This window comes from Electrophorus electricus, chromosome 1 (genome assembly GCF_041902795.1).
Source record: "Electrophorus electricus isolate QZ-2024a chromosome 1, ASM4190279v1, whole genome shotgun sequence".
NCBI classification, from domain to species: Eukaryota; Metazoa; Chordata; class Actinopteri; order Gymnotiformes; family Gymnotidae; genus Electrophorus; species Electrophorus electricus.
In genome coordinates this window covers 42,550,580-42,622,668 of record NC_137497.1, presented here as the reverse complement: position 1 = coordinate 42,622,668, position 72,089 = coordinate 42,550,580, and the positions used below count along the sequence as shown (strand labels likewise).

The window sequence follows — 72,089 nt, the reverse complement described above, 5'->3', positions numbered from 1 at the left end:
TACACAAGACAGGAAAACATGGAACACGGAAGCTGGCAGGGACTAACCGTGGCCTTATGGGTTTGTGGTGATTAATAAAACAATGAATTACATAACTAAAAAGGAAATGAGGGAAGAACAGATGACTGGTGAGGAGAAGAGAGGAGAGACCAGGAGAGGAGAGGAGAGAGGAAAAGATATGACTTGAAAGGAGATTAGAATATAGGACAAAAGGAGAGGAGGAGAGAGGAGAGGAGAGAAGATATGTGGAGAGGTTAAAATGAGAGGAGAGCAGACCAGATGTTCCTGATGCTGACCCAAGTGTACTTGTAAGTAAACAAAATCATCCCATTTCCTAAACCTTGTCTTCATATAACAATACATAGATTCCTGGTTATCCTGAGTATCGTTATACTCTATAAGTCCCTTAACAACAACAACAATAATAATAATAATAATAATAGTAGTAGTAATTTCATCTCATGAGTTAGTGAATTCCCTGCCCTCTGGGTAGATTTGATCCACCCAATATTCAGTTCATGGCTACGGCCTTATAATAAAAGCTCACGGTGAAATAGTACAGCCAGCCATTATACACATTTTCAATTGCTGTCAGGATGTAACATACTCTTCTGTATTAAAACAAAACTCTTCAAAATAAGCATTAACCAGCCTACTAATCCTATCCAGTACCTGAGCAATACCCCCTGCTCTTTTTCATCTCATTGGGATAATCTCTTTTCCAGACTAGGACCATCATCTTCCATAAAAACTTCCAAGGTCCCAGGTGTTCTTTTATACACCCAATACAGAACTCCAGCAGGACCTGGTGCAGAACCTGCATTTGCACAATGCACCACATCTTGAACCATACTCCACTTTGGCAGGCTGACATCTGTTTGCAACTCTGTCGCCCCCTGGTGGAATACCTGCTGGCAACTCCAGTTTCTTAGCCTTATCCTTGTCAGAATACACATAATCAAAATGCTCATCATCAAAAGTCCTTCTTTCCAACTTTTATCCTTCCAGATTTCTCCTTACTAAATAAAATCGTCACTGTTATTAAATTAAATTAACTCCAACAAAATGATACAAACATTGAAGCAGTATATATTTATGTTTTTCATGGTAAGTATTAACATGCATGTAAATAAACGTTTACATGCAAGTTCCTCTCTAAGTGAAGGGGAACTTGCAAAACCATACACTTGATTTCTTGAAATTTCAAGAACATTCCTGCCATTGTGGGAGACAGTTATATACATAATTTATAGTATATATGATTGTCATATGTCAGCTAATTTTTAGACAAGCAAGCTGATGACTTTGGGTTTGTATTCTGCACCAGGTATTGCTCTGTTATTAAATCAACCTCAAATGCCCTGTAGTGCAGTTTCCCTTGTTTTTTAAAAGTTCTTGTTCCATTTCAGTTAGGCGCCCCCAATCTGTTGCCTGGTGTTTGGTAGAAGGATTCTACCAACAATAACGCACAAAAGCCCCAGCTATGCTTTGAGCTAAGATACATTTCTACAATTTCTACTCAAAACCTTTCCCGTGTCACTGCTGCACTGAGAATGAGCATCCGAAATGATCTCAGATAGGCACATTCACATTCTAGCAAAGGCTAGAAAATGTAATGGGTTCAGTGGTTCCCTGAAACCTGACAGAATTAAGTCCAAGTTAGTAAAGAGTATACATGCCAAATACAGTCAGTTAATAGGTGTCAAGTAATAGTTAACTTGAAGCTGGCCGAATGTGATATGGCAGCTTGGTACATGTAGGCGTTCCTATTGATCATTTAAAATGTGTTGCTTATAACTAGAAATGTTTGTATGGAATTTGGCTTACTACAAAAGCAAATGCATGAATTGCAGCCTTTGGCTATTACCTGATTTAACTGGAGCTCTAATTTTGATTAGCATTTGTCACAATAGCGCCTGCTCTGTTTGTGTGTGTTCCTGCTCCTAGTTCACATTTTATCAAATGTTTATTGGAAATAAATGTGAAAATGTTAGTAAGGATTCCAGTGAATGAAATTAATGCTGTAAGCAAGTAGGTAGGAGGAGGTGAAACATGCTCTATTTTATAGAAATGGTTTGGTTTGTGTTGTTGGTAGCCATGCTGGGATTTTGGAAACATGCAAAAGGGAGACAGTTGTACAGCCCTATTGTGATTGTAATAAAATCTCAGTGCCACTGAGTGTTGTCTTATACATTTTTTTAAAACTTGTTTTTGGGACTGAGACGGTTGTACTTGTTTCTGCATTTTCTACCCGTGCTGCACCCAAAACAATACTGCACTCCACTTCACTCCGCACCTGGCAGAATGTGGCCAGTCTCTCAGACGCTCCTGAAAATCTTTACATATCTGATATCAGTTGATCAGAAGACTATTCAGAAGCTGTTAAACAAATTACTCAATGATCAGTCGTGGTGCTTTTTGTTTCACACTGTACTCTTCAGTCATTGTTTTTTATGATTGAATACTCGATAGTCAAAACTGATAACTGCCTATAACTCATAAATGCTATATCCATGTTACATCTCTCACTGCACTGAGATGTTTTATTTATTTATTTATTTTTTATAAATTCATGGCCATAGTATTTTGGTCCCAGAGTAGCAATTAAAAAGGGGGTGTATGGCTAAACTTGGCGAAGGTGGTGGTGAGCTATCAGAGAGCTTCTCTCTATAGACTCTTCCTTTTGGTTTAGAATGTGCATATACATTTACATTTGTGGCAATTAGCAGACACTTACCCAGAGTGACTTACAAAAGTGCTTTTTCTGTGTGCCTCCGGGTAAGGAGCAGGATGCACAGACTCTCTCAACATAGACAGACATTTATTGACACACACCAACGATAAACACAATAGCATGTAAAACAAGCAGGGTGAACACAAGCAATGTCTAACGCAGACACAACTACAATCACAGCCATGATTACAGTTGAAGACCAAAAAAAAGGCACACACCAACAGGGTTTAAGTACATACATACATAACAATAAACAATCTGCAGGTGTGTGCTAACAAGGGGGCGTGGTTACAAATAAGACAGTGAACTCCCACTGCACGCGGTGTGCCGTACCACGTGATCATTGGAAAGGGGAGCGTTCCATGACAAGTAAGTCCAAGATCCCATTGGTTTAGGGTACTGCTAGATACAGGAATCAATACCAAGATACCAAGAAAGGGTACCTACAATATGGGCACAAGTACAATACTGAACAACAATATGCGCAGTACCAAACAATAAGGGCCAGAAGGCTTCAATTAATCTAGTGTAGTGCAAAATTAGTGCAAGATTAGTAGTCATTTAAAATAATCCACAAATAGATTAATTTTTTCAGTCTGTGTTTGAAGACAGCAAGTGACTACTGTTCAGAGAGCCAGTGGAAGTTCAAATTGTACTTGAGTTTCAAAGTACTTGAAGTACAGCATGGGATTTGAACATTGTCATCATGTAGGAAGAGCCTGGTCCATTCTTGACTTTGTAGGTGAGCATCAAGGCTTTGAATCTGATGTGAGCAGCTTACTAGAAGACACTGAAGGAAAGGCAACAGTGGAGTGATGTGTGAATTTCAGATGAATGAAGAACAGCCGTGATGCTGTGTTCTGGATAAACTGTAGAGGTCTGATGGCCCATAGAGGAAGACCAGCAAGTAGCAAGTTGCAGTAGTCAAGCCTTGAGATGAAGAGAGACTGAACAAGCACATGGGTAGCTTCCCATGAGAGAATGCAAGGCAAGACAAAACAGGTTTATTTGTATAGCACTTTTCTTACACATTGGCAATTCAGTGCTAGAGAAAATGGGTTGAATTTTGCAAAGGAGAAATATGCATGACTGGGTCAGATTTTAAATAAGTTGAGAATGATAACTTGTCTGAGGTTATGCCAAGGTTACATGCAGCTTCAGATGGTGAGACCAAGGAGGAAATGATGAAAGGAAACAGTGAAGTCATGGTGAAAATTGGGAACTCCTGGGATCCTACAGAAGCTCAGTCTTGCTGGGGATGAGGTTCAAGTGGTGAGCTGTCTTCCATGAAAGTATGTCAGATAAGCATGCTGAGATACAATTGGAAATCTGAATGTTGGAAGGTGAGAAGGAAAGGATTAACTGAGTGATATCAGCATAGCATTGGCAGGGAAAGATGTGAGAAGGTATAACATCACCAGGAAAATGAGTATAAAGAGTGAAGAGAAGAGGTCCTAGCACTGAGCCTTGGGGGACACCCATAAAGAGTCTACATAGATTGGATGTGGATCCTTTCCATTTTACCTGATAGGAACATATAGGACTGGAACTATTTCCATGATGTTGGAAGTTGTTGCGAACGGAGGAGGATGTTGTAGTTTTCTGTGTTTAAGGCTGCCAAAAGCTCCAGAGGAATCAGGCAGAATCAGGACATATACTTCTCACTTATCACCTAAAACTACTCTTTAGCTCTAACAAACTAACTGCATGCAGGTTTGTTTTGGACTAATGTCCAGGGGAATAGTTCACTGAGACAGGGGAGGCATAGATAATCAGTGGATATTTGGCAAAAAAAAAGTTTGAAAAGGCTAACGTTGCTAACAGTGAATGAAAATGGAATAGTAACCCATAGTGTTATGCAAATGGATCATGTTAATGATCTTTATGCAAATAGAATCATACTAATTAGTGGTTACTAGTGTCCATCTGTTGTTAGCAGTGGTTTGGATAGGCTCCTTTACTACTTTCCATAAAAGAAATTCTGGAGACATACTATATTATAGAAAATATATCTTGTGTTGTAGAAAATGCATCAATTCAAACAAAGGTTAATTTAAAGAGGAGGACAGAGGAGGTGGCCGAGGAGTGCTGCTGCTACTGTCGTGCACATTCTAGCATTACCCTAACGCTAAGCCAACTTTTGCTTTGGTGCCATCACCCATCAAGAGTTCCCAACGAGCCCACGAGGAGCTCTCCTGTGCACGTGCATGGCTCTAGGAGGGACGAAATCTGGGCTGGACACATGCTGTTGCACAGGTATACAGCTAAGGTGCTTGGAGCTGGCAAGAACAGGTGCGTTGAGCGGTGTGTGGAAGGAGCCAGTGCCAGGGCAGCGTGTTGGGCATGGACAGTGTTGGGCATGGACTGAGTTGACGTGGAAGCTTTTACATGTGGGCAAGTCGCTAAGGCAGTTACAGTAGAGCTTCTACTGGCCAGGCTGCCACACAGATATAGAGCTGTTACATGCACTGTTGTGACCAGTGCGCAGCAAAGTGAGGACAGACAATCTTACTGAGATGCAAGTGTGGCTGTACAAGTGTTGCTTGGTCTGGAGTTGAGTATGATTCCTGCTCCCGCCGCTTGAGATGCTAAACAGGAAGCTTAAGCAGTCACCTGCAGCAGATGGATTGTGTACTGAATTTATTTTAGTAAAATGTGAGCATGTTGAGCCCAGCCTAATGGGTCCCGAGTCTCTGCCATGGAGCCATCAACAATCATTATTTATAGGCATTTATATGCTGGAATTGCCCAACTGAGTGTGCTGTTTGAGACCAAAAGGATGTTTAGAAGTCTTCTTTTAATATGACATGAGCTGCCTGATAATCAAAATGATTGTGCTAGAGATGTTGCTTGTTTGTTACCCATATAATCTGTCATTTTGGTTCAGAGCTCATGCCAACACTGGGCAGGGCTGAGTGCTGAATTTCAAATAGCTCATTTAGCTTCAGCGCTTGTTCTGCTGCAGCACTGATAAGACGAATGAAAAATTGCCACGCTGGAAGCAGCACTGTCCAATGTCCCACAGATCGGGTGTGCAAGCTCTATTAGTCAAACTTGCCTGTTGTTTGGCTGAACCACATCAGCATGTAGCACCAATGCCCTGCTCAGCAAGAGCTGTCTCAATGGTGAGGTTTTTTAACAGTGGGAGTCAGTCATATATCACCGATAATCCCAAATGCAGTAGTGGAAACCTACAGATGAATTGCTTTGCTGTTTCCCTGAGGAGTGTGGTGGGGAAGTACGTAGCTGTTAAGACAGTGTTTGATCACAGAGGTCTTTTTCGGCCATGAGTAAAATCCCCTAGCACCTGGGGAAAAAAAATCAAAACATTAGAAACTTTTCCACGTTGTGATGGCATGACTTCTTGCCACTGAGTCTTCTCTCCTTCAGTCTGGGGAACCATGAAGACACATTTCTTCACTTGCTCCTTGTGCCCTTGTTCTGACCCTTTTGCATTCTGCTGGACTTTAAATTGGTTCTGGAACACTCTGTGTGCAGACCAGCAAGTATCCATCAGATTTCAGCCACAGGTTGACTAAAATTCCTAAATCATAAGATAAAGTTATGTAGTTGATGACATCCAACAGTGGTAATTTTGTGTTCCTATGTGCAGGAAAACTGTGTTACAGAAATGGGTTTGGAGGTCTCCCGGTGTGCATGTAATCCGATAGTTGATAAATAATGCAACTGCTTGTTTCAGTGATCTCTTAAATCTTTAATTAATTATGCTAATGAGTTAATTATAGTTGAACACTTACATTGTTTGATATCTGATGACATACAGTACTGCAAAGAACTCCAAGCCATTCCAAATGCAATTCCTCAACATAATAAACAACTAAAGATGTCTTGCTTGGCCACCATATCAAATCACATCTGATCAATGGGAATATGACTGAAATCCATTTAAGAAGGTTGAACAGCTATTGCTGTTTGTCAGAAATGTAACTTAAAATGTAAAAGAGCCTGAATGTCCAAGCAGAATAGCAGATGTACTCTATAGCTTTACAGTTCTGAACTTGAGAGGGTTTCTCATCCTTCCTACATAAGTAAACCTTCCTCTGCAACTGTCTCCATTCAGAATAACTACAGACTGTCTCCCTTTGTCACACCAATATTTAAAGATTATAATAGACATCCTTTATCTTTGATGATGCACAGTGCTGGCCGCAGTACACATTGCAGCACAGGTGGTGCTGTACAGGTGGTGCAGCACAGGTGGTGCTGTACAGGTGGTGCAGCACAGGTGGTGCTGTACAGGTGGTGCAGCACAGGTGGTGCTGTACAGGTGGTGCTGTACAGGGAGCAGGTCAACTTTCCTTTGATGAAAGTTGAGTCCTAAATGGATTTGTGCTGTGCAAGCTTCTCCTTTTATCATAGCACTGGCCTGGTTTAAAATGTGGAGAATATGCAGATTGTGTGAAATGGGAATGTGCTGCACAGAGGAATTCGCATTTTCTCTAGTTTGAGAGAGGAAATGAGTGAATCAATTTGTCAATCTGCTTTCAAGTAGAGGCTGGGGCAAACTGGATTTAAATGTAAAGATTTCTAGACTTAATTGACTTTACCATTAGTTTAATTTAACTGAATTTATCTTAGCTTCTGAATATTGCCTTAAAAGTCTTATTGTTATCAGTATCTAAGTCAAATCTCAGAGGAAATTTATCAAATTATCAGATGCTGCAAAGTACCTTCCTTTTTTTAATCAGCAGCAAAAACTCATTAACTACGCCATGAGAGCCCCTGTCCATAAAATCAGACTCCATACAACAGCCTTAACAAACAGGTCCTGGTGTTTGGCAGTAAACCTGGAATTGCCTGTAGCACAGGGAAAAGGAAAGAGGTGATCTTCGCCAGAACTGAAACCATGCCAACCAAAGGCTTCTGTGCATCTTCACTGCAGTGCCTTCTGGTTTAAACCACAGGGAAGCATAAATAGAGACAGCCTTCAGGGGGGGCATATGAGTTACATAGATGGAAGAAACAGTTTGCAAGCAGTGATGGATATGCTGCAGTGTTGTGTGTGTGTGTGGGCTTGGAGGACTGCACCCAAGATGACTCACCCCTCTGCTCATCCACACCGGCCCAACCTTAACTGGAATTCACTTCATGAAAAAAGTCTGACTGCTTATGTGCCACAGGAATCACTTTTGCACTGAATACAGGAGAGAAATGCAATCTGTGAGTAATGAAAACAACTCTGGGGGGGAGGATGCTCATTCTAATTTGATTAATTTCTCATATCTGTGTGGAATAGTAACCTTGACTCTAAAGACCATGAGAGATAGGCATGAACGCTCAAATGCAATTGTGATGAAAAGAGCTTACTGTGACATCAGCATAGATTCGCAGCTAGCTGATTACTGATAAATAGCCACAAAGCAATCATCTTAGGCTTCCTAGACTGTACCATCACTTTCTGTAGGTCTTTTTATTTAATGCAACTTAGCCACATACAAAAGCCTATCAGACTGATGTATATATCATTAGTACCACTGAAAATCCATGCAGTGGTGTATGTCCACAAGTTTAAGAGTCCTGCCATGATTATTTAACAACCAGATGATTTCCCTAATTAACTTTGCCTGCTGATTTAGCTAAATAAAATATCCAGGCAGTTGAAACGAACTCCTTTTATTTTCTGAATCTGAACTATCCACCACCCTCCCAGGGGTGAATAAACTCCTGTTGATCAGAGTCTGGAGCTTGCTGTATGATGTTTCAGAGATGGCAGTGCGGAGTTAAAATCTTTCACAGCAGCAAAAATAGTGGCTGGAAATTGTCATCCCTCCTTGGACTGAAGGGAGGGAACTCCCTCAACTCCAGTATCCAGTCTTTAAACCAAGTTTAAGAGGTACAGATTATTGGTTATTATTGAGAGGTACAGATTATTGGAGATCTAAGAGATGTGCAGGCAGCCTTTGGCCCACTCATGCCAACAGTTAATCCCTCTCCAAAAAATCTGGGGTTTATTTTCAACTTTCAGTTACGTTTCTCATTAAATATAAAGAAACTTGTTCAGTCATAATTTTCAACTGTGAAATATAGCAAAAAATAGTCTTATGTTGTCAGTGCAGGATACAGAGTTGTTTGTACATTTGTCTCATCTCATCTGGATTATTGTAATGCCGTTTTTACTTGTATAAGTCAAGGAACATTGATTAAGTTCCAGCTTTTTCTTGTTCTTCTTGCGACCAGGTTTTAATGAGCACATTAGTCCAGTGCTGGCTTTGTTTCACTGGCTACTAGTAAGGTATAGAATCAATTTTAAATGAACGGTTCTTACTTATCAAGCACTACGAGTGGAAGCACCAGAATTTTTTCATAAACAGTGTAATTATGGTGCTGGAACTACTGAGATCCCTAAATCATGGTGCTAATAAGGACAAAACTGAAGCGGAATGGTGACTGTGTCTTGGCAGCTCGGCCCCTAACCCTTTGGAATAGTCTGGATTATTCTGGAACAGTCCCTCCCCTCACATCAGAATTTCTGATGCTTTGGCCTATTTAAAACAAAACAACATTAAAAGCACACTTGTATGCATTAGCCTTTCAAGGGTGATGATTACAGGTAGTCGGTTTGCTGCAGATGTTTTTATGTGTTTTATTTGATTGTACAGTGCTTTTCAGCCTTGTCTTGGAAAATTGTTATATAATTAAAATTGAATTGAATTAAATGGAAGTTTAAATGCCATCACCATTGTGAATGTGCTAGGTTGGAGAGAAGAGTCTGATATTTCTGTAGATAAGGGCTGTATTGTTGAACAGAGATAGATGTTACATGGCACTTTGCCACATCAATGTTTCAGCACACATAAATATTGCAGCATGGTTTGAGGTAGGATACCTGTTTCCACATGAAAGGCAGCAAATGAGGTCATTTCATCACAAGTCTGCATGGCAGGTTCCAGACCCTGCGCTCTGGTGAAAACTGGTGTGACCCTCTTACATATGAGATGGTTAGATCACAACTTGCATGCTTCTTCACTCTTATTCATTTTGCTGTGTGTCACTTCAATGATACAGTAGCAGATTGAAAGATGAACTTTATAAAGCAGTTTCAAGGACAGCTGGGAAACTTGTTTCAAGCCTAGGTAGACAAACCTTAGGAGTGTGTTTTTTGTTATTTAATAAGGGCATGGTATGACAAGACATAACCTATGAATGGAGCAAGGTATGACATCCTCCAATCCTATGACTACACCAGAAGTTGCATGTTTATTTGAGTTGATGAGAGTAGAGATACAAGTTGGAATCAAACAGAATGTAGTCCTAATGCATCAAAGTCCTTAGTTTCTGACCATCTCACATTTAATTCTGAGCTTGTGCACAGTGTAGCCAAGTAAAAACTATAGCTCAGATTTCAGCAGCATATTGGAGACTATCAGACTGGACTGGACCCTACACTCTGTCTGAGGATGCATTATCTGGAGAATTCACCAGGTTGGTACTTGTGTTCAAACCGTAACAGCCTGTGCTGAAGAAACCTAGTTTCTATGGACCAAAAAACATGCACAGCAAAGAAACACCAGATAATGAGGCTTTTTTCTGTGAGGTAAAGGTTTGTCCTGAAACTATGAAGAATATAAAATGAGGGACCTGAAATGAAGGGTAGTGCACTCTACTATCATTATACACAAGGTATTTGGTATGTTTGCTGGGTAGATAAATTTAATATACAACATAAAAAATAAGTTGACATGTCATTGGGATGAAGCTCTAAGATGGTCAGGGTTTCTTTTTAATCTTTGTGAATGCTGACATTCATTCTATTACTGTACTGTTAATTACTGTTAATTAAAAATAATAATTCCCTAAAGAGAACTTTTTTTTTAGTTTTTAATTGAATAATCAAAGTAATGGTGTATGATATGTAAAGTAAGGCAAGAAGTTTATTTGCAATGGTTTGGTGGTGAACATTGTAAAACATTGAAATATGGTTTGCTTTTAATTTTACAGAAATGCATCTACAATACTCCAATACAGGTAGGTATGTTTGAGCTTGAAAAAAAATAAAATAAAATAAAATAAAATAAATATCAGTGACTATGTTGGAGAGATTGCCATTGTTCTTGTATAATGACTATGATATAATGTGTATCAGCATTGTTCTTGTATAGTGTTCTTATATAGTGACTGATGTAGAACTGTATATCAGTGTTTTCTTATATAGTGACTGATTTAGTACTGTATATCAGCATTGTCCGTGTATAGTGACTGATGTAGTACCGTATATCAGCATTGTCCGTGTACAGTGACTGATATAGTACTGAATATTGGCATTGTTTGTGTATAGTGACTGATGTAGTACTGAATATTGGCATTGTCCGTGTATAGTGACTGATGTAGTACTGTATATCAGCATTGTCCGTGTATAGTGACTGATGTAGTACTGTATATCAGCATTGTCCGTATATAGTGACTGATGTAGTACTGTATATGGGCATTGTTCGTGTATAGTGACTGATGTAGTAGTGTATATGGGCATTGTTCGTGTATAGTGACTGATGTAGTACTGTATATTGTCTTTTATAGTGACTGTGATGCATTACTGTATATCAGCATTAATGTTGTATAATGACTATAATGTAGTACTTTATACTGGCATTGTTGTTCTAGAGTGACTGTATTATAGTATTGTATATTGTGTAGAGCATACATTATGCACCAGTTTTCTTCACTTTCACAATACAGAGACACAAAGATTCATTCCTCACCTGTTGACAGGAGTAAATGATATATAACTAAAACACCATTTTATACGTTTCACTAAACTAAAACATAAAAAGCATCTACAGCACAAGAGAAACTAGTCACTTTGTTTTTGACAATATATTTACAAAACTTAGCACACTTCCCCCCCCAAAAAGCAACTGTCTTAAAAACATTAAATTAAATTTCAGTACAGACAAAGTCTACATTACTGTATGCTATTAACTATGTGAGGATGTACATTCACCATGAAAATGAATGAGAGGTTATTTCTCTAATCTTTTGTGGTGTTTAAAAATGACATTGTGGGACAATGATACTTCAAGCTTTTTAATCATTAAATAATAGAATATGTGAAACATCCCTGATGCAACATCAATATTCAGACACAGATGTACAACCGCTTTACGTCTCTTGAGAAATAGAACTATACAAATATCAGGTTATTTTACATTGTATCTCCACAAAAGTATGCAAGGGATTGCTCCATTAAATTTTTTTTTTATTCTGAGGTGACCCTGTTTATTGGGGTTAGGGTTAGATTTAACCCTGTTTAAAAATATTTCATCTGAGCTGCTTTATAGGGTTTGAATTCACCACTAGTTCAACCCCTTGTGTTTCAACTGTAATGCTTCTGCCAAACCTCAAATCCTTCTAGTTTACCAATTCGTTTAACTTCAAACAAAGCACATACCAAGAAATGCTCACTGCGTAATAGCAGTGCCATTTCAGTACTACATTCTGGACAAGTTCAGAGATGGTACCATATTGGGGGCTTTAACCCAGAGTTGCTCCAGTGTTTACACACAATGTAATTTGGTATGTGCATTTTGTACAGTATAAAATCTGGACTTAATGATTGTCCGTAGCCATTTTGACCCTTGCACCAGGTGGTAGTAGCATAGGAGGACGAACAACCAAGCCATATTGTCTCATCATCATGCCAATAAATATACATTTATTATAGGTTTTTATTGTGACCTGCTGTGAAAAATAAGTTAACTTAGATTACAATTTTTATGCATTATTGAGGCTTTTTAAAATGCCCAGTTACATACAGTGACTCAATAGATCTAGCTGTTCGCCTTGGGGTCACTATTTACTGCTGAATGGGACCTGACATTCAGTAGTAAAAATATCCTGCCATGTTACAGCGACACAATGACTAACCCAAACACATGCAAACCACACAGACTGTGATTGGATGAAATGATAGTGCAGAGAAGGGCATTCAGCTTACAAATCATTTTGTTTTACACACACACACACACACACACACACACACACACACACACACACACACACAAAAAAAAACACACACACACACACACACACAAAAAAACAAACACACACACACACACACACACACACACACACACACACACACACACACACACACAAACACGCATTTACATACACACCGTAGTTGGGAAAGTTACCAGAACATTCCCATAAGAACAAAGTGTCTGGGAGAAATATTACATTTTGTCTCTACAGTGTATCTCCATATAAACTTGGATATTTAACAATCCATTTTTTTTCTTTTTTGCATTTACTTATAAGAAGACTTAAGCATAAGGGGAGAAATTCTTGCTTTTGTTTTTCTTCCACATTGACAGTCTGTGAATGGTCTCATTTCCTCTGCTGCGTAAACATTCTGTTTGGTTCATTCAAGATAATTTTTAGTGTATCCCAGTCACGCAGCCATATAGACACCAAGGACTGCACACTCTTGTGTTTTTTTTCTACTCCAAAACACCTAACTAATAAGAAAAAGAGGTCTGTTAGAATAAGGAAAACAGAAAATTTGCAATGCAAGGTTACACCTGAACCAGGTTTGGGAAACACTGTTATATACCTATGTCCATGTAGTTAGATCTGTCCTCCAAAAACAACAGATTCACATTCATATATAATTCATTAGAATCAGAAATGTGTATTGGAGAAGAAAGCTGTTTAGGTTGTCCTAAATACTTCCTCTTTAAGTAGTCTCTAACTACTACTGTAATATGTTGGTGATAAGAGCACAGAATGCATAATGTCAATAGCAGTGAAAGTCCAGATAATCTTGTTTATAGCACATTTGGTTCAGTATTCAGTCACTGCACCCACATGTAGTGGATAGCTCAGATGAAATGTATTGTTACAAATTGTTACCTGTTACCTTTATTGTTACCTTTATCCCCTTCTGAATTAGATGCATCTTCAGAGAGTGTGGCACAGAGTACTTCATGAACACCTGAATCCAGAGGAAATTTCTAGAATTCTGTGACCACACCCTGCACAACACATAGTGTGATCAAGTCTACAGAAGATGATTGTCCTGCATCAGGCAAGTGGACCTCGCAATGCATCCAGCTCTCAGATGTGTGGACTGCATTTTACCACAAGAGCACATGCATGTGGACAGGTCTGGGTCTCTGCTTATGTTGTGCGTTACACCATGATGGAGGACTCATGTTGTGCGTTACACCGTGACGGAGGACTCATATTATGCATTACACCATGACGGAGGACTCATCTTGGCAGGTGGAAGCCCGCTGTGTTTTTGGGCTGCACCGGGTTAGCATGGAGATCTGGGTACTGAAGTTGTTGGCGCTATTGCCCATAGGTGGGTGCTGGTATTTTGCACCAGAGCCCAGGAACCTTTCCAGGTGCCACCTTCTCCACTTCCTTTTGATCTCAGCCTGAACCTAAGAAACAGACAGGATAAGAGGATAAGGGTGTGAATGAGAAGTGTTTATGGACATGTAAATATTTAAGGTGATGCTAACAGACAGACACAGTCTTCCTATTTATTTTTATATGTCCATTCTGTGGTACGTAGAACCTCAGCTCAAGGCAGAATAGGCATAAAGCACTACAAATAAAAGTGCAGTGTGAATGCGCAATCATAAGGTCTAAGTGTGACAGTCCATGTGGTAATATTAGGGAAGTTTTTCTTAAAACCAAAGTTACGTCATTATCTAGGCCACATTAGAGGAATACTTATTATACAATTTCAAATTCATGTGCAGCATAATAATATATAAACAAATCTTCCCTCGTGAGAATGTATTCGACCTTTAATTCATAAAAGAGGGCATTTACAGCAGATGTTTTTAATAAGCCTGCACTCCCAAAGTAGTACAGAAATGCCAATCACATGGTAACATTCTTGCGGTAGCTCTACGTCTTGTTTTGGCCTTTTCTGTGGCTCCTGAAGGCTCATCAAGGCTTTGACACCGAGGAAACATGACTAGTTTTGTAAAAACACCTTAAAGGGTGACAGCAGCTTAATGAATACAAAAGGTATGCTGTACTGCAAAGAGAAATACTAAATCATAATAAATGCCTTTTCCATTTTATTGACGTTTCGAATATAAACTTTGTCCAGAATAAGACCTGTTTTTCAAAGCCCTAATACATATAAAGACAGCAAGACCTTTCAGAAAAACAAGCTGGATCATTTTGGAGCTAAGCATATTAGACAAAAGTCTTGCCAAAAACTCGATGAGCCAGCAGAAGGCATTACAAACGCCCACCACAAGCATTACTGTGGGTGTGTACGTGTGTGAGAGAAGAGCAAGCGCACCACAGCCAGCACACAGTCCCACAGCCACAACATGCCCTACTTTGAGCTGGAGAGGCAACTGATAGGTGAAGCAGAGATGGGAGGTCAAGAATGCTCCTTCAAGGCACAAATAGCCAAAGCAAGTCATCTTCATTCTCCAAGAGCAGGCAAACGGCCTCACCCATTTCTCAGAGTTTAAGCAAGCAATGTTTAAAAAAAATACAAATAAAAACAGCAGATGGGTCACTTACCTCTCCGTTCAAAAAGCAGTATAGGACTGCCACCACAAAGCCCTGCAAGCAGAGGAAACATCTTATTTACACACGCTTTATTTAAAGCAGAGCCTTTAAGAACTCATTCAACCCAGCCTGTGGAGGACAGCACAAATTAATTACAGTATGCAACATTTCCAGGGATGCACAGTTCATTTAACCCAGGGACACGATGTGATCCAGTGTAATTAGAACACGCTCAGCAATTCCACCATGTCCCTTGGAGCACGAAGAGCTGAGCTATAGGGGGTGGGGGTCCCAGGATTCAACACTGCAGTATTGCCTGCCAGTGTGGAGTATCTGCCTAAATCGGGCCTAAATTTCACCCGAAAGCTGAGATAGCTCAGTTAACACACAGAGGAGTGAAGTGAGGAAACAAAATACAGCCAGAACCATGGCCGTGGTGTGAGATATTCACGTTTCATGGCTGAACCCAGGTTGGCTTTTGGGCATTTCAGCGAAGAGACACCCTGGACCGTAGAGAAACCTTGCACCTCAGCTTGACGGTTTTTCCCACTTCGTCTCATAAGCGCAGATAATGGCACATGGATTAGGAAGTGCTCAGAAAGCCTGGGGAAAAAGCACCAGGCAGCGAGCTCATACCTGGAACGAGCCCAAGATGAGATCGAACACAAGCCTCAGCTCCGTTTTGAGGTGCTCTGGAATGAAAGCGAATATGATGAAGTTTATCCCAAAGAGTGGAATCAACAGCAGCGTGGATTTTGCGAGCCTCCTGCAAAAGACAAACAAAACAAACAGCTTTTGGTGAGACATTTTCTTTCATCTGTAATTTGGAGGTATTAGCAGGCCAGGGCTCCCTTCGAAAGCACCATCGGGGCATTACAGGGCGAGGCAGCAGAATAGCACAGAAACACAACATCAGCAGTGATGGGAGGAAATTACACGGGCGGTAAGTACTGAGACTCATGGGTGCTGCATAACAGAAAGCTACTTAAGGACGAAGATCTTTAAATTCGGAATGGGATGGCATGAACGGCTGACATCTGCAGACAGGAAACTGGTGTAATGAGCGTTCCTTCACTGCTGGGTGCTGGACAAGAAGTAAAACGCCCTTTTTTCTTTCTTATGCCTCTCATTAAAATGAGCTAAATGTTACATGAGCTACATTGTTTCTTATGACACCTCCTACCCCTCAATGCTGTGCAAGTTTTTACTGTAGTTCAGAGGTCAGGCCTTAAGCATCGGCCAAAAACATGGCAGAATACGTCGTTCTTTACCTATAATGTTGACCTTGAAATGCAAGGAAGACACAGTGATTCAGAATGAGACGCAGGGCAAGCACTCACGAATACTGGTTTGATTCATTTCTCCCAATGTCAGGGCAGTTGATCTTCTGTTGCAGAATGCGTATGATACAAATAAACAGGATGAAGTTCATCTGTCATCAGAAGAAAACAACAACAGCAACAACATTATTTGTTTGTTCTCTTGCTCCAATACCATGTAACGTAAATTACAGAGAGACTGTGGGGACAATATACTATTTAAAGCATAAAGTGGTTTCTCACACTGGGTCAGCATAAACTAAAGCTTATTATCTATTAGCATAGCTACAGGTAGCATAGAGGGCCAAAAGTAACGGTAGCGTTTGGGCATGCGTTGAGAATGCAGCAATAATGGAAACTGCAATGTGCATATAACAGCATTTTCAGTGCGTAGGTGGAGATGAGAAGCAGCAACTCCATCCGGGCATGGCCACAAATCACTGGCTTGCCAGGGAGTTTGGGTTGCATACCCGCTAGCCCCTTTACTCTTGCTCTGGAAAGCACAACAGAGGTAGTAACAGGTCTTGATTTTGTCAATTATACACACTCCTGCCCAATAACATAAGTCAGTCACAGGAAGGGCTGGTAGTATGCCAGTCACACCATGCTGAAAAAATACATCAGTTGCCAAGAGATCACAAACTCACAATGGGCTTTGGGTCTAACAATCACAAGGGTGATACTGTAAATGTTCTTCCTGGATGACTCCTAAACCAATCATTGTCTGTGCAGCACTGCTGTCCCGTCTCCTCTCTGCCTCCTCTCTCCTCTCTGCCTCCCCTCCTCTCTGCCTCCCCTCTCCTCTCTGCCTCCCCTCTCCTCTCTGCCTCCCCTCCTCTCTGCCTCCCCTCCACTCTGCCTCATCTCTGTAAATCTAACAAAGCAGGCTTTTCTTTTATTGCATTGCCGCTTGGTTTGGGGGCCACTTCCAGTGGCATGAACTGAGCTCTTAGTCAATATTTTTATTTTCAGTTGTCAGCTTGTGTAGTATTCTATTAGAGATCAGTATGTTTGTTTGTACAGTGATGCATAATTGTGGTGATTATATTTTATAGATTAGACTAGATAGCATAGGAAAATCCTTCCCACATTTAGCTACTTCTGGGCCTCTGCAGGCTAACGATTTTTCCTCTTCTGCATTCTCCTTCTCCTCACTTAGGTTGTCTGGTCCATCCCTTCATCCTGCTCAAGGATGAAATCTGAAAGTGCTCTTCACACTTTACTACTTATTGATATTTCATGTGTGACCTACTCCCATGAGCGCTGGCCTCATCCATCACTGTCTTAGTCGAGCATACAACTGTGCTGAGGGAATTTTCAAAGCAAGCAAAGATCTGCAACTTAATGTCCAGCAATCTATGAAAGTCCTAAAGTAGAAAGGTACATTTCAGACAACATGAATATGTATGACAAACTATGTATAAATGTATGTAGTTTTTATGTGTTGATAAGAAGTTTATTTCAAGGCTTTTACAAACTTGCCATTTCTGTTTTCACCCACAATAACCCACTGCAAACCTATTGCCCTAATCAATCATAGACAATATCACTGCTACAATCAATCAACAGTTATTGCCATTCAGGAACTATATTGAATGTGTTCATACATATGTCCTCAGGGAAGAAATCTCAAATATACATCTCTAACTTCTATCAAATAACTTACTGGAGTATGAAGTGACTGTAGACAAACACTAGACTTGTCTACATAGTAACTAGTGTATGAAGGGGTAAAAATGTAATTTTCCTTTTATTAAATTAGTATTATCATGGCATTGTAACCTTACATTGAGTTTGGTAAATTGATTTTATTCCCATCGTGGGAGAGAGCAAGCTCACCAGTATTGATGCTAATATAGGCGTCTTGATGATCCACCAGAATGAATCAGAGTTTTCAATGATATCCCAGCACCTGATGGGGGGGGAAATGAAATGATGCATTTGTATGACCGCTCACATTTCTAATATCAGCTCTCATATTTTTAGAGGCAGCCTATAAAATTATGAGCACTGAATTAAAGTAAGACTCACTGACTTAGAACATAGCAGTTTTACTATTACCTCAATCCTCTAGGTGTTCATTTAACCTTCGTGAGTTTGCTGGTTAAAAGCAAGAAGGTGCTTTGGGAACTTAACTTACCCAATATCACTGAAATAGGCTTTGGCAAAGCTCCATGCTGTGATAAAGATCATTGGCCCTCCTATAAGCGTGAAAAATAAGTATACCCAAAATGCAAGTCACTGACTGGTAAGTGACCAGTGATTGTTCACACTGATATTTTTGCAGTTTAATAGGTTAAGAATTATACAAAGTACATTTCAATGGTGCATTAGTTAATATTAATTTTTCTGTATAATATTACTATATAATGGTGAGAAATCAGTAGCTACCAAAAATAATCATGTGAGGGAACTTCAGTACATGCTATTTTGTATGGGTTTCATCTCAAAAGATTTTGTGAATTAAAGACACAGAATAATCTGATTTAAAAAGTCTCATAACTTCATAACTTACACACATAACTAACACACATTCACATAATACACATTTTACCACAGTACTATTCTGTCATGTCCGATTTGTCTTCATAACCAAGCAAGTAATCATCCAGGAGAACAAACAGGTGGCCAGTCCAAGTGTGTTGGAAGACAGTTGTGGAAGATGCTGGGAAAAGACGCTCTCCAGCTAGAAACTGACATTCAGCATTTTTGTGCTTTGGGAACTAGATGGAGTCTTGACATTTATACTTTTTTTAAAAATCAACAATTGCTAATATTTATCAGCCCCACTACACCTTTAAGAATAAAAATATCAAAAAAGTATGTTACCCACCCCAGCCAATTAGAATGTACCACCAGAAGTACTTCCTCTCTGAAAAGAAGGACACAGCCAATAGTGCGTGGAGATAGAGGCCTTCTACCAGGAGCCAGAAGAAACTTGCCATTATGCAGTATTGGAAGAATATGATTACAGCTTTGCAGCCAACCTGAAACCCAATACAAGCAACAGTGCCATTACAAATTAAACTGGTGAACTAAAACACACACTTGTTTGACATTTTGACCTTTGATCAAACATGTTTAGTTTGCAGCAATAGGAATCACTGTAAATGTCACTTCTTTGATAACGATTAACCAATGATCTATTCTGCAGATGGCAATTTTCTTTACTAAAGATCAGAAAAGGACCAGTGAACATTCACAAAATTGCAAATTAAACAATCAAATGAGAGCAGGGAAATTAAGTCTCAAATTTAATTAGATGATTATTTCAAATGACTCTTTTCCAAATCAAACCCTCATGTGCAGGCTTCTAACTGTGGTCGATATAAATTGCTGTACACACACGTAACTGCAAAGAGTTTAATTGTATGGTACAAAAAGCAATTATGGCAGTTGGAAAACAATCAATATAAAGAGATTGTCATAAGTTGCTTCTTTATTTGGAAACTGCAGACAGCTTTGACTTTTTTTTCCCATTATTTTCAGTACTGCCAAGATGAATTAAAAATCTATATAATTAGCAAATATGGACAAATACAGAATTGACTACTTTCATACTTTTTAGCTACTTGTGACATTCTCAAGACAGGAGCAAGGCATGAGAGGAGAGAAAACAAGGCTTTATTGAAGCAAACAAACAAACAAAAAAGTAGCATGCAAGTCTCAGGAAACTTTGTAATGTCATCTTAGCTCTTGGCTTTCAGGACCGTGAATGCGAAGCACGGGACTCAGGCATCTGTGGAGGCTAAACGGGGAAATAAACAAGGACCACGTGAGAAGGATAATGAATCAACTGGTGACTGAGACTCGGAAAGTGAAGGAGTGTTGTGATAGGTGCATGTGGAATGAGAGGGCAGGTGATTGGGCTGGGGAAGTGAAGGAGTGTTGTGATAGGTGCATGTGGAATGAGAGGGCAGGTGATTGGGCTGGGGAAGTGAAGGAGTGTTGTGATAGGTGCAGTGAAAGCTGGCTGGGTACCAATCAGGGCACCACTACTCTTATAATGCACAATGCATTCTTACATTTTTGACTTTGTATATTAGAAAATATAAAACATCTTTAAAAATCAATTTGATTTAGAACACAAGGGAATAAATATCAAAATAATTGTATTAATCTTACATTTAGGAATAGAGAGATCTACAAGACAGATAATCCATGAAAAATGAACGCAGAATTAAAATTCATGGGTCTGAATGAATCTTTTCTTCCTAAAAGTATCTTTTCCTTCATATACTTGGCATTAACTGTAAATACATCAGGCACTTTTGTAAAGAGTAAGACTGAGCTTCTTTGCTCAGTAATATAGGGGCAGCAAAATATGATAACATCAGCCCCCTTTTGCATGAATATCTCAACATTTCAAGCAGCATTTCCACAGTTTCCCAAAGTTAATACAGCCTTCAGGTTACATCAGCACATCTGTGAAGTTTCCAGAAAGGGTGTGTTCAATGCACACCCCAGGTGCATTCTAACAGTACTTAATGAGACCAGCACAACTGTGGAGAGGAGACCATAAACAACAGCCTTTGCACATATATTTCTGACTATATCTGAGTTGTACTTCCACTAAAACATTCAAGGTCAAGGTAGCAGAAGTCATATGCCATGTACTGACTAATTGCCTTAAGCTTAATAGTCTGTGACAGTTCCGCTTAGGTAAAGAAGTTCCTTTCTACAGGGAGCTCCAGAGAAGAAACGTAGTGGAGGACAAATAGCAAAGTGATAATCAAACACCTTTACCACTGCAATGAAAACAAGAGAACAGAGGTCAAGAGGGGAAGTATGAACATGCCAAGGAAACGACTCCCAGTGACGCTACGTCTCCTCCTTCAGTCTTAGAACTGATATAATGATGATTCAAGATGCCATATCATCTGAGCATAAGTGGCTGAAATGCAAAACAAACAAAAGATAAATTGAGGTGTAATCCCCCCTCCCCAAAAAAGAGTGGCTAAAATCCAACAAAGAACATCTTCCACATAACAGCGCAAAAAACTTTTCACAGAGGGATAGGACGTGGTCTGCATTGGGAAAAGCAAAGGGGGTGGTACTGTCTGAAGGGGCCCTTGTCTGGGGTTCTAATGTGCACAAATCATCTGAAATGATGAGAGCTGAGTCGGAATATGCCCTGCTGCTGCAGGTCTGCTTGCCAAAATGGATTAAAAGCTTTGGCTTCAGGCGAGGGCACAAGCATGTCGGAAACACACCTCCTCTCCATGAATCCCTCTCAATGGCCTTTCAGCGCATGCTTAATAAGAACTCGTATATCAAAACCACTGCATAATGCATTGTTTTATAATGCATTTTTATAACTACTTATAATTCTCATGAGCTCCTAGCTGACCTTTTAAGGGAATGATAATGGTTCGAGCATGGCTCATGGCTCCACACATAACCCTGCATTGGTAATTCTCTGATTCTAAATTCTATTAATAATACTTCGTGTTCAGTGATTGAAACTGTACTGCTGACACTATAAACAGTCCTTTGGCCAGCCTACCCCATTATCTCTAAATTTGAGAAGGTTTACCGCACAATAACATACACACACCAGATCAGATCAATCGCACACACAGCCGTAAGGAGTCATATGTTTTAATTTCAGATGTTTGGTTCCTCTCTGTTAAGTGAGAGCTTGACTTATACAGCTGGTCCTCCCATTAATTTTCTGTCACTTTCACTTTGCCAACAGTAATCTCAAAGATTATGTGCACAAATGCAAATTCTATTATAAATACTGCAGCGCATGTCTAAATATTGCTTGTTTTTTTTCCCCCCTATGCTTTGGAACACAGCCTTGTGCTGTCAGAATCCCAAACATTACTCCACATTCAACTCCTGTTAGGCAACTGGTAATTAATGGATTTTAAGAGGGAAAACAAGCCATGAGATAATATTGAGGGTCTTAAACAACAATTGTGGGAGAAAATATTATGGAGAACTAATGGAATATATGTTTTGATAAACACAGGGGTGTTTCAGAGAAGTGTATACATCCTATCAGACAAAATATGAGAGCTCAAACTATCAGACAAAATGTGAGCGATCAGAGGGCCTATCAGATAAAATGTATCTAATGGTGAAGTTCAGCATTTTCTCCTGAAGTAAAACCCACTAAAGTACGTTAAAAAGGTATCCAAGCTGCTCTACACAAACTGAAAACTAATAAAAGGAGAAAATCATATCAAGGGGCAAATGAGTATATTTGAACTCCTTTTATCTGGCTCAACACTAATGTAACTGGTTCTATGGCAATATGTTGCCCCATATTTTCACAATCGTGTCTATATTTTTATATTTCATACTTTCACACTCATGTGTCTATATTTCATACTTTCACACTCATGTGTCTATATTTCATACTTTCACACTCATGTGTCTATATTTCTCTTTATTCTTTGCCTTTCTTTGTTTTCAGTCTTTGTATGATACATCACAGCTCTTATTTTAATTCACTCCTAAATGCAGCTTTCTGTTCAAATGTGACAGATTATCTGAAGCCTCAATCATCTTGAGCTCCAGAATGCACCAGTACTTATAAACCCAATGGCCATCAGCCAAAAATGCTAATGAGTTCATGGATCCCTGGCACTAGCTCCGCTTCCCTTGGTTGTGTAGATATGGACAGATAGTACTTATATGATCGAGATAGAATATAAGTATTAAATAAACATTAAAATATGTTTTAAATAAGTATTAAATAAGACACATTAAATATATCAAAAAATACCAAATAAGACAATGTAGTTTTATTGACCTATGCTACAGTACCACTTGGTGGATTTTATAAAACAACACTCAACATGACTTTAACAGTGAAAATGTGACATGGATGCAAAGAAAAATGCATAAGCAATTTCTTCTAAAGCAAACAAACAAGTGCCATAGAGCCAGTGAGGTTTGTGGTCGGTGACCCCTGGTCATAATGTAAACTAAGTTCATATGCGCCAATTAACTTACTGAGCCTGTAGAGCAGTTGTCAGACTCCTGTATGACATCATACAGGACAACATCTTTTACAAACACTGCGACTGCTTTCAGGATGAAGGCCACAAACAGGTGCATGTGAATGTAATTCCTCGTGCAGTGTAGTTTTCTGTGGAAAAACAAAGTAAATGACACACACACACACACACACACACACACACACACACACACACACACACACACACACACACACCATGATATACTCAACCTGATTAATATATGTATATAACACATAATAGGGCATTATACCAGGTCATTACTGGCTTTAAGTGTGTTTTTAAATGGTCTTTAAATTCAAAGAATATTCCATAATAATACATAATTATTCATAGAGCATTATAAGTGCTCTTTAGTGGCTTTAATTTAATGTGTTTTTAAATAACTTTTGACCTTTTCACCCCTTTTGACCGCCAGTGAAAACCTCTGGAATGTGATCAAGCAGAAGATGGAAGATCACAAACCATCAAACAAAGCCGAGCTGATATATTTGCACTAGTGGTGCCATAACGTTACCCAGCAGCAATGTGAATAACTCACGCAATAAAGCTATGATAGAAAATTCAGGGTTATTTTAAGAAACACTGATTTCTGAACTCTTCATTAATTAGAACATTATTTAGTATTGTGTTGTTTACAAATGAATATGAACTTGTTTTCTTTGCATATGAGGTCTAAAAACACTGCCTCTTTTTAGTTATTTTGACCTGTTCTCATTTTTCTGCTAATAAACAATCTTGTTGGGCCAAGTTTAAAATTGGACTCATTAGAGAAGATGACCTTACTCCATTCCTCGAAGGACCAATCATTCTGGTCATTTGCAAACATCAGTCTGGCTCTTCTTTGCTTCTCATTAGTCAAAGGCTGTTTTCTAGCTTTGCACGACCTCAGCTTTGCTCTTACTGGCTTCACTGTGCACGTCACCTCGGTTGTTGTTCGCCATGATTTTTCTAGGTCACATGATGTCATCCTATGGTTATTGAGTGCCGGTCAGATGGGTTGCTGGTCACCCCAGTCAGTGGAGAGTCATTTCTTCCCTCTGTTAGACTGCCGCTTTGTTGCTCTCAGTGTCTGCCGTTTAACCCTGTTCATCGCCATTTTTGAAACTGTAAGAATGAATGCAAGCTGACGCTCATTGCATCCCTCTGGGTTGAGGGAGGGACAGAATGTGTGTGTTATAAAGCATAACCTGTGATGCATCAAACATCAGAATCTGTTATAGCGCATTATAACAAAATTATATATCTTGTTCTTATGAACAATTGCTATATTTCTTTGTAAAACCTGACTTTATGAAGTTATATACTCTTGCTTTATTGTCACGGGACGCTCCCCCTCCCACGAGTCATGTGGTACGGCCTACCATGTTCAGGGGGGGATCACATATATATATGTATGTATGTAGCCGCGCCCTCCGTAATGGCGTATACCTGCATGGGGGTACTGTCTATTTAAAACCCTGTCTGTGTGTGCCTCTTCATTGGACATTGTAGATGTGGCATGCTTATGTCGTTGTTAGTGTAGCTGTAAACTGTTTTGCATGTTCGTGTTAATGTTCCGTTTAAGTGTGTTCGTGTTTAACATTGATATTGAATGTGAGTGCCAGCGTTGTCTTTTATGTCATTTGCTAATAAATGTTTCACTAAACTGAGGGAGTCTGTGCGTTCTGCCCCGCACCCTGCAGCACGCGGGCTGCCGTTACATTTATAAGGTGTTGTGCAGGTGGCTATAACTAATAATAATTAATTATACGGGTTTATGGCAGGCAGTATAAACGCATTTAGAATGTATTATAAATACAGGATCCATAGGAAAAGTTACTAAGTAATTCTTGTAGTGATGTGCATTTCAAAAAGACTATAGTGTGGAATTGTGCATGAACAGAAATATATGCCTCATCTCATTGGCTAGTCAGTGGTTTGACATTTAATTTTTGTCAATCAGTCATAATAAAAGGTATAAAATTCTAATAGTATTAAATCTGATTGCATGGGCCATTCTGTGGATAACTTCATAATTAAAAAATTCATTTCAAAATTCTTGTGGAAACAGGAAGATAAATTTATTCTGGACCAAAACAAAAAAAAAAAGAACCTTATCTTGTGCTGTCCCAAACCAAATATTGCTTGTGCTTTGATATCCTTGAACACCCACAACTACATTTATGATCTTTTCCAAGCCTCTCATTTAAAACCATCTGACAGTTTGCTTGAATTTAGGATTGAATTTAGGGTTGAATTTAGGATTGTGTCTATTATCTGCCTGAATTCAGCGGCAGCTGTGGCTGACGTGATACAGGACAGTCTTCCACCTCATTGTGGTTCTCTGCCAATGCTAGGCTTGTGCTAACAACGTTTGCGTAGCAAGAGAAGTCGAACAGCACTCCTATATACAACCGCTCCTACTATTTCATCTTTTTCTGTGGATTCAGCACGTATACAGCCTGTTTATTATTTTCTAGCAATTATTGATAAATAAAGCCAATGGAAAACAGACACATTAGAAAACACTATTTAACATCAATTTTTAATTTTCTGCTTCCAGTTTTTGGATTGCAATGTACACTCGCAGAAAAAAGAAACGATTAATGATACCTAACCTTAAACACTTGGGGGAAAATTGGGAGAAAATCTAGACTGATTATTACATATTAAAATAATATAATGTTCCATGTAAAATGATTGGCTTGGCTCACATACATATTCCAAAGGCAGGATATTATGGCTGGTTTCATAGCTGGCCCTATTGCACTTCAACCTACTAAGTGATCAGAATTTGAACAGAATGCTCTAAAAAGCAGCCCTAATATATTTGGGGCTTAATTTGATAGCACTTAAAGGTGCAGCATGACACAGGTAGAGATTCTTTCAAGACTGTTCTGGTTTTTTCCAAGTTTCTCAAAGCAAATCAAAGGGCCAACCGCAGTCATGCACCAGCACAGAGGCAGTCCTTTCAAAGCCTCTTTATCTCAGCTATAGTTGTGAGCATTTCAAGCACAATTACTGCTTCTCGTGGTCCTGACACATCGATGGAGGTCTCTGCGGAGAAAGGAGGGAAGGAAAAGAAGAGGAAAGAAGGAGAAGAACAGAATCTGCAACCTGCCTTACCACTAGTGTGAACACACAGGTGTGGACAACCCTGCCAGCCCATCACCTTACCAGTGTGATCCAGTAAGTCCTTCACTGTGACCTGCCATATTGTCTACAGGTTCACACGGGCCCATCACTACAGTCAATAATAGCCAAGACATTTTTTTTTCCCACTTGTGCCAAAATCACATGAGACAGAGAGTGTGGCTCCCTCATCTTGGGGCAAACAAAAACACAGATTCTATTACACAGCAGGCAGAGGCCTCTGATATGCTGAAATCACTGCTCACATGATCACAGCTGCATGCACAAACTAATGAGAGAGACGAGGGAAACATTATGTCTGACAGTACAGCTGATCTTGACTGACTTCTTATAACAGCACACTAAGTATATGCTTGCTCCACATAGCCACAGCAGCCTAATCACTGGAATACCTCTATACTAGTCCAACCAATGCTACAACCAGTAACACCACTACACCAGCCCAGCCACTGCTATACACTATAACACCAAACACTGCTACACCCTGCAACACCACTATACCAGCCCAACCATAGTTACACCCAGTAACACCACTACAGCAGCCCAACTATTACTATACCCTCGTCAACATCACTACACCAGCTCAGCCACCACTACACCATCCCAACCTCCGATGGCACCTGTAACAGCAGCCCAATCACTGCTACACCATGTAACACCACTACATCAACCCAACCACTACTACACCAGCACAACCACTGCCCAAGCACTGCTACACCCTGTAACACCAGTACACAAGCTCAAACATGAAGCCCAACCACTTCTACATCAATCCAACCACAGCTACACCATGTAACACCACCTCATGAGACCAACCACACCTATACCTTGCAACACCACCTCATCAGCCCAACCACAGCTACACCATGTAACACCACTTCATCAGCCCAACCACAGCTACACCATGTACCACCACCTCATTAGCCCAACCACAGCTACACCATGTACCACCACCTCATCAGCCCAACCACAGCTACACCATGTACCACCACCTCATCAGCCCAACCACAGCTCTACCTTGTAACACCACCCCATTAGCCCAACCACAGCTCTACCTTGTAACACCACCTCATCAGCCCAACCACAGCTCTACCTTGTAACACCACCCCATTAGCCCAACCACAGCTCTACCTTGTAACACCACCTCATCAGCCCAACCACAGCTACACCTTGTAACACCACCTCATCAGCCCAACCACAGCTACACCATGTACCACCACCTCATCAGCCCAACCACAGCTCTACCTTGTAACACCACCCCATTAGCCCAACCACAGCTCTACCTTGTAACACCACCTCATCAGCCCAACCACAGCTCTACCTTGTAACACCACCTCATCAGCCCAACCACAGCTCTACCTTGTAACACCACCCCATTAGCCCAACCACAGCTCTACCTTGTAACACCACCTCATCAGCCCAACCACAGCTACACCTTGTAACACCACCTCATCAGCCCAACCACAGCTACACCTTGTAACACCACCTCATTAGCCCCACCACAGCTACACCATGTATCACCACCTCATTAGCCCCACCACAGCTACACCATGTAACACCACCTCATTAGCCCCACCACAGCTACACCATGTATCACCACCTCATTAGCCCCACCACAGCTACACCATGTAACACCATCTCATTAGCCCCACCACAGCTACACCATGTAACACCACCTCATCAGCCCAACTGTTGCTACATTCTATAACACCACCACACCAACCCATGTACTGCTAGTTGGTATTATCTTTATGTGGATTACAAAGTCAGAGGCAAGAAGCTATGTTTATCTACTGTATGCATGTGCATGTATTGAGGGATAACATTGGGCTGATAAACAATGCCATCATCCATCATCGGTGTCTGACACACTTCACAATGTTAAGACAAGACCTCCTCCCTACCTCCCCCAACCCACAAACAGCACAGCACACCCTGCCTGATATCATTCTCTGCTACAATATCCAAAACTATATGTATTACTTAGATTAACCCAAGGACTGATGAATATGTATTTTAAGGAGTGTCCGGTTCTTCTGAAAATATTTGATATAACAAATACCACGCCAGAATCAGAAAACATCATGCTTTTATTTTGCTATTTTGCTATTTTACTTTATTTTATATTGATATTTATTCAGACACTTGGTCTTCATTCTTGTCTGCTGGCACTTTTCAAAACAAAGTTATGTCCATGCTTTTTGTGTAATCAGTTATGTTAGTTTATTTTTTATTTTGTACAGATACTAAATATGCTTTATTTAACTTACTTTATTCATGTAGGCATTTATTGCTAAATACTTACAATATATTTTATTATTATATATAATATTATTATTTAAATTATTGCTTTAATTTTGCAGAATATATATGTCCAATTCCAAAATCAGTTCATGCCAGTTAAACAGTTTTTTGCATGCGCACACATTTATTGCTTAATAAACAGAAGTAATGCATTAGTGACTGCTTAGAATTTAAAATAGAGAACAACAGACCAGGTTTAAGTGATTTTTACAAAGAAAAAAAAAGTCACACATGTTTTTATCAAATAGGATCAATTAATGAATAGCAATTAATGTACTGATATAATTAATTGAATAGCCATTGAAAAAATTGTAATAGAAAACACATAATTTATAGTACCTTTTCAAGATTACTGCTTACAAAGCAGTTCTTTCTTTATTGCTTCAATTCAGTAGCCTTTGGAAATATAAGAAATAGATTTGATCCTTGCTTTAATGACTTTATAGATATGGCAGATCCATACCTGTGGCATTCCACAGGGCCAGCAACCCTCAATCCACCAAACAGCACTATTATTACTACTGACTTTAGGAAACACTTTAGAAAATGATCTCCAAGTGGCAATTACAATTAATATGGTCATTTCTGACCAGGTTTAATCTATGTCCTTTAATCTGCCTGTAGAAATTGGTACTTGTGAAAGAAGATGCTAACACGCAGGTTGTCTGTTTTTTTCCGTAAGATGAAAGCCCAGTTCTGTCTAAGTGGAGCAGAGCATGTGGTCTTGTATTAGCTGGAATTACCTTAAATTAGAGAATTAGCGCGGCCCTCAGGGATCCTGGCACAGACATTAAACTGACTGCTCTCATTTTAAGGTGTAATCAACCGTAACACTAAAAAAGCATTCAGCAAGATTTCATTTGCTCATGGATGATCGAATAAACAAAAAAGATGCTATTAGTTTATTGAAATGGATAAGTATCTGAAGTAAATGTCATAGAACTGAATTTTAAAACCACTTTAAAGTGCAGACAATTGAAAAAGGCCAACAATGATTGCAGCACTAAAACATTTGTATTGTCCAGAGAACTGTAAGTTCAGCTTCTGTCTTGAACTCATTTTTGGTCAGTAGCTTCTAGAACCAGAAACATTTTGGACTTCACTTTGTTTAAATCTTTAATGGTGTCAAATGAGACCATCATCAGTCACCCGGTTTCTGAAGCAGTCGTTCCTTTCCTTGAGTCAATCTCATAAAATTTGATTGCCTATTATTAATTGTTTATTGGATATGAACGCCAAGAGAAAAGAAAACAATCATATAAAGTCATGCAAACAGTTTAAGTTTGTTTCTTACCTGAAAATGCAAAGTATTGCGATGGCAGTAACAAGAGAGATAAGAGAAACACTGTGTCCGATGGTGTAGCCAATCTTAACTGACCGGAAGAAGTTGTCCTAAAACAGAATTTGAAAAGATTCACACTGCCTTAATTCATCTCTGTTGATAGAAGATGATTACTTTCTGTAGACATTGTTAAAGTTGTCAGGGGTTTTTTTCTCTCATGCTAAAGTCCAGAACTTAAGAAAAATAAACTTTTGCCTTTGAAACCTGAACACCTTCCAACAGGATCCCGTTCACACCGCGGAAACTCAAAATGAAATATATAAAGTGTATTACCTACTGCTTTAAAGTGCTGCAGCTGAACTACTTAATCAATTCAGGCTAAAGCTGCCTACTAGGTGGAATATTTATGAGCTAATTTAAATGGGTATTATTGGTTTTCTAATTACAACATGTAGAAAAACAATTTTCTTTTCACAAACGATTGTAAGTAAAATCATTTGTAAAAATAAAGCTGGGCAAAGCTATATCTCTGCTGAATAGAAATACAAATTAATTTACTCTGCATGGATAAACTACAACTGTTTATACTAGTCAAGAGATGATATTTCAAAAGCTACTGTTGAGTGGTCCCTTACAGTTAAGCTAAGACTGTAATAATTTCAGATTTAAAGAGAAATGTACCCAATACCAAATGATATGAAAATGACATTTAGCAGTCAGCTATTAGATGCATATTTTTAAAATAAAATAGAAAATTGGAAATCTTAGAAATAGAAAATCTCAGTCCCTATCAAAATGTATTAGGTTCAGGTTTGTAATAAACTTGCAAAAATATCAAATTGCATAACCCTGACCTTTTCTTTACTAAAGATTGTATTGTACTTCAGTCAGTCCTTGAAACAAGCTTGGTCAAGCTTTTTTATTGAAGCATTTTTACTGAAACAAAATAAACAAACTGAAGGTTACATCCTGTTCATGTGACACTATCCACATGTGAAATAGTGACCAGTAGAACTGATCACATGTGAAAGCACTGACCAGTAGAACCGATCACATGTGAAAGCATGACTGACCAGTAGAACCGATCACATGTGAAAGCATGACTGACCAGTAGAACCGATCACATGTGAAAGCATGACTGACCAGTAGAACCGATCACATGTGAAAGCATGACTGACCAGTAGAACCGATCACATGTGAAAGCATGACTGATCTGTAGAACCATGTGAAAAAATGTCATTCCACTGAAGGCAAGGAAATGCATGTCCTATAATACTATTACAGAGGAATCTTAGAAAAGGGCTGCATGTGAGTTGGCATTCACAGGGTACTCCTATGGCATTCACAGGGTCAGGACACATCGAACCACAAAACTTCATCCTTCAGTCACTGCTTCATCCTTATGTAGCCACTATGATATTCACTGGCCGTGGTGTACACAGGCCTCTAACGCAGTTTTCCATTAGACACTCATTAGAAAACATCTCACTCAAGGTCCTTCTTTCCCATTTAAAAAAAGAAGAAAAAAAATTGTTTCACCTATGCACAGAAACGCTTGATGAGTCACTGCTATCTCTCAATCCGCATTGTGCAGTCTTGTGCAGTGTCAATACTTTTCAAATGACCTTACCATTTGATGCCAAAAATGTTAATATGTTAATACTGTATCTCAGGAGGAGAGATAGAATTTTAAAAAGATATCTGTTAATGTATGGTGCTATACAGAAATCTCATCATGTGGTAAATCACAGCACCACTGATAAAAAGTGAATTCAACTTCAACAGGTAACAGCCCAACAGCACACCACACCCATTCCTGCCTGGCCCTGAATAGTATCTAATAGTTCATTGATAAATGTCACTTTGATTGATGTCATGTGGTACTGAGTACATTTCTCTTGCGTCTATGACAAGTCAATGTTAAAAACCTTAAACAGCATCATTGAGAAGTGTCATACATTCAAGAAACACAGTGTACTTTTTGGTGTTAAGATATTAATACTTTTGGCATAAAATGGTCCTATCCTATTTTCAGGGTCCCAGATCTCAAGCACTTGTCTACAGATGTTCAGATGTCAACTGCTGAAAGTAACAGTCATTATATGCATCACATTCATCTGTGCCAGGAGAGCAAGAGGCAGCCAAAGAGCAAGAGCGTGGATGAGAAGCTGAGTGAGAAAGTAAGAGGAGACTTGTGTGATGGTGAGGGGGAGTCAGGTGCTATGAAGATACACAAAAGATGATTTTCCAGCTGTGTGGGATCCCAGTTCAATATATCAACCCTCAGGGGCAACTGCTGAATTTTATTTTCGAGCAGCTCAATATTTTATTAAAAAACAAAAAAAACCCAAAACAAAACAAAACAAAAAAAAAAAAAACAACCCCTGATATAAGAGTGCACAGTATGCACACGTATGAATCATTCTTTCAAGGCCCTGAAAAACACCTCGGAAGACATAAGTCAGTGTGATACATATCTAGACTTACATCATCAATAGTGCCGTTGAAGTTGTACCCACAATTCATAGCGATCATTATGGGGTTCACCTCTGTCCAACCATCTGCCGTGCAAGTCTTGGATAGGTTACCTGGGAGACAGAGACAGATTGGACGACATTAATATCCCTAAAAATACACACACACACACAGAAAGACACATACACAACTACAGCCTTTTTCTATCCCATCTGGAAGTTACCATAATGCATCTGTTAGCCCTTTACAGTGCATTGATCCGGGAGAGCAAGACTCAGAAATAATGAGGATAGAATGACTCTTGAAATGAAGAGACCAACCCACCACCTGTTGGTGCTGTATTCCCTTTACTTAGCCTCTAACCCTCCTGTCTCCACTTAGTCCTAGTGAATGAACAACCCTGCATCCAATCATTCGCTGTAGTCAAGACGAACAAAGATAGTCTTTAGCTGAATCTTCCAGAACAGCTTCTTAAGATGCTAAAGAAAGTATAAAGTGTCCACTTTAACAGTTCCATCATAGAGAAATCTTCTAACAAACCTAATAAATTAAACAGAAAATCAAAGCTCCGAGTCTGAATTTGAGGTGAACTCCTGTGTAAATCAGCAGAACAAAAAGTGTTTCAGTCTCCTTTCATTCTTTATGCTCTTTCTGACCTTAGAGTCTTCTACATTTCAGATATTAATAAAGGGGAGATGTAATTACTTCACAGATGTTTTGCATGAACCACACTAACATGTCTTTTTTTTTGTCCTGCCTCCAGACTGAACTCAGGTGTTTGGTTTCTGATTTCTGAGCTTCATTAACACACTGGGCAGTCACTTTTGTTGATCAAAGCATTAAGTTCAGTCCAAAATGTATTCCAAAAAGAAATAAAAAACAGAAAGTTGAATTGTATTTCTTCTTACAATGTTTGAAAATGTGTAAGATAATTGTCTATAGCAATTATAGCAGTGTGTTTAAAACAACTGAGAAAAAGCTCAGCCCTCACAATCATATTTATTTCCATATACACAAAGGCACCGGGAGCACTGCACATTCAATTCCAAATGAAAACAAACGAAATATAATTTTTTTAACTGAAAATGAAGAAAAAAAAGAATAATAGGCTGTTAAAAAAATTAGCAATATCTTCATTTACAAACCCAAATATTTACAGTATAAACTTATTTAGCTTTTCTGTTGATCACTGAACTAATATTTAGTTGTATAACCTTTATTTCTGATAACTGCTTTACATCTCTGTGGCATAGAGTCAACTAACATCTGACACCTGCGACCAGATATTCCAGCCCAAGTTGACTGGACTACATTCCACAGTTCTTCTGCATTCTTGGGTTTTGCATCAAAAACAGCATTTTTGATGTCACTCCACAAATTCTCAATCCGACGGAGGTCTGGGCTGGCTACTTCATGACATCAATCTTGTTGGTCTGGAACCAGGATGTTGCCTGTTTGTTGGTGTGTTTGGGATCGTTGTGCCACTGAAACACTCATTTGAAGGGTATTTCTTCTTCAGCATAAGGCAACATGACCTTTTCCAGTATTTTGATATTTTCAAACTGGTTCATGGTGCCTGGTATGCGATAAATGGGTCCGACTCCAAAGTATGAGAAACATCCCCAGATCATTATGCTTGCACCTCCATGTTTTACAGTCTTCACAATGCACTGTGGCTTGAATTCAGTGTTTATGGGTCGTCTCACAAACCGTCTGTGGCCTTTAGACCCAATAAGAACATTCTTGCTCTCATCTGTCCACAGAATGATGCGTCACTTCTCTTAAGGCCAGTCAATGTGTTCTTTGGCAAACTGTAACCTTTTCAACACATGCTTTTTTCAGCAATGGGTTTCATGCAAATAGTTTGGCTTCACATAGGTGTCTTCTGATTGTTGTAGTACTCACAGGTAACTGAAGATCTTCTTTGATTTCCCTGGATCTGATCATTGGATGCTTCTTTGCCATTCTTGTTATTCTGTGATCTATGTGGATGGTAGTATTTCTTTTCCTACCACGTGTTTCAGGTTTTGTTTGCCATTTTAAAGCATTTGAGATCATTTTAGCTGAGCAGCCAATTATTTTCTGTACTTCTTTATATGTTTTCCCCACTCCAATCAACTTCTTGATCAAAGTTCTTTCTCCTTCGGTACAATGTCTGGAACGCCCCATTTTACTCACTGATCAAGGGCTAAAACCAGCAGGTACATTTGCTGCCCTCCTTCTTTAAATAAGGGCCATAATTGACACCTGTTTCTTCATAGAATGAATGACCTCACTAATTGAACTCAACTCTGCTATTAATTTGAACACGCCCCTTTCATTAAATGAGTCAATTACACCCAATTAGCAGCGTGCATGTCATGACTGTTGATTCTGTTGGTTGCCGATTAGTAGACTAGGCTACATGATTTTTTTCCATGTTGTATTATCTTTTCTGCCAAAATCAGTAATTAAATACACAAATACTGCTATTATTTTGCACATAACTGTATGACCTTCTAGGCACACCAGTTGTTCTGCTGCGGATGGGTTTGCTTTAGAGGACAGTAAGGACAGAATGCCCCCATGGAAGTCATAATGCTAGTTCTGTCCAACTGTTCTTTCAAACACGATGAAGCACTTTACAAAGCTGCCAAGCCAAAAGTGACAATCTCTTTGCAGATCTTTGATGATGCAGGCTCTGGTCTTCTACATTCCACCGGGTTTGCAGGGTCATGTGGCAGAATGAGAGACCTTCCCATTTGAAACAATCTTTACACTGTCCTTCAGAGTTAGAAGTACAGAGCAATTTAGAGGAATTCAGGGAAAGTCACTTCTTTTCATAGCACCATGAATGACCTTAAAACAAGGTGCTGTCAACTTGATTTCTTACCAAATTGACAGAGCTCAATATCGTATAATCAGTATTCCACGAAAACAGATTTGGACGCTTAAATAGATTTGCTTACATTGTATAAAAAATGTCATCAAAAATGTCAGGTTAGTTTAGCGTCAGGTGTATTAAAATTCTACAAGCATCTAAAAGATATTGTTTGTTAGGTTAAAGATATTCTAGAACACCTGTACATACATTTATTTAGTACAGAATGGGCTTCAAAGGTTATTTTCAGATTTTGCTGCACTGACTGAAACTTTCTCGAAACGGAAAACAGCAGCAGTGTTTTCCGCCTGCAGTGTGTGTATTGATGTGCTCATTTACTACACGGAAACACCTCTATAAAAAAACAATCAATCAGGGCAAATGCAGCTTAATTAGGATGGCAGGAATAAATTTAGAGACACTTAAAGAAAGTACAAACATGCAATTGGCCTTCAACAAGTAACAAAGTATAGCACACATGGTCATGCACACACACACACACACACACACACACACACAAATACATGCACGTGCACACATGTACACACGTGAATATGCACACACACACAGTCATGTGTGAACATACCAACATGAACACACACCAATACACGAGCACACACCCGAATACATGGACACATACACGCTTACATGGACACACATGCACACATACATGCACATGTACACACTCACTTGTGCATGCATACATGCACAAACTCACCTGCGCACATGCACATCAACACAGACCCAAGTGCACATACACATGTACGTGCACATACACAGACACGCACGCATACATACACAAATCCACATACACATATGTACGCATACATGCACACAAACACATATACATGGATGTGCACATATGTGTATGCATACATGCACACGCATACACAAGAATGCATGTAGGCACACGCATGCATGTGCATATACACAGAAATGTATATTCTGCACAAGTACATGGATGTGCACATATGTGTATGCATACATGCACACGCATACACAAGCATGCATGTAGGCACACGCATGCATGTGCATATACACAGAAATGTACGAATACATGCACGCAAGCACAAGTACATGCATGTGCACACGTGTATGCATACATGCACACACATGCACACAAGCACGTGAATATGCATGCACACACACATAGACCCAAGTGCACACACGCATACACGTAGGCATACCCACACATACACTCACACACACATATGCATGCACACACAGGAATTCTTATTCACACACACAAACAAATACATGTATACACACATATGAGTGCACACTCTCGAGGTCAGTATTAGACCAGTGTGGAATGGCTCTTGTAGACAGTGTCAGTAGTGTAGCCTCTCTGAAATGACTGTTGTAAGTGTCAGTATTAAACCAAACTGGTATGACATAAGCCTGAATGCACTTCTTTGGATGAGTTCCTCCATGTTTTTCCGAGATACTAACCATGCAGCAGTAGGTCTCTTGAGCTCCAGCAGAACTAAAGGGGGGAGATTAGGCACACAGCCAAGCAGAGGCCCATCAGGGTAACACAGCACGGAGTAAAGGGGATCATAAGGATCTTCTGTCTTTTCCTTCTTTTAGATGCCTCCAGAGTAAAGAACATCATTAATCCAATATACGGAATTTTTTTCTGATTCCACTGTTTACACAATAATATAAACAATCAGATTAAACCACATGTTTCAGGTCACTGACCTTTAGTTATTTCATAGAGCACAGTCTTAGTTTTAGAGCACTAGGAAAAAGCCTTCTTGACATAACACACAATAAATGGATGAGAACTGTGCTCCCATAGGGAAGAATTCATGCCTTCTTAATAACTGACAACCAAATAACTGTGTGGCTTAATCCATTATCTTTCAAATCAAATAAAAACTGATTACAAGTGGCAGCAACATGGACTGTGGCGTAAAATCAGTAAAATTTCTAAGGATGAGCAAATCAGGCAAACCTTCATTTCATCATATTACATTAAAGTTTCATATAATATAACCTTCATATTACACTGCCCATCAGTCTGTGTAAAGGTTGCTTATGAACACATATACTCTAGTATTGCTTTTCGAGACCTGACACTGAAGGTGGTTTTCTCCACAACATCCTCACAAAACATGTGTCTCCACACACCCCCAAATTTATGTCTCTTCACACCCTCACCACCTACACACACTCACGCACAATAAATCTTCACAAATCTTCTGGACATTACTTCCTGTCACAAGGCACAAAACAATTCAAAGCAGAATAGCACACTAACCCCGAAGAGCACACTAAGCCTGACGCGTCCACTAATCCCAAAGAGCATTAAAAACTCAGAAAAGCACACTAACTCCAAAGGTTTGCAGACCACATTAATCATGAAGAGCACATTAATCCCAACTAGTGAACAGCAATCAGTCTGTTATTCCACTCAGACAAACACTTACCACTGCAACAGACTGGGACTGTCTGAATAGGCACGTTGGGAAGGCATTAGGAGTCACTGTTTGAGCATTATGGAAATAGCAACAATTAACTGAAAAATTAAGACATTCCACCCAACTCCTAGGCAACCCCTTGATGTCTGGTGGATGCCGGGTGATTATGTCTAGAATGTTTTCCTGTTTCCATGATTTTCATTAATAAAGAGTGTTAAAATACTTCATAGCAAAATGGAACATCTGCCAAATGCTGGAAATGCAATCTTGAAAAACATTGCTCATCATATTTTTGTTATCAGATGAAAAAAAGAATGAAAGTACATTTTGTAATGTAGTGTATAACAATTAATAATAGAATATATAAGGTTAAGGATCTAATAAGGTGAATATTCCCATCTACATTTTACAGACATCAATGCTGAAAGTTACAAAGTGTCTAGTCATAGCTATAAGCTGTTCACAAACTTCCAAATATTTTGCCTTCATCCCAAATACCCCTTCGACAATGATGTACTCAGGTAATGCAAATCTTTAGAGACCTGCATCTTCATTCCAGCAACTTTTACTTCAATGGCAAATACACACACACACATACACACACACAAAGAGAAACACAAACACTCAGAAACACAAACATGTATGGACTGGAGTCACCTTATTATTATGGAAAGATTTAACATTTAAGCATTATCTGGACAGAAAAATATAACACAATTAAGTACATACAGAATGAGTGTGTAAACCTTCAAAAAGAAGAAATTAGATTTAGAAGATAACAGAGAAAGAGAAAACACAGGAACTTGCTCCAATTTCAATGCCACTAGTCTCATTAGAAACCTCTGAATACTTAATATGTTGCAAGTAATTTGAAAAGGTCATGAATTTTAATAAATTTTCCAAATCATTTGAAGTCTGCTAGAGGTGCTGTTATTGTGATGCTGATTACATGGGCTACGAATACAAACTGGACCCTTGAAATTCCTGGAGGAAAGCATCTAAGAAATATGAATTTACCCAGAAATGTCTTCATGGTAAAACCTTAATTTTGAGTCCACAGTTATTACTTAAATCACAGTAGACATTTTAAGCCCAGTAACCATCAAGTGCAATTCAATCCAACTCTATAAACAGCTATAAATTAAATGTATAATATAGAAAATAATTGTTCAAAATGAACTGAAGTATATTTTGACATTGTGGATATAGGCTAACAAGCTACTCAGAGCGTAGAAAACGTTTTGCAGAAACACTTCAGTTGTTGGACTACAACCAAGGCACAGTCTGGCCATAAGACTGAAGGTGGACCACAGAGGACAAGCTGGCTGAAGTTCCCAGAGAGCTACAAAATTCCTTTAAAAACTGGCTGGAGAACTGGGATCCTCTGTCCGAGACCAGGTAAATGGGAATGTCATGGACTCAGATCATGCTCTCCAGCATGCGCTGGGCTGTCGCTAGGGCAGAAAACAGCTTTGGCAGAGCAACAAATTTTGAAGTCTTGGAAAATCTGTCCACAATAACCAAGATCACAGTGTTACCCCGTGACCTAGACAACCTCATGACGTGAAGGTTGGTGAAGGAAGGATGGGCAAAAGGTGGAGTAAACCTATAGGTCTTGCCCTATGTTCCTTTTCGCAAGTCAAGACCTTGTAAGTGGCTACAAAATGTCTGACCTCCTGACCTAGTTAAGGCCACCAGAAATATTGGTGTCGTAAGAGTTGCACCCAAGTGCAAGAAAATGGGGATGATGACCTCACTGAAGTACTTGTTTTTTGGATACAGGGATGTAAAGCTGCCTTGCAATCCTTCTTCCAGGATCAGGTTTGGTCCCAAGTACCATTCGCATGGCCTCCTCCAGGCCCTAGTGCAGTGGGACTACAGTGCGCTTGGGTGGGGGGAATAATTGGCACACCAACTGGTTGAGAGTGGAGATACTCCTACTGGCAGGAGAAAGCATTTGGTTTGATGTTTTTGGAGCCTGGATGACAGGATAATGTCAAAATAGCCTAAGAACAAAGCCCACCTGGCATGTCTGGGGTTCTGTCTTTTGGCTAATTGGATGTAGAAGATTTTTTATAGTCCATCCAAACCAAGAATGGATGTTTAGCTCCCTGTAATTGGTGCCGCCGTTAATTTAACTGCCAGAAGCTCTTGATTCCCCACATCATAGCTTTTCACTGCCACGGCAGGAACAAGGGAATAATAGACACATTGGTAGAGCTTTTGGTCTGAAACAAGATGGCTCTAACACCTCTCACATCAGACAGCACATCTGGGTTGGGTAGATGGAGATCTTCAAATGATTTTTGGCCTTGGCTGGTCCACTGGAACAACCCATGCTGTATACGGACAAAGGAGCCAGAGGAACCTCCTAGAGAAACTGATGAAGCCCACGAAAGTATAATTGATCAACCTAAACTGAGGCCAATCCATTACTGCCTTTAACTTGTTGTCCATGACCAGATGACCCTTGGAGCCCATAAAACCCAAAAATTGTAACAATGTCAGGTGGAAGGTAGATTTCTCCACCTTGACCTACAAATGGTTCTCCAAGACCAGAAGGATAACCCTCTGGACATAGACCAAGTGCTTCCCCACAATCTGACTATAGATGGGTATATCATCCAAGTAGAAGGCAGCATATCATTGGACTGTAACGTGGGTGAGGTGGATAGCGAACACGTGTGCAAAGTACCAGCGCCTTGGACTTGGGAATGAGCAGAATCCAAAACAGGGGAAGACAGTGAAAATGATAAACAGGACAATAAGTAAATGACTAGTTTAATAACAAACATCAGAAACAAACAAAAAGGATAAGAGACCAATTCAGGGCAATTATAGATCAGGAAAGAAACATACAAGAGTACTGAGATAACAGAGCGGACAACTTAACGAACATGAACTGGAAAGGCGAAACAGACAAAGAAGGCAACATCAACCAAAACACCAATAGAAATCACGTAGGACTAAACAAGAGACACATCTAAGCAACAAGAGACGACAATAGTAAACAGAGAGAGTAACTTAACTTGGAACACAGAGAACAAGTACAGCATAACCAGAACCACAGCAGAATCAGGACATCAAAAAAAAAAAAAACAAAAACAACAAAAAAAAAACCCCCACAAAAACCCCCCAAAAAACCCCCCACAGACCTAGAAATGGAAATGACCAACAAACCTGAGATGCAGTAACACGGTTTAAATACACAAAGCTAACAAGACTATAAACAAGGAGCAGGTGAAAACAATGATGGGCATGGAAAACAAACAAGGGTGGAGAAAACGAAACTATGGACTGGAACACACGGAAGAGATCATGAAGCCATGGAAACAGGAGAAGCTCCGGTCCACGAACATGACAAATACAGTATATTACATACATAATACAGTATAAATTATATACTAAGTATAATACCTAATTTTAAGCCAATCCTCTTAGAAGTCTGAAACAGTGGTTTAGAACCATGTCTAGAGTTGTGATGTAACTGAAGTTTTTGTCAAGAAGCCAGACTGACTGTCCTCTCTACCTGAACAATGGTGATTATATAACACAGGCATTTGAAGAGGCTGTTTTGTCATTTGAGCTGAAGAGGAAAATTGGTGAGAGAAATTGGTCTGTTTTAGTGAGAATGTTCTATAATGAACTAGGAGGATTTTAAACCTAACTATTTCTTTGAGCTTCTCATTTTGTGGTTTAAAGTGTAAACTATAAACTAAACTGTAAAAATAAACTATAAATTATCATATATTTGCTTGCCTTGATAGCGTATACATTGTTCTTTACAAGTTAAGAGGAAGCTCAATTTGCAGCAGTTCAGGATGTTCTAATAAGAGTTTTAATAATTTGAGGAATGGTATCTCAGAACACAATATCTCTTGTCCATTAAGGGGCAGGCTGGCACAAACAAGCTGCTTCTGTTATGTAGCCTGGCAAAAGATATTTGTCATGTATAAGAACCCAATATGCACAGGAAACTCACATGACACAACATTGCACTCACCTGTGCCTGCCCAAAACCTTTTTGATATAATTTCCTTTATGTTAGCTGTTGTGGTAGTGTACAAAGAATCAGTCAGAGAGGAAAGGATGGAAAAGGCTTTGTACTGTAATAGGTCAAACCAGAAGAAAATGTAATGCATTAGAAAACTCCCCATGTGCACACGTGTGGGGAATTGAGATTGAATCCTCGATGACTTTTTAAAGCTCTTTGCTGCTACACTCGGGGGTGGTGTGTTGGGAGTCTCTCAATGTCATGATATATTACCATATAAAACCCTGCAATCAAAACATTTTTTAGTGCTTCTGACAGAGTGCAATTGTTTAGAATGCGAAGCTGACTTTGTAAAGTTTGCAGGAAACACAAACCCCACATGTTGGAGATCCTTACACATTCTCTCTGGCCAGACATGGAAACATTATTTTTTAGTTCAAAGTTCAGCATCTTAAAAATGTTAAAATATTGCTTTTATAGTTAAATATAGAGCAGTGTGTTCAACAGCTCCACACTAGCTGTAAAGTAAAGCTAACCCAGGTGAAGCAGCAGGCTGCACAGAGACTTCTCACTCCATGTTTTCGAGCTGGGTGGAAATTAGAGGTGCAGCTGGAGGAGCATTGTAATTGCAATGTGGCCCTCTTGCCCTGCGATTGAAACCTGAAGAGCTGAATTAGCGTCAGTGCCTAATGGCTAGGATGGGTATATGTGTGTGAAGCTGACGCTGAGTGGGATGGGTGGTATTTGTCATTATGGTAATTTGGGTGAAGTGTGGAAGGTTGCATTCAGGTGCTTGCACCTATTCACATGGCTGAGAGGAAATGGTTTCATTTCAGATCGATGAAACACAGTCCCTGTAGAGCTGAAGGTGCCTTTTAGGGTTAAAACACAATTGCATGTTGATGTTCATTCTTACAAACTGTGTGATCAGACATTTAGTCTATGCCTTACATAGACTAGCTTTTTGTGGGAATGAAATTTAATATAACTAATTGCTTCTTATTTCATTGAAAGTAAAAAGTATTAATGAAATGTAGTTAATTTTATTTAATTATTTACTCCAATTCATAATGTGCATGTGGTTTTGAATAACCATCCCACTGGTCTTGTCTCTTTTAATGCTATGGCACAAACTTAGCTGTGGCTTATGCTGCACTGTTCTGACTGAGTTGAAGACCTCTCCTGTCTCAGTGGTTAACCCTGACCCTAACCCTGACCCTAACCCTGATCCTAAACCTAGTGTTATGACTGAGGGGAAAACATGCTGTCTGAATGGCGATGGTCTATCTCAAGCACTCATGCCGAACCACAACTTTTAGTGCACTTATCTTTCCCTGCCCCCCCCATCTCTCTCCCTGTGTTTCTTTCTCTCTCTCTCTCTCTCTCTCTCTCTCTCTCCTTTTCTCTGTTCTCTCTCTCTTTCCCTCAAACACACTACATAGATGTATGCTGACAGCATATCTGTATTAGTACTTTCTGCGACGGAAGTGTTTACTTAGAATATTGCTTTTGTTGACTAGAGGAGTCCATGTTCTGCTTAGACTCTTTAGTACGATTATCTATAATTCTTTTAATATCAAAAATAAATAGGATTATTCTGCATCGTGTTTTTCTGTTTACATTTACATCTTTACATATAGTAGTGTTTGTAGTTTGTATATACATATGAAATCTTTACTGTTTAAAGAACAATCATAGCCTTTTGGTGAGAAATTGGATGTTAGGTGGTGCATTTACATTAGATTAGTGCAATTGTTAGGTAAACACCTTTAATTGTGTTATCTTAGTTGAATTAAGTCTGAAATTAATCAACTGAATCAACTGAACAACAAACCTAGATTTCTAATCAATCTTTTGAATTATTGTTTCATATATACACCTGAATAATTTTTATTCTACTTTCAGTCATCAGAGCATCTATAAGGACTTATGCTGTGATGTGCAAAGTATAAAAGACACAAATTCATCAACTTCCTTATCTGACTATTGAAAAAGTTATTTGCAATATTGACATAAAAACACATTATTGCAAACATGTGTAAACACCTTATTGGAACACTCACCTTAATCAGGTTATTCACTATAATCAGATTGTGTGCATGTAAACATATTGACTGAAACTGAAAGAAAATAATATGAACTCCAGATCTTATTGACCAGCAGTAGTGTGAAAGCAGCATTCAACTTAAAACAGGCAAAAATGCTTTTATGTTCCACATGTGCAGTCTTTGGGAGTCTCTCCATGCTGCTTGAGGGACCAGGAGCCCTGTTGGTGTAGCTGTGATGACCTCCATGGGGTTAAATTGTTTGCTGTAATTCAAGGCATGGGGTTAGATTGCTTGCTATAATTCAAGGCATGGGATTAGATCATTTGCTGTAATTCAGGGCATCTGTTCTCTTTTTTGTCTTTCTAGACTGGCATGCACCTCTGATCACCTGAGGGGTTTATTATCACTATCAAGTTGCACAACACACCCAGGAACACTGGATTAGATCTGCTTGGTTTCAGTCAGAGTAGACTATGTCTGGCCTTTGTTTTACTTTTATGTTTCAATGGCATGAGATTTCTCACAGTAAAAAAAAATATATAACCATCTGTGAGCTGTGAAAGGCAGAGATTCTGATGGAGATGCTGTTATTTCACTGTGCAGCAGCATGTAGAGGAATGATGACTCTCAGGATATGATAATTTCCTAAATCAGACTATAAAACACTGGATCTTAGAAGTGGAGAGCTCTTGATTTAAAATCCTGTGTATGTGTGAGTGATATATTATATCCTCTGTAAATTCTTGCGTGTATGCTGTGCTTTGCTGTAAACCTTTTGGGGACCCTTAGGGTGCTTGGGTTATGGTCTCGGATTATACATGTAGTGTGGATATCAACACAAGCAGGATCTTTAAGGCTCTAAAATCCCATAAACAGGCTTCTATGAGAAGCTGCAGATGTTTAGGTTCAAGCTTAGGGTCAAAGTTGATTCCTGTAGCTCTTCTTGAGACCTTGCTCACAGATGATCTTGTGAAATTGCTCCTACATCTAACAATTTCTATAGCCTCATTGTCAGACCCAGAGAGCACAGATGAATCTTTTGGGCACTCTGTAAGATACGGGATTGCCACAATTTCCATAAACTAATGGAATAGAATCTTTGTCATAATGCTTCGGCTTGTTGTAATGATTTGGTTCAGAAACTCAGGAAGGATCCTCTGCATTTTTTATTTGAACTTGAACTCCAATTAAATGTGGTGAGCTGGAGAAAATTATGTGAAATTCTTTTGAAAATGTCTTCTAATAACTGTCACTCCGCTCACTTTCCCATTAGTATCAAGGGGAACATCTGAAGGGTCAGTGTTTTGGATTATAAACTCGATCTGCACAGCCTGAACATTGCACGAGTAAATTAAGCTTCATCTTTCGGGTAAATTCACAACTGTAATGGCTTGTGTTAAGGCGAGAGGCAGGACAGTTCCAAGGGGCTGAATGATAGATAAATGAAAGATCAAGGATCGATGTTAATATTTCCTGCAACATCTGTGAGCTTTCCTCCCTAGTGGATTTCCAGGCTGAAAGGACATTGCTTTTGAGTTTGGGTAGGAGAGAAAGGGAACACAGCAATAACAGACAGAAACCAGAGGCGTAATCTTAACCATAACCCTAAACTTAATCCTGACCCTAGCCCTAATCTTCCCTCAGACAGACTTCTGTCTTTGTCAACTTAAAAGCAAATGCTTGACATAAAGTAGAATCTGTTCTACACACTGGATTTTGTCTTTTGGAGCAGTTGAGTGTTAGATTTGATGTGCTATCCTGAGTGGCAAAGAAAGCTTTATATGTCCTAGGTCTGGGGGATCATCCCCCATGTTACCTCAAACTGTGCATGAGAGAGCCCAACAGGCTGGGCTTTGATCATGTGGGACAGCCTGCCAATTACATTCTTAATTATCATTGATATTGGCATCTGCAGAACTGATATTGTAGGAGGTTACAATATGCAAATACTGGCACTTGCGATATCTAAATTACCCCCCTAACAAACCACTACATCTTTTTATGTGTGCTGTGAGAATATTGACCGGTTCCAGATATTCCAGATGAGTGAATCACTGCATTCACAAAATCCAACAAATATAAATAATGCTGGTTAAAATGAACAGTAATTATGTCACATTTGGGAGTTCTTAATGTGATATCCATATTGTGTATCCCTAGCAGTGGCTTACCCTTGTTTTGCCTTTTGTTTTGAAATTATAATTTTAGTCATGATTTACTAGCCATTTACTAGCCAGTGAGAGACAGGGCAAGTTAGCATTTTAGAGTAATACAGACAAAACAGGGCAAATAAGAAACTGTGAAGTTAGATCAACCAATTTATACAGCACCTTGTATTTTTAGATTACACTGATTAGATTACACTATGTTACATTACACTGAAATTCATCAGTTTGAATGAGGTGTCACTTTGTATGTATTTTATTTCTTAAGAGGATATACTCTAATTAATAGAAATGATAAAAAAAGGTGGCAGTAAATCCTCTTCAGTATGAGTTGTACATTTACAAATCTGGTTCACTGGATATAAATGCAAACACTCAAAGTAGAGTAACAAAAACCCTGTTACTTCTGGGCTTCACTGAACTGACACTGTAGAGTCTGTAGAGCCATGGATATGGTTTAAATATACGTGTGTTTGGGATCTTTGTAATGCTTATGCTTCTGCCATAACTGTAACAGTTATAGATGTCTATTGGTCAGGTCACTATGGCTACATGCACATTACAAGCCTCATTGTTCGATTCCGATCTTTTCGGAGATCGGATTTGCCTATCTTGACGGTCATATTCATAATTGCAAGTGGCATGTATGTCTGCAATGTGAAAGCATCTGTCCTCTGTAACAACATAAATGTATACATTGATGTGTTTTTGCATGAGTTACCTGCATCACTAACAATAAAAAACATCATATTCGTAAGATCAGCAAATCAGCAAAATGGACATACTAGTAGCTCATGTATGCACTGTGTTTGCTCTAGAGGACAGGAAACAGTACATCAGATGTAAGTGTTCAAGACAAGAAGGTGGAAAAAAGCCAGACATCTAGCTTTTGCTGTTTTAACAGCCACTGCTATTGTTCTATTCCATAGTGGTTTTGCTATGCTGCTGTTGCTGGCTAATTATGACAGTACTAAGTTGGCTGACTGTTCTCATTCAAGTATGAAAATGAATCAGATATTGTAAGGGGCCATATGCACTGAGGGCCTCCTGCCAATAAAGTGAGGCCAAACACTGCCAGTCAGTATTCAGTTGGATCACCAGCATGTGATCTCTGTGCATTAAGGGTGTATATAAGGGTGTATCTCTGTATATAAAAGGGTTTCACAAAGGCCAATCTTTGTGAAGCCTTGGCCCCAGCAACACACTTTTACAAACGTCAATGGTAAAGTGTATTTTGAGTGGGCGGTCCCCTGTGAGTTGTCTTCCTTGTTATCTGTTGTGTGAGGGAGGGTTTTCGATCTTTTTTCCTGGTTGTTTCTGGGGATAAATCCTCTCTCAGATATGCATCATACAACTATATGTGTGGAACATAAAAGCATTTTATCTGTTTTAGGTTGAATGCTGCTGTCACACCATTACAGTTGCATACGATATGCATCTCTCTCTCTGTGTCTCTCCCCCTCTCTCTCTCTGCATCTGTGCCTTTTGCATCTGGGTTTCACCCTGTGGCATAGTGGTTAGAGCACAGTTCTCCAGTTCAGTTCCTCCCTTCTTTGACTCTCACAGCTTGAGGAAACCTCTTATTCCTCTCTTTTGAGCAAGCACTTCCATTCCTGTTATGTTTGGTAGGGTGTGGGGCTCTTTGTCTTCCTCTCTCTGCGCCTGTAAATCCTTTCTGACTGGTAGGGCACAGAGCCCTCTCCTTTCCCTATTACCTACTCATTCACAAGCAGTTCCACACCATCCTCTTTAAATTTGTAAACAAAAGAGTATGTCACAATCCCTGCTAGTGTAATAGATGACACTATGAGCCACTGTGACGAGGAGGTTAAGCAGCATGCGGGGACCAGTCGCATAAACAAGAACACACGTTTTATTTACGCATATAACACACATGACGTAGCACACAGGCTATTGGGTTCAAACACCGACACCACACACATGTAAACGATAGACATTTTTACGCGAATACTAATGACACAATGAGGAGCAGGCGTGAGACACAGGGAAGGCGTGGCCACATTGACGAACCCACACACACAAGGAGACGTTTGGGGGAAGAGGCCGTACCGTGACAGCCACAGATCATGACCTCTTTGCCACGAACCCTCTGTATCCATCAGATTTTCATTTTTCCTGTTATTTTTGGTTCCTCGTTCACCCCTTGTATTAAATCTGAAATTGGGTCATCCCTGGTGGCTTTTAACAATCAGAAACTTCATCAGTATGGCAGCTAACCCAGGGGAACCTTTGCCATGCCTTCTTGGCGTTGTTGTCACGTTACACCAAGGCTTTGACAGTTATGAACACAGCAGAGAGGAAGTCTCTGTATCAGTCCATCACTACCCATGGGGTGCAAATGGCAAGCCTTGAAGAGGTGTTAGTGGGCCACAGCCCAGTGTCAGCACAATAGTGTTGATTGTTGTAATGCCTCAGCTTTTATGGAGACTGTATTCTGACCATTCGACAGTCCCATCTGTTGTACAGTGGCAGCCAACACTGCTGAATATTTGGCAGGGCAAATTCTCTGTGGAATACTACATCAAGACTTCTGCACACTAACTGCAGAATCCCAAGGGTCTCATGGCCATTTTCCAGCAGGGCCTGAACAACAAGATCAGGGATGAGCTGGCTGTCCAATACTTGCCCTTGTCCTTAGAGTCTCTGCATGAGCCAAGCACTGGCTTGACAATCAGCTACATGAGCACCGGGGGTCCAGTCAATGGAGCTGCCCAGGGATCTTCCAGCCCAGTCAGTCCCAAAGTATCAGCTCTCCACAATGCCCAATCCTATTCTAGTCGGTCACAGTCACCTGATGTCTGAATACCGTGAGCAGAGTGCAGGCAAGAGGGCCAGTGTTTATGATGCAGAGGACTAGGCCACATTTTAGAGAAGTGCCCCTAGCAACTGGGAAAAGACAAGGCCTACCCCAGAAGAAGGGGGTTGGTGTAGGCCCTGTTCAGTCCTCCAGGACATGTGTGTTGTTTCTTTGTGTTTCCTTGTCATAAGTGACTCCACCTAAGGAGAAGGGCCTCCATGCCTTTGTTGCTTCAGGTGCCTTGGGGGAACTTCACAGACACCTTGTTGTCTAAGGCACTTGGTCTACCCACCGAGTCCTTACAGACACTGCTCCAATTATTGGCCATTGATTGTAGTTCCCTGCCATCAGACAACATTGAGAGGCAGACCCGGCCAGTCCTTCTATGTCTTGGCCAGCAGATAGAGAGTCTTTAATCCTGACACAGGCCCTGGATGTCCTCATGATACTGGGCTAAAGATGGCTACAACAGCACCATCCTCACATCAACTGGATTTCCAAGGTGGTTGTCCAATGGGGACCACATTGTCACAGCTCCTGTCTGCATCCTAGAAGCAGTGAGGAGGCTCCAGGAAGGTGGTCCTGTCCCAAGTGCCATCAGCTTCTCATGACCTTAGGGTGGTCTTCAGCAAGCAGAAGGCAATATTCCTCCCCCCTCATAGATTATTAGACTGTGCCATCAACCTCCTCCCAGGTACCACTCCTCAGTGGTGATGGCTCTTCTCCTTGTCAGGTCTGGAGAAAGCAGCCATGGAGGATTACATTAAGGAGGCATTGGCAAAGGGAGTCATCAAGCCATCCATCTTGCCAACCCGTGCAGGTTTTTTCTTTGTTAACCCAGCAGGGTCAGAGAACTGAGTCCTCTAACTCTGCATTGCATTAATTAACATAGCCTGAATTAAATAACAATAGTCAAGGACCAGTACACCATACCGCTGATGACCTTTGTGTTTGAGACACTGCTCCTTGTTTATATTCTTGTTAGCTCACCCACATTACAGAATGACCAAGCCACTAAGAACACAGCAAGTATGCACCTCCCCGGACAGTGGTCATCTAGCTGTGAAGACAAGTTCTCTCAGTAAGACAACACTGGGCAGAACAATTCCCCTGGTACTGTAGGGACAAGGAATTCTTCAGGCCAGTCAAAGAAGACCAAGGTAGTTGAGACGCCTGGTAAGTGGCCACAATCCAAGTATCCTGATGCTATTGTCGAGGAGTCACAACTCGTGGGACTGGACCAAGAGGGACTTGGTAACCATTTGTTCTACTGAAGTTGACAGTATCGTACAAGCTGTAGGCCTTGATGGGTCCGTAGGGACTATGGACACTAGGGCATTTTATTTGGATTTATTAGATTACCTGAAGACTGGTAATCCCTGGTCTCTCCCCTGCACTATATGTCCCCCTGGGGAATTTAATGGAGAGGGTTCCGTGGAGGGGTTTATCTTACAGATCCAGCTGTACTTCAAGTACCTCATCTTCCCCGATCCTCCTGACTGTCTGAAGGTTCGCTTTTTCTGCCAGTATTTAGAAGGAAAGGCCTTACAGTGGGTGAACATTCTTAGGGCTCAGAGAGGGGAGGAGATAAGGACGTTAGAGGGATTTTTCGAAATGTTAAGGGCTAGATTTTCAGGATCAAGACCCCAAAAATCAACTAGCAACACTGACCAGTTCAGTAGTACCCCTTACCACAGCCGCCCAGCCAGTCCCTGCCTCCGGCGTGAGAGACGCCGCCAAGTCAGTTCTGGTTCCGGTTCCCGGTGTGAGAGACACCACCTGTCCTGATCCGGTTCCCAGCATGAGAGACACCAACTGTTCTGATCCAGTTCCCAGCATGAGAGACGCTGCCGCCCTGAGCCTGTTCCTGACGTGAGCAACGCTGCTCGTCCTGTTACCAGGTCTGCTCCTGTAACCACACCTCTGGACCCAACAGACCTGCCGCCGCTGAAGGCCACGGCCGTGCCTCCAGACATCCCGGACCTGCCACTGGATGCTGCAGCCGCACCCCGAGACTCACCACCGCCGGACGCTGCGGCTGGGCCTCTGGAGCTCCCTGACCCGCCACTGCCAGATGCTGCAGCCGTGCCCCCGGACCCGCCACCACCGAATGCCGCAGCTGCACCTCCCGGACCTCCCTGACCAGACGCAGCCGCACCCCTGAACCCGCCACCGCTGACTTCGCAACTGCACATCCGGACCCGCCGCTGCTGAATGTCGCAGCCACGCCCCCAGACCTGCCTGTTCCTGGAGTAGAAGAAGCCACTCCACAATCCCCATGCCTCATGCCAGACCTGTCCCTGGGCTTTCCACTATTGACTCTCCTGTGCCCAAGAAGGCTGCCACAGGTGTGCTCCTTGAGACACTTAGGACTCCTTTGGTGACCTCTCTGCTCCTAGAGACTGCTGTGCCAACCCTTAGTTCTGCCCCAGTGACTCCTTCGTCTGCGTATTTAAACCGTGTTACTGCATCTCAGGTTTGTTGGTCATTTCCATTTCTAGGTCTGTGGTTTTTTGATGTTCTGATTCTGCTGTGGTTCTGGTTATGCTGTACTTGTTCTCTGTGTTCCAAGTTAAGTTACTCTCTCTGTTTACTATTGTCGTCTCTTGTTCAGTCCTACGTGATTTCTATTGGTGTTTTGGTTGATGTTGCCTTCTTTGTCTGTTTCGCCCTCCCAGTTCATGTTCGTTAAGTTGTCCGCTCTGTTATCTCAGTACTCTCGTATGTTTCTTTCCTGAGCTATAATTGCCCTGAATTGGTCTCTTATCCTTTTTGTTTGTTTCTGATGTTTGTTATTAAACTAGTCATTTACTTATTGTCCTGTTTATCATTTTCACTGTCTTCCCCTGTTTTGGATTCTGCTCATTCTCAAGTCCAAGGTGCTACTTTGCACGTGTGTTTGCTATCCACCTCACCCATGTTACAGTATTAATGCATTTATTAGTGTATGCATTAATGTATCTTTTACTAATGTTTTTTTTATTCTTACTATTTCACTTTTCCCAACATCATTTGGCACTCACCTTCACTGTAGCGGTCAGTGAAGTAACTGAAATAGTTTGGACACGGAATGATCACCAATTCCCCCACCTCGGCTGAAGGCCAGCAGGCAAGCACATCCCACATCCCCTTGCAGCCTGTAGAGAGAGAGGGAGAGAGACAGAGAGAAAAGGAGAGAGAGGGAGAAAGGTAGAGACAAAGTGAGGGGGGGGAGAGAGAGAGAAAGAGAGGGAGGAGACTCGCCACTCAACCACTACGACACAGTGTGCACAATGTTCCTCAGCATGCATAACACACAATTAAGCTGTAAAAAGATGAGCTGAAGTCGAATCCTGCTTTAAACACACTTCGTTTCTATTAGCTGATATGGGCTAAGGCAGTTGATTCCCTGCTATTTCAAGATCCCTGCATATACTCAACTTACATAAAAAGGTTTAAAATTGTGTATGTAAATGTTGATTTTTAGACATAATACACACAGTTACAACCATAAACAGATGAGCTGAAGGTGAATCTTGCTTTAAACACACTTCCTTTATATTAGCTGGTACAGGGAGCATCTTCCCACTCACTGCTATTGCCAGCTTACATGTATTCAGTTTGCATAAAAACCTCAAATTGCACAACCCCATTGATACCCTTTCACCATGACACAGCCACAGTCGAGAAAAAGCAGGGAACTTCAGTGGCGAAGTGTGGTTTGTAGAGAGGCGTGCTCTTTTGTGATGGGGTTTTAAAATCTCAAGGCTGCACTGAAACAGTGAAAGGAATATGTGGCTTTCACTCTGAGCTGCTGTGCGTGTTGGACGCAGCACTCCCCATCCCTGCTGGGATGTCTTCACCATTCCCTTTCACGTCAGAGAATTGTTTCACAGTGGCTTGTCAGTGTACCTTGTCAGCCTAACAGATGAGTCAGATGATAACCTATTACATAGTTGAAAGAAGCATCCTGGTAACCATTTTTATGAGCATTCAGGAGTCCTTGAAGCCTTGGCTGCATAGAGGCTTAGGAAAAGTGCAAATGTTTTTTTTTTGGTTTTTTTTATAATCCAGGCCTATATTGCATCAGGACCTTGAAAGCAACATTCTCACAATCCATTATAACACTGAAGAAATATATCCATTCAGTCAGAGTGTTGATCAACCATCTACTGTCAGTCAGCGAGGCTTTCTACATCACATTTCCATAGCCCAGTTACTCCCCCCAGCCTTAAACACTGTCACCAGCCTCTCACAGCCACAGAGCTATAAAGCTGTAGAGTATTATGAACGTTACCTGATGTGACATTTTCAGCAGTGCTGGTCTCGCATCTCTCTCTCTCCAACTCGATTTCACTTACCACATCACACATCTGGACTGCTCCAATCTATGAAAGAAAGCAGGAGAATTTTAGTCATCTAAACTCAATATCAATTACAGATGATACATGTGCTGATGCAAAAATGTTAAGGTTTACTGCCATTTTTAAAATGCATTTAAAAACTAAATGACAAATGTGCTTGCTTAAATTCTGCTGTATTTAGCTGTGCTGCAGCTAAAGTCTCAGTGAACTGTTCTGCTTGGAGTGTTGACAACCACAACCTCTGTGACAACACAAGGCTAAAAAAAAACAAAAAAACAGACACACCATCAACTGTCTAGTTTTGCAGACAATTTCTCTTTTATAAAAAAACAAACAAAACAAAAACAAAAAAAAACCTCTTCAGATGCTCTTACAAATATTGTAATGATATAGCCCCTAACCCTTGTAATCAAGGCACACCTTTGGACAGACATACATTGTTACACACAAATCTGCATAGCTTTCTACGAGTACCAAACAAAATGACTGGTTTCTTGGCATCCATCACGTCCATAATAACAACAGTCATAGAAACAGAGTGAAACCTAACTTTGCCATGTCTCTAGTATCCAGTCTTATTTGTCACCGCCTTCTGCTTTCCCTGCTCCAGACCCTTTTTCAAAGTAATCTAGCAAAGTTTCACTCGTGTAAGATCAGCATGAAATTGGGTTTTTGGGAGAGCAAAGTGAGTGCTGAAGCAGCATGTCCGTGCTGTAGCGCCACGGTGCCTGCATGCCTGTGGATGACTGAGGGGCAGGAAAGGAGTAAAGGGAGCGAGTAATTGAGGGACTGTTCACTGGTGTGGACCTGTGATGACAAACGCATACTGACAGCCACTGGCAGAGGGTCAGTGAGGATGCATGAGACCAAGGAACAGCTAGGTAAGGTTATTGAGAGTGTGTGTGTGTGAGTGAGTGTGTGTGTGTGTGTGTGTGTGTGTGTGTGTGTGTGTGTGTGTGTGTGTGTGTGTGTGTGAATGTGTGTGTGTGAGTGAGTGTGTGTGTGTGTGTGTGAATGTGTGTGTGTGTGCGTGTGTGCATGTGTGAGTGTGTGTGTGTGTGTGTGAGTGTGTGTGTGAAAGAGAGAGAGAGAACGAGAGAGAGAGAGAGAGAGAGAGAGCAAGAAAAAGAGAATGTAAGAAAAAGTAAAAATACAAATAAAAAGAAAGCTCAGACAAGTGAACATGAAAGAGAATTAAAGCATGGATTAATGAATTTATGAGTAGATCCACTGATGGGATATAATGAAAGAGTCCAGCTGCCCCAAATCCATAAAATCAGAATCAAACAGCATTCAAATAACATGCTGAGTGTGAATTCAGCTGCATGTGGAATAGCCTGAGCAGAGGCCTCTTAACAGGACGGTGGCATCAGGCCACGCATGCATAATTTACTCCAGCAGGAGAAGCTGCAGTCTCATTACTGCATCGTGGCGACCTTGTTCTTATTCGAGACTATGAGCAGAGACAAAGCACAAACAGTAAACATGCTCTGAGTTGGGGTGGGGGGGAGCGGGGTGGTTGCCGCACAAGACCATGCTGCCTCCCGCACTATAACGAGAGGGACACATTTCTCTGTATGTTGGTTTTCAGACTATACAAGTTAATATTTTGATATGTGAGCTTCACATTTTATTGCATGCAAGTTTTATAAAATCACAGATTATAAATAAAACCTTCATGCTAGCTTTGTTTTTTTACACAAGAAGATATAACATTCCCTCAATGAGACACAATATGTATGTATACAATAAAAAAAGTAAAAGTTAAAGTTAAAGTTAAATTTAAAGTTAAAGTTTGTTAACTGTTATCCTAATATTGGCACATGCAATTTGTAGAAAGCTGTAATATGCAAATCAAGTCCCCAACAAGTTGCAAAATTGTTTGCTGTGTCCTGACCAGATGTGCACCATGACTGATCAATCAAAAACATATTTCTAATGGTTCAGCAAATATGGATTCAAAATAATGTAGTTACATCAAGCGTTACCAGTCTGTTTGTAATATGTCACATCACAATCACCATAGGAACAATTTAATTTAGATTTTCTTTAAATTAATTGAAAATTAAGCATCCATAGCATACAGCCTCTGTTGCCTCCAATTATCCTTTTGGGCAAATGTAGAAGTTTCCATGATTAATTAGTCAGTCAGTCAGTCAGACAGACAGACAGACAGACAGTCAGTCAGTCAGTCAGTCAGTCAGTCAGTCAGTCAGTCAGTCAGACAGACAGACAGACAGACAGACAGGCAGACAGGCAGACAGGCAGGCAGGCAGGCAGGCAGGCAGGCAAGCAAGCAAGCAAGCAAGCAATCAGGCAGGCATTAATCCCTGAGGGAAATTTTACATTACAGTGGCACCCAAAATATGTTAAAGTAGAAAAACTTAAGAGCAAAATGAATAATTAGTAAAGTTACATTATAAAATAAACACAGAGATATAAAATAGAATAATTATGTAAATGAAGACAAAGTTCCAGGAATAATATGAAAATGAAGAACATGCATTGTGTAGTAGGGTGCGAAGCAGGGTGTACAGTCAGTGACTACAATGAATGTCTGTGCACTGTAAATGGGCCTGGGACTTTGATCAGTAAGTGGTGATGGGAATGTGATTTCGTTGAGTGTGATGAATTGTTGTTTTATCAATAGGTGGTGGAGGAAGTGTGATGTATTACTGTTTGATCAGTAGGTGATGTAGGGGGTGATGATGTAATGCTGTTTGATCAGTAGGTGATGGAGGGGTGTGTGATGTATTGCTGTTTGATCAGTGATATCACAGTATGTGATACCAGAATACAGGTGCACAGCGTGTGCACCTGTGCTGACCAGTCACTGAGCCTGCAAGGCTCTGCTATTGGCCTGCTACCATTAGAGATCCAAGCGCTCCAGTCCACAGTAAACAATCTCACCAGCTGCATAGTGGCTCTCTCTATGAGCTGATGGTCCGAGGCTGGAGAGCACCCATTTCCCTCAGCCTCAGTGAGTGCCTTGTTTCACATGAACACACCGCCTTTGAAATGGTCCTCACCACTGCCCCCATGCCGTTTGACCCTTTATAGTCAAGGTGGGTGCTTCTGATGTAGGTGTAGGGGCCGTTCTTTACCAGCGCTCAGGTGATAACCCAAGTTTTGGCGCATGACCTTTTTCTCCAAAAAAGAGTGCAACTGTGGAGCTACTGGTGATAAAGTTGGCCTTTGTGAAGTGGAAGCAGCTTTGAGGGCACTTGGCATGCTTTCACAGTCATGACTAGTGCTTACACAGTGTTTACAGACCACCAAGAGACTAAACTCCAGGCAGGCTTACTGGTTAGTGTTGCCTCTCACACCCCAGTGTTATTGCCCCACCTATCGATAAGCAGCTTCTGCTGCCCACACCCCAACAACCATGGTCCCACTTGGCTGCTGGTATCATCACTGATATCCTAGCCTCAGAGGGGAACACTGTCATATTCGTGGACTGCTTCTCCAAATTGTCCCATTTGTTCCCACTCTTGGTGGCACACCACACTAGAGACTACCAACCTGCTATTCAATCGTATCTTCTGCTGGTTTGGACTGCCAGAGGACTCTCTTTGTCATGTGGATACAGGGCTAACCTTGTTTGAGTGTGTCTTGGGGTTCCAATTTCCATTTTACCCCTAAAATCTACCCACCTCCGGTCATTCTGCTGTCCAGTTTTGGTTCTGGGAGAGTGAGCATTTCTGGGTTAGGACTCATTGGTGGCTCCAGGTGGCTATCGTGGCCTTTAAGAGGCCTACGGCAAGGAGAGACTCCTACCTACCAGCTGGGGGACCGGTTGAGGGTAGCCACCAATAACATGAAGATGGGACCCACTTGTAAGTTGTACCAGAGGTATGTAGGTCCCTATACCATCCAAACGCACCTCACTGAGGTCACCGACCAGGTTAAACTACCCACAAGCAGCTGGGCATCATTGGCCTTTCATGCATCTGCCATGAAACCTGTGATTTCAGGTTCTTTTGAGGCTTCAGGCACCACCACCCCACACGACATTGAGGGAGGCCCTGTCTATGCAGTGAGTTCAATACTGGACTTCAGGAGAGGTCGAGGCCAGTTCCAGTACCCAGGGGATTAAGAGCGTTACAGCCCTAAAGAAAAGAGCTGGGTGCCGGCTGAACACATCCTTGATCCCAATCTGGCAACAAGCTTTTACTGCACTCATCTGTCAAGGTCTGCTCCTTACCACCCAAGTCACCCCTGCACCCACTCATCGGCAGGCCCTTTGTGGGGGGGAATAATGTCACGGTCTGGTCTGCATCCAACCAAGTGTACACACCCAGACACACACATGCACATGCACACACCCCTCCCCCAATCCCAATCACCAAATTATTAGTCCTAACCACTCACACCTATCCTTTATTCACATTCATTCATGTCTCTACTTAAGCCCACAGGAATCATTCTCCAGCGCTTGGTATTTCTCATCCACTCCAAGAAGAAGCCTGAAGCCAGAATGGGCTAAAAGAGACACCTTAAGTGCTTGGCCCACTTGTACTGTGTTTAGATTGGCAACCTTTTGTTTTCTCATTCAAGCAATAATAAAGCTCTCATTTGTTTTGCACTCACACTTTGCTCCCTCCTTGACGATGTCACACTAATTTCCAAACCTAATGCATTCTTTCAATTTCTCCACTTCACAGCTATATTTAAAGATTAAAACACAATGCAGATTCTCCTGTACTTCTGCACTCCATCACAGTTGGTCTTTCTGTGTAAGAAAGTACAGACATGACGTGCAGGCTACCAGAGCGCAATCTACTGAAGCACATACATTAAGCACAGTCCACCAGAGCACAGTCTACCGGAACACATTCGACCAGTGCAAAACATGTTCAGGCCACCAGAATGCAGGTTACCAGAATTCAGATGTCTGGAACACTGTCTACCGGAGCACAGTCTCCTGGAGCACAGACATGAAGTACAGGCTACCTGAATGCAGTTGTGAAGCACAGTCTACCAGAGCACAGTGTCCCACAGCACTGACATGAAGTACAGGAAGTATAGGCTACCAGAACCAGAATGTGAAGCCCAGTCTACTGGAGTACATACAGCCAGCACACAGACATGAAGTACAGGCTACCAGGGTGCAAATGTGAAGACTCGTCGAACACATACGATCAGTGCAAAACATGTTCAGGCTACCAGAATGCAGGTTACCAGAATTCAGATGTCTGGAACACTGTCTACCAGAGCATAGTCTACTGGAGCACAGACATGAAGTATAGGCTACTAGAACGCAGATGTGCAGCACAGTCTACTGGAACACAGTCTACTGGAGCACAGGCTACTGGAGCACAGGCTACCAGGCAAACGCTGGTGCATACCTGACAACGCTCACACACTCCACTTCACACATTTATGTTTATGCTTGAATAGTTGGACATGGTTCAGCTATGTAAGTGTGTTTAGTAACTTAGCCCCATGTTTTCACATACCACTTATATTGTGGTCCATCTCTTTTCTAAAGATAACAGCATATTTTTGTCGCCATTATGTTCCCAGTGAGGCTTCGAGCCCAGAAGGCCTGGGGCGTTAGTCAATGTAAAGATAGTACATGCCAAATGAGGACAGCCATTTTTGAACTGTGCCTTTGCTTTACAAGGTATACTTTAGGGAACACACAACAGCTCCATGATGACTCAGCAGAATGAACAGCATGGTTTTGCCAGGAGTTTTTGTTTATGCAGAGATTTGTTCTAAAAACCATATAGTCTTGTATGCATAAACCAAATAAAGGGCTCACTGCTCTCCAGGGTACTTAGCATGCTGCAGACAGAGAAATCTGACTGCATCATTCATTCTGCTGCTCTAATCTCCAGGGACCTTCCTCTTGTCTTAATGGCTCTGATTAATTAGTGGACAAACGGCTCGCCACAGTCTCTGCACAATTACAAAGATGTACATGTGCAGGGTTCATAAACGACTCAGGAAGAGACAAGTAAACACTGGGTGCTACCATAGATACATTATGGTATCAACATGTTAAGTGCCAATTTAAATATGGCTTCTAGGTCTTAGCAAAATCTTTATACTGTTGACAGTGATAAATATGTGTCACTGAATCCACACATAAACAAAGTTAAGGATTGTTATGTTTTAATAGGGTTTCATAATAAAGAAAGTTATGCCCAAATAATTACACTCATACATGATAATAGGCATCATTGAGCATCACAGAGCACAAAAAAAAAAAATACAATAAAATAAATTCTTTATTTAAAAATATTCTTGTTATTTGCCATGCAATTAACAAAATGTTTTTTAAGAATTCTGGGTTATTGTTCTACTGCCAAGAACAGGCTGAGAAAGTTTGCAGTGGAAGTACCCAATATTCAACATTTCATATTGGGGATAATTGGGGGGTGGAGGCAAAATGTACTGTAGCTAATAGTAATGGAACTTTAAAACAGGCACACAGACCGGATTGATGGCACAGTGACCATGGCAGACGGACTGCTGTCTGATCTGAAACACATAAACATGTGCTAGGTAACTGCCGTGGCTGCTGCAACCCAGTTAGTCCATGCGCTTGCTGAAGGCAGGAATCCCTCACACACCACGCATAGCATGAACTAGCATCGGCTAGCATCAACTAGAATCAACAGACAAAGCTAGTATGATCTGTAGCATCAACTGCAGCAGCTACAATGGCTGATCATTTAGCTAATGTGTATATATTTGTAGCTTAAATAAAAATTAATAAATTATATATATATATAAAGGTTTTCTTACTTATACTTACTGAAAATGTCAATCCCTTTTAGATAAAGAAACATTACAATTAGCTTAAAAAAGACATCTTTCAAAAACACTCATTTAAAAATACATACCACTTCTGGGGGCTAAAATAGTTTAATCACTATATTTATTACAGTGACATTTATTACAGACAAAATCATTCTTCATTTCTTACCTTGTCACAGACCCCTAATACGCATTACACAAAAGCGTCATATTATTGCTGCATGCACCAATGACATTGTGAACTGCAATATCACCTATAAATATAATCTTAACTTAATATAAAGCAACGTTTTAATGACAAATTTAATAGGTAGAAGCCATACTGTTAAGAATGATAAACTTTAAGCACTTTCCATAAATACCACAACATCAGACATGCTACTCCACCACTGTTATTCCTGAAAAAATACATTTAAATTGATGGCATTTAACAGACAATCTTAAACAAAGCAACTTACAAAAGTGTTTTTTCATCTACTCAAAGAATGCATCCTAACCTAGCCTAGCTAGAAATAGGTTAGAGTTCAAAATACCACTGAACTAAGATACTGCTAGATACAGGAGTCAGTGCTTATAACTTGAAAGAACTGCAAAATGAGCACATCATAGGTGCAGTACCAAATGACAATAATGACTGATGTTTGGGAAGAAGAAATATAGTAGTGCATTTCAGGATGTTATGACAATAGGGTATTTCAAGTGATAATTTACTGGTCAGGTTTAGTGGTCTTTTAAATGCTCCAGAAATAGACTTTTGTCTGCATTTGATCGTATTCATTATCTCAGTCTCCACTTATAAGGCGCACTATTTACAAATAATCAGCATTAGCTGCATTCTTAGTATGTGCTGTTTTCACTATTTGTCTGCCGCTATCAACATAATTTTCTTAAATTATAATAATTTTATTTTAATTTTATTACATAATTGTATTAAATTGTATTACAATTTATTAAAAGCAAACAGTTCTCTCCTTTATATTGGTGTACATTAATAAGGTGTGCACCTAATTAATGTGCACCAAGATAAAGAAGAAAACTGTTTGCATTATACACTTACAGCTATAGTTAAACCTTTCCAAACAAAGGATCAGATTCACTCTCCAACTGAGCCTCAAACAAAACTTTACCAACAGCACTAAAAGGAATTTTTCATCCCTGACCTTATTAAAATAGTTCTTTCTGTTCATTTATATGATGCACAGCACAGCCTCAATGAGAAGCACAGCTGTGACACACACACATGTAGTTAGGACAGAGTATGGAGGAAAGTTATTAAATAAAAAGAACAAGATTACAAACTAGAGATGACAGCACTGGAAAACAATATTAACAATCCAAACAGGGTCCCAGTGAGAAACATCATTCAGGACATAGCATGCAAATGCAAGGCATGTGAATGCATGAAAGGAAACAGTGTAAATATATATACAGTACTGTTTCACAGGAAATCTAGGTGTTCACAGTTGCGCAGTATTACAGTGAAGGGCAGGCAGGAGCAGGTGATCAGTACTGTATAGCGAAGGGCAGGGTACAAGGTGTTCGGTATTGTCGGGGGTGGGACAGCAGCAGGTGTTTAATGTTAAAGGGAAGGGCAGAGTAGGGGCAGATTTTCAGTGTTGTAGTGGGGGCAGGGCAGAGGCAGATGTTCAGTGTTGTAGTGGGGGCAGGGCAGAGGCAGATGTTCAGTGTTGTAGTGGGGGCAGGGCAGGGGCAGATGTTCAGTGTTGTAGTGGGGGCAGGACAGGGGCAGATGTTCAGTGTTGTAGTGGGGGCAGGGCAGAGGCAGATGTTCAGTGTTGTAGTGGGGGCAGGGCAGAGGCAGATGTTCAGTGTTGTAGTGGGGGCAGGGCAGAGGCAGATGTTCAGTGTTGTAGTGGGGGCAGGGCAGAGGCAGATGTTCAGTGTTGTAGTGGGGGCAGGGCAGAGGCAGATGTTCAGTGTTGTAGTGGGGGCAGGGCAGAGGCAGATGTTCAGTGTTGTAGTGGGGGCAGGACCGGGGCAGATGTTCAGTGTTGTAGTGGGGGCAGGGCAGAGGCAGATGTTCAGTGTTGTAGTGGGGGCAGGGCAGGGGCAGATGTTCAGTGTTGTAGTGGGGGCAGGGCAGGGGCAGATGTTCAGTGTTGTAGTGGGGGCAGGGCAGGGGCAGATGTTCAGTGTTGTAGTGGGGGCAGGGCAGGGGCAGATGTTCAGTGTTGTAGTGGGGGCAGGGCAGGGGCAGATGTTCAGTGTTGTAGTGGGGGCAGGGCAGGGGCAGATGTTCAGTGTTGTAGTGGGGGCAGGGCAGGGGCAGATGTTCAGTGTTGTAGTGGAGACAGGGCAGGGGCAGATGTTCAGTGTTGTAGTGAGGGGCAGGGCAGGGGCAGATGTTCAGTGTTGTAGTGGGGGCAGGGCCGGGGCAGATGTTCAGTGTTGTAGTGGGGGCAGGGCGGGGCAGATGTTCAGTGTTGTAGTGAGGGGCAGGGCAGGGGCAGATGTTCAGTGTTGTAGTGAGGGGCAGGGCAGGGGCAGATGAGTGGGGCAAGGCACCCAAATAAATAACAACTGCAAAAACAGGACACTCACAGTGTAGTGACACATATCTTTATGTGATTTATGCTCATGCAGAATGGGTTTTCAATAACAGTAATATCATGTTCAAGCATGATTCCCGCACAGATGTACCTATAGTGTGAGTTTCCCATTTTCAAAAAAGAAATTTGTCTTTTAAAGGCATACATAATTGCCCCATTGGAGTATTCAAACTGCAGAGTAGTTTTTTAACACTAAGTAAGCCTTAGTGATGTTGTGGTATGCCTGATTACAAATGACAGGAAACAATTTCTGGGGTGAAAAACATCAAAACATTTAAAAATGATTAAGCTATATAGGCCAAAGCAGGTATCTAAAAGACATCACTTTCAAACACTGATAGGAAGAGTATTAATTAGAAGATAAACTTGAAGGACTTAAGTAGCACTATTTCTTATGCAGGAAAATACAGTCCAGTTTTTATAACAGTGAGTCACAGACATGCCCTGTATCCTATAATGAATTAGTTTCTACTTCAGGCTTTGGCTTCCTGCACTGCAAGTTTTGACTTCTGCAAAGTCTCACACAAGGTAATGTGACAAGCCACTGCACACTGGGAGAATTCTACTGATATTCTCTGGGAAGCTCAGCAGTTTCAGTGACTCTATAACAGAAACATGCCAAGTTATATTATTGTAAAGTCACTGTATATGATGGCCCTTAAACACAGGTGTTCAAGATTCTGTCATGTAGCTGTTTAAATGCCTTTCACACTAATGCTCTTAATAGCCACAGAAATATGTCAACAGAGGAGTCCAGACAGAGCCAAAGCACAACCTTTGGCTGAGAAGCAGTTGCAGCAAAAAATAAAGAGAGAGAGAGAGAATGAAAGCAGCATGGATTGCGAGTCTTTAAAATTTTGCTCAGTGAGCCACAAAAGACAGTCTTGGTAAAATGTACCAGATTAACTTCTATCCAATTTGAGTATTTTCAAATAACAGAAAATAACCGAAAGAGGTTTGCAGTATACATTCATAAGGGTGGCTTTGATGGTTATAATTACTGGATTATTATGTTAATTAGTCTATTCTAATTTATTTAAACAGAATTCATCTCAATATCAAATTTCAACAAGTATATGATAGTCTGTTTTTTTTTTTAAAACATGGGGATTCCACATGGGAATAACATTACACTGGGGACATCAGGATTTTAAGACTTGATGATTCTGAGAAGAAACATCTTGTAGAAAGCAGCTAGGGAGGCTGACATTAAAATTATGTCTATCAAATGGTTTTAGCACACCATGAGATTGAAACAGAGGTAGAAACTTTACTTTCAGTTTGAAGTGTTGCTCGGTTAACAGATGTTTGTGATGTCATCACATGGTTCAATCGCCAGTCAGCCATCTAAGATTTCCAGTAATTTTTCAAATTTGTTTATGTTGAACAACATGCAGCAGATAGTTTCAGTGGTATGGGCCCTACTTGCTAACTGATTTGTCTCTGGTCTGAAAAGCAAATTGACCACGTTAATCCACCATTTATCTGTCAGCACAGAACTTTGAAAATTTGGCTTTGATCAACAAGAGAAATTGAATATGGACTGAATAAATGTTTAACCACTTCTGCAGGACTGAAAATATCACAAACACACACATTTTTACTTTCTCGCTCGCTCTCTCTCTCTCTCTCTCTCTCTCTCTCTCTCTCTCTCTCTCTCTCTCTCTCTCTCTCTCTCTCTCACTCCATCTCCGCTGGTGGGTATAAGCGTAGGCTTTGCTTCTGGAATCATGAACTGTAACAATAAAGGTAAGTAATGAAGAAGAGTCATGTGAAAATGTTTCAGCCTTAGTGTATTAAATTTAACATGTTGGTCACCTTACCTATCACAGAAAGAGCATGAGACCTGTAATAGAATCTTCAGAAAATACAAAACCCATAGGTCATTCATATGTTGCCTCTGTCTTTGCAAAACAGATAGTTGGGCAAAAAGAGAAATCTTGAGAAGTCTACTGGTCATAAATTAATATGAATACAGAGATTTGAATGGCTACTTAACCTTATAATAATTTAACTTAATAATACTTCTTACATGTAGTTTCAGACAGTTTCATCTAAGGAGTTAGGGGTTAGGGTTAACTGCAGATATAAGCAGACTCTCTGAACCACCAATCTCTCTCACAGAATATATAATATATTCTGGATATATCAAAAATATGGAGAAAGTATCTTGAAACACACCAAACCCCATGGCACATCAGCATGGACATAATGTCTAGTTTTGGAATGCTGAAGAAAATGTTTTATTACAGGAGGAAAGTGAAAAACAGAGAAGTGAATGGAAAGCAGACAAAGTGCAGAAACAAATGAACGGATCAATCATAGGTGGAAGAGTGAGATTAGGCACCTCAGCAGGGGAGGGTGGAAACCCCATTGGTAGAACCTATTTAAGTACAAATAACATGTTTTCAGAAAGTTTTGTCAGGTTTTCTAAACACAGTTAGAGGTAGTCTGTGTATAAATGTACTATTTTGATTTAGCAGCATTGTTTTTACATTACCATTTTGTACAAATTGTATGTTTGTTGGTAGGGTTATTGCTACTGTTGGAATGCAAGTTATTGATGGTAATCAATTATAATTGATTATTAATAATGAGTTAACTATTTACAAGCCAAATAGCATTATGTCAATTATGCAAAATATTAATGCTAAATGGTTTTAGTTAGTTACCTTATAGGGTGATGGATCCTTTTAAAAACAATTATGATGTTGATATAATTCATTCAATAAATATGAAACATCTGGACTAAACAAGCCAACGCATGCATTATAAACAAGCCACCGCATGCATTACCTGTATGATCAAATGGAACTGTAAATGTTCAGATTTTTCAGGTTTTCAGGTGATAAATAAACCCTTATTGCCAGGTCACAATAGACTTCCTTACAGAGGAACACCTACACCAATTACTGAGAATTAGTATGCTGTTTTTAATCATTAGACCTGATTATATTTATTACTGATAAACTCACAAGCAGCAATATGTAGTACCTTGGATACATGAGTTGAGATTGTGTTTCTTTAATTAAAACTAATAGTATTATACTGAGTATGGTTTAAATAGCATAAATGTGACCTTGGTCGGTATAGCTGCAGTTTCATCTGTTTTTATTTTTGATTGGGATGCATTTGTCATTTGTCAAAAGGACATCCTGAATGTGAAGATCATAACAACCAGAAAACTAGACCTGTCAGAAGGGTCTGACTTTAGACCACGATAACTGTCATCCAAAAATACTGCACTTTCTCTTTATTTAAAATATTGCTCTTCCACTGTATTCCTCTGTCCTTTTTCCCAAGACGTCAGATATCATTTGGAAAAAGGGCAGTACACAGATGTGGTAAAGTGGTCGATTTGTTACAAATTAAATCTGGCTGTCAAGACCATAGAGAATCTGACACGTCTAACAACGTAGCTTTTTTTCGGATACAAATTTACCGTGAACGAAAGTCAAGTATCTGCCAGAGCGTTATTCCTGGTCTGTGAGGCTATAACGCACCTACAGACCCTGGTCTCTTCACATCAAATCCTGTATCTACTAAATAAAATCTTTGACGTGTACAGGGCACTTCGTGTCCTGCCCCACGTTCTGGCGCCCCAGAACATCTCATCTGTAGAACCCATAAAGATGACTCATTCCCAGACAGGTGCTCTCTCTCTCTCTCTCTGTTCTATGGGATTTTAAAACTTAGAAAGCAATTTAGCCAGTTAACTCTATTTCAATTTTTACACGTGCGTTTGTGCATTTGTTTCCTGCTGAGGCACATGCGGGCAAGATAATACGACTTTTTTTTGCAAAAGAAATGTTGACGAAATCTCTACGGCACCGTCTCTCCATGTTTCTCTACGTGACGCTTCATTGCGCATCCGTTCCTCGCATTATACTCAACTTTACTGACTTCATAGCTTTACATGTAGCATTTAGTTTTGTTTCAAAACTGTCGCCATACCTTTGGCTGTAGTCCACCATCAACAGCTACCAGTACGAAACTAAATGTAAAAATCTTAAGCATTGAATGCTCAAATAATAGATATTCCAAATTTAGCTTTTTACAAAACAACCATAAATTCTGCAGAAGTACAAGATGAATAACAATTGTAGAATAACAAAAGTGTGCACATTGCACGGAGTGATACTTACGGCAGACACAAAGGTGCCCAGAGTTGACACAAACACCACAAATCTTGACGCATCCATTGCTGGTTGTTGTTCTTGCTATGGAGATCCAAGCAACCCTTCGCTAAAACAACTAACCAACCGGAAAGTTGCTCTTTAAGTTAAGTTTTGAGAACATAAAAACGTTCAGTTTAACGTCAAAAGTGTCCTTGCACAAGGTGCTAACTGATGAGCATAGCGTAAGAACTCAAGCTGAGAGTGCATCTTACGTGCCGCCCTTTCACTCGCCAAGCTTCACAATACAGCATTGCACAGACCCACTCACGCTGGCATGTCGGTGACCAAGCGCTATCCACGGTACGTGCGTCTGGGAACGGGTCCGAACGCCCACTCCCACTGCATCTGAGACATCAGTAATTACGCGCAAGAATTATTGCGCTTCATTGGACCTACTCAGAAAGTCTTGGTTTGCTAGCTGGGTGACAAAGTATTCTTATATGTAGCGGCTATGCTGTCACTAATATGAAAGTAAGCTTAAGAATAAAATGAAAGGTATCGTTCGTCAAGGTTCTCAAGGTTTATTTCGTCACATCACATCACAAACTCACAGTTATACGATGGCAAGAAAGACAACGTAAACGCTGTCAAAACCCCACTGTTTCATTCATTTGGATTTGATTGAAACAATAATTCTAACGTTAGTTAGTTAAACTGTATGATAACTAAACACATATACCAACATATTGTTATTATTCCGTTACATTTCTATATAGTGATTCAGTAAATTGCTGTCTGGCACCAGACGAGTTAAGTTTACTTTAAAATATGGTGTCCGCAATGTTCTACTATATTTCCAATTTTGGTCACGAATACAAAGGTTAAGGTACTCGACTGGCAATCAGAAGTTTGCCAGTTCCAGCCCCACCACTGCCAAGTTACTGCTTTTGGGCCCCTGAGCAAGACCCTTGACTCTCAAATGGTCAAGTTGTATTCAATCATAAGTCACTTTGTATAAAACCGTTAATTAAACGCAATAAATGTTCACCCAGGTGGGGTTTCTGTCCACTAATGTGCACATTTGAGTTATCAAGCTGTGGCTTCTCTTATATGCATTTTAGAATGGTTTATTCTGTCAAATTCTTTCTCTCTTGGGTCATTATGAATGCCTCCTCAGACTTGTCGGTATAGATTTTTCTAAGTGGCAGAAACATGGAGCACCAATGGGACCTACTGACCTTTATAATGTGTGTGGGTGTGACTGTGCTAAAATACACAAGCGTAAAGCCTGCAGTTCACAGGGACCTCAAGTCTTTTAACAGTAGTGCCTGTCTTCTGAAAATCGAGCACTTTTTATTAAATTAAGCTCAGACTATGATGATGCAGCATGAAGCAAACTGAACAATGGGGCTTATCTGTAAACAGTGCTTTTCACAGCAAGCTTGGTGGCAAATAGTCTCATTAAAGTTGATCAGAACCGAGAGCATTCTAAACAAACTATTCAGATTAACCAAATCACAATTCAACATAATAATCCTCTGAAAGATATCTATGCTGACACTTTCATTATCTGTCTGCCCTACTGCATATTATTCTTTGACTGATATGATTTTGTGTGTGAATGAAATATAGAATGAGCTTTCTGTGTTTCTGAGATTCACAGCTCTTTTTTTGAGGGAGGAGGGGGGGAGTTACATCTAAAATAATTGAGAATTATTTGATGAAGGTATAAACAACTAAGATATAATTCTCTCAGCATATGGTAATATTGTCTCATAAAATGAATCAAATATCCATTTGCCAAACATTTACAGTAAAAAGTCTTGAACAATTCCTACAAAATTTCTATAAAATTAAAATATCCACAAAATGTTAACCACCAAAATAGAAGAAAAACTAGAGCCATGGTCATCACACAACCTGACATCACCTTTCATAATGCCTTACACACAGCTGTTGTTGTATTGAGTGCTTGCCTCTTACTGGGGGCCAGAAGTGATGTACCTTTACATTACTCATATATTAATAATAATAATAAGAAGAAGTTCAATGTATATAGCACCTTTCACAGACACAAGGTCGCTTTACAATGACAGAGATGGAGGAGAAAAAAAAAACAATTGCCACAACGCAATAATGAACAAATATGGATAAGAAGAGAAGTTATGAAAATTGTTTTAATTTGAGATTTCAAGGAGGAGAGTGAGGATCAGAGATGGAGAGATTTAGGTAAAGTGTTCCACAGTTTTGGGGCCATGACACTAAAGGATCTGCCACCTACAGACACCAGTCTAAACTTGGGGATGGAGAGGAGACCTGCATTAGAGGACCGAAGTGTAAAGGTGGGCAGTAAGCGGGTAAGAGCTGGGCTAGATAGGGAGGTGCAAGACTGTGCAAAGCTTTGAAAGTAAGGAGAAGGATTTTGAACTGAATGCGTTCAGGGATGGGGAGCCAGTGTAGCTGATGTACACTAGGGCTGATGTGGACTGATTTCCTTATATGAAAGAGAATTCTTGTGGCTGAGTTTTGGACATATTGAAGTGAGCAGATGGTTTTGCTAGGGATGCCAATGAAGAGAGAGTTACAGTAAACAAGACGATAGGTGATGAAGGTGTGAACCAGAGTCTCAGCGTCGTGTGTGAAGAGCATGAGCCTAAGCCTAGCAGTATTACGGAGGTGAAAAAAGCCATTTTTGACCAGAGACTTGATGTGGGGTTCAAAAGAGCGAGAGGATTATTATTTAGATGTTGCTAGGTGTGGGGCAACGTAATCAATTTACGAGTTTAGCAGTAAATTTACCATTTGTATGTGTGTGTTTGTGTGTGTGTGTGTGTGTGCGCGCGCATATATTTTGGTTACTAGGCTCCTAGAAAAGAAAACTTTTAGAATGAGAGGCACACAGGAGAAAGCTGATCTCACCATCTTCTCCACTCAGGACATGTCAGGGTCACAGTGGCAACAGCATGAGCAAAGAACATCAGGTGTGTGTCCTCAGCCGCTTGCTCCAGATGCTCTTGGGGATCCCCAGGTGTTTCCAGGCCAGTAGATGCCATCCCTCCAGGGGCCTCTGGGTCTACTACAAGGCCTCCTCCTTGTCATTTTGTTCAGCTCCAGGTTTTTGACTGCTCCTGAGGACAACCTGGTTAACCACCCATCTGTAAGCAGTTTCATCACCATCATGATTCATAAACACCCTTAATATAAAGAAATTCCAGATGAGTTCCCTGCCCAGAAGAGGGTTACCAGGACTTACCTCTGCAGCCAGGCCTGTGGGTAGTGTTTACACCTGGTGAATTGGCAGCTCACGTTACCTGGTCAGGCTCAACCTGACTAGGTAATGTGAGAAGACCATGTGGGTCCGCCAGAGTAAGGGTCCTTGAATATATAGGGTTCTATATATGATGTCATCATTGGTGGTTGTTCCACTTTTTTCTTGCTGTTCTGTCTTTTTTTGGGTTGGGGTTGGGGCATAGGCATTGAGGTGGGATGGAGTTTAGGTAATTTTACTGATTAGAGACAGTGACACAATCAGACAAGCATAAACTGATGATCCATATGTCACAGAAGCCTCAGGCGAAAGATAAATGTTTTAGTAGTTTATTTTTTCGAGTGATATGTCTTCCCATGCAGAGAATTAGAAATGGTCCAATGCTGAATGTTTTAATCATAATTATTTTGGATGAAACACATGCTTTTGGAGTAGACAGGATTGGTGGATGGTGAGCAGATAGTCACCTACTGTGTTTGAGCTTCATAAACAATTGTTCAAAAATGTGTCATTATAATAACCAGTCAGTCCCTGCACAAGCAAAGAAATGTAACATTTTTTACTCAGTAATCTTAGAAAATTAATAGAAAAAGAAGAGTAAAAGGTTTTCGCTAATAGCATGACTTATTCAGGCCACCTGTAAGAAATACTGAGAATATGTTTCCAGGAAGGAGCAGATTTGTCATACTGGCTTTTTCAAGAAATCTCAAGTGGAAATGCAAAGGGGAAAGTTTCACAAACAAGTCTCCATGACGTATTATCAGTATTTTTGGCAACTAGCATTTCGTTATTACAATTCCAGTTACGCAGAGAGAGTTAGTGGTGATATAACATTGTAACTGGGATCAGTATGCTCATTTGGCTCAAAATAATAATAATAACATTATTGTGCAAAACAGCAGTATTCAATCCCCAGACTTTTCGATTCATGAAGGTAAAACTCTTGAGGCATGTGAATGAGGCTTTAGGCAAAGCAGATTTGTTAGCCTTTAAGAGCAGTAGCGGGTTAACATGGTCCCCCTGGGCCATGCTTCCTACTAAGATCATGGATCAATATAAAATACAAACCAGACTGTTTTCTGTTCTGGGTTCTGACGTGTGGTAGAAAACAGAGGGAGCAGGAACTGCTCCTCATCTTCACGCAACAGACATGATGCTCAAAGCAGCTACCATACTCTGCTCTAAGCATGGCAAAAGAGAATACACATACACACCCACACACACATAGCACTGTGAGCAATTTCACCAACCATGAAACAGCTGCCATTACACTGCTGAAGCCCTCAAAGGATTTGTACCATGCCTCTTTCTGTCAAGCATTTTATTTGCAGTAGGAACACACAATTTAAAACTTAGTAGCCAATCAGGTAACAATAATAAAGCACATTTATTTACACAAACATGACAGAGGACCCAGGGGCCACACAGGAGACACTATAAGCCTTGTAAAATGGTTTTCACTTCAGATGTCTGTGATAGCAAACAGACAGGACCTTCCTAACAGGTATTCACAGCCAGGTCAGCATTCCATATCAAACATATGTCTGCTTCAAAACTTTCCATGACAGTGTGCATTCCCTAATGCTGTGTAGTCAGCATGCTATAATTCCTATTTCATACAACTGGCTTTTATAAGAATACCCATGACTTGACTTGAACCATATGAAGACTTACTGCATTCCGTCTGCATGTAAGTATATACTGGAATGAAATAATGATTCTCCGGAGCCTCTGTGTAACATACAGGGATTGTGTGTACAGGACCACACAGTACAGTGAACAGGACAAAATGATAGGACTGTACATATAGAATATGAACAGAAAGTACCACACAACACACCAAATATGTTACAATTAATACACAGGGCAGTATTAGCTAGTATTTAAAGTGTAACGTTATAAAATATATATGGAGTATGTAGATGTACAGATTTAAGTGAATAAACTGAAATCAGTGGGTTGGGTTTTC

The 72,089-nt window shown here is 40.4% G+C and overlaps 1 protein-coding gene across 1 annotated transcript; it reads right to left on the bottom strand.

The window, feature by feature from the left end:
- Nucleotides 1-12,813: 12,813 nt before the first annotated feature.
- vipr1b (vasoactive intestinal peptide receptor 1b) lies at nucleotides 12,814-67,240 on the bottom strand. Its single transcript, XM_027016221.3, has 13 exons — nucleotides 66,880-67,240; nucleotides 53,330-53,420; nucleotides 52,077-52,190; nucleotides 32,755-32,855; nucleotides 30,280-30,377; nucleotides 23,524-23,659; nucleotides 19,391-19,544; nucleotides 18,698-18,758; nucleotides 18,397-18,469; nucleotides 16,579-16,670; nucleotides 15,875-16,004; nucleotides 15,251-15,292; nucleotides 12,814-14,139 (listed from the first exon to the last, which is right to left on the bottom strand). The coding sequence occupies exons 1-13, from the start codon at nucleotides 66,934-66,936 to the stop codon at nucleotides 13,945-13,947; spliced, it is 1,344 nt and encodes a 447-aa protein (XP_026872022.1). The 5' UTR covers nucleotides 66,937-67,240; the 3' UTR covers nucleotides 12,814-13,944.
- Between the last annotated feature and the right edge of the window lie 4,849 nt (nucleotides 67,241-72,089).

Excerpts from the sequence above, each read along its gene's own strand:
- vipr1b (XM_027016221.3), bottom strand. The coding sequence starts at position 66,936 with ATGGATGCGTCAAGATTTGTGGTGTTTGTGTCAACTCTGGGCACCTTT. Across the intron at positions 53,421-66,879 it reads TGGGCACCTTTGTGTCTGCC|ATTGGAGCAGTCCAGATGTG; the intron begins GTAAGTATCACT and ends TTTCTTTCATAG. Across the intron at positions 18,759-19,390 it reads GTACATTCTAATTGGCTGGG|GAGGGCCAATGATCTTTATC; the intron begins GTGGGTAACATA and ends TCACGCTTATAG.